At 51.5% G+C, this 60,948-nt stretch overlaps 8 non-coding genes across 8 annotated transcripts; 5 read left to right on the top strand and 3 right to left on the bottom strand.

The window, feature by feature from the left end:
* Positions 1 to 10,738: 10,738 nt before the first annotated feature.
* On the bottom strand, positions 10,739 to 10,811 carry TRNAC-ACA. Its single transcript has one exon. It is a non-coding gene; the product is annotated as a tRNA-Cys (tRNA).
* A 3,058-nt stretch (positions 10,812 to 13,869) lies between these two features.
* TRNAE-UUC lies at positions 13,870 to 13,941 on the top strand. Its single transcript has one exon. It is a non-coding gene; the product is annotated as a tRNA-Glu (tRNA).
* Positions 13,942 to 17,809: 3,868 nt separating this feature from the next.
* On the top strand, positions 17,810 to 17,882 carry TRNAV-AAC. The gene has a single exon. It is a non-coding gene; the product is annotated as a tRNA-Val (tRNA).
* A 3,052-nt stretch (positions 17,883 to 20,934) lies between these two features.
* On the top strand, positions 20,935 to 21,006 carry TRNAE-CUC. Its single transcript has one exon. It is a non-coding gene; the product is annotated as a tRNA-Glu (tRNA).
* Positions 21,007 to 24,408: 3,402 nt separating this feature from the next.
* TRNAK-UUU lies at positions 24,409 to 24,481 on the top strand. Its single transcript has one exon. It is a non-coding gene; the product is annotated as a tRNA-Lys (tRNA).
* Positions 24,482 to 32,395: 7,914 nt separating this feature from the next.
* TRNAR-UCG lies at positions 32,396 to 32,468 on the top strand. The gene has a single exon. It is a non-coding gene; the product is annotated as a tRNA-Arg (tRNA).
* A 14,024-nt stretch (positions 32,469 to 46,492) lies between these two features.
* TRNAQ-CUG lies at positions 46,493 to 46,564 on the bottom strand. Its single transcript has one exon. It is a non-coding gene; the product is annotated as a tRNA-Gln (tRNA).
* Positions 46,565 to 55,146: 8,582 nt separating this feature from the next.
* Positions 55,147 to 55,220, bottom strand: TRNAT-AGU. The gene has a single exon. It is a non-coding gene; the product is annotated as a tRNA-Thr (tRNA).
* Positions 55,221 to 60,948: the final 5,728 nt, after the last annotated feature.

The raw sequence follows: 60,948 nt of genomic DNA, 5'->3' as shown, positions 1-60,948 counted from the left end.
GAGAGAGACACCCACCCCCCAGAGATCCTTAATGGTCTAGGGTGCACCCACACACCAGGGATTCTTATGGGTGGGAGGAATGGAGACAGCCAGACACACTGAGATCACTTCCTCCCAGGAGCCTGGGCCAGACAGGGAGACACAGTCCCCCTTTACATATGTAAGGGGACTGTTGCCCCCTTACTAACATTCAGTGGGGGTGTTTTGGCTGCTAGCTCCCAGCACTAAAAGGGGAGTGATCGATGGCAAATCAGGACCCTGAGACTGACAGTCCCCAGGAACAATGGCAAGAGGCCAATGCTCCAGGTCAGCCTGATTGACAGGGCAGGCCGGCTAATCAGGAAGACAGAAGGCTAGGGTGGGTCCCGTCCTCCGTGTGTGAGCAGGAATGTGCCGGAGTCAGACAGAGTGGGGCCGAGCTAAGGAGAAAGCAGGGGCCCAAGCTGAGCTGGAGAGCAGAGCCGGGCCAGATTCAGAGGGGCCAGAGGCACAGCGCAGAGAGAGCAGATCCTGTGCTGGGAGCGGAGCTGCAGCCAGAGAGCCAGAGGCGCAGCGCAGAGAGAGCAGATCCTGTGCTGGGAGCGGAGCTGCAGCCAGAGAGCCAGAGGCACAGCCCAGGGAGAGCAGATCCTGTGCTGGGAGCGGAGCTGCAGCCAGAGAGCCACAGGCACCGCCCAGGGAGAGCAGATCCTGTGCTGGGAGCAGAGCTGCAGCCAGAGAGCCAGAGTGTGGTGAGCAACTGGGGCCAGCCAAGGGGGGACCTTGGGCAAAGGGCCCAGCACAAAAAGACACCCCCATCCAAGGGTCCATGCAGGCCAGGCTGGGAGGGGGACCTTAACCTGCCGGGGGGCTGGCACTGGAAAGAAGAATCCCACCACCCAAAGCCCGGAGGTGTGTGATCACCACCATTTCAAGTGTCCCACCCACAGCATCCCTGCAGCACAGTCAGGGCCTGAGAAGGAGGCCTGGGGCCTACAAGGAACAGATTGCAAAGGGTCTTGATGTCCAGAGACATTGTTTGTAATGTTCCCTGCCACAGAGCAGGGTGATGTGTTTCCCTGTAACCGTTCCCATTTATTCTTATTCTTTTCTTCAAATTGATTGTTAAGTAAACAACTTGTATTTGCTTTAAATTGTCTGGAATAATCAGTGGGTCAGGGAGGTGCCCAGTGCAGAGAGGGTACCCCGGAGTGGGGACACCTTAGCCCCTGTCCTAGGTGGCCACAGCAGGGTTGGGGGTTGAGCCCCCCAGGAATCCTGGGCCCAGTCTTGTTGGGGCTACGAGAACTCTGCCAAACAGGAGAGCCCTCAAGGGCAGGGAGGCCTCTGGGTAAAGGAAGTGGGAGCGAGGACTCAGATCCTTTCGCTAGCCCACTTCACCGGGGTAGCACAGAAGCCAGGAAAGTTCCCCACAATAGCGGGACCATTCCCCCGCTTACATAATTGGCGTCACTAACAGGATCCTATCCACAGGGTCCACCCCATTGGTTTACTGGTTGAGTTCTAGTAGCACTGTCCAGGCCTGTTTGAGCACTCTACCATGGCTGGAATTGAAGAACTACGAACCCAGTTTGCTGAACTTCAGCACAAATTATCAGACCAAGCGGAGGCATTACAACAAGCTAGAACTGAACAGAGAGAAGCCTTATCACTGGCTAAGGCAGTGATAGACCAACAGGCAGCAGAAGCTAAGAAACCCCCTACTATTTATGTCCCACGGGAGTGGAAGGTCACGGAGTTTGGTGGCTTCCCAACTAGACCAGGAGACATTACGGTAGAGGAGTGGGTCAAGTCTGTGAAGGCGGCTCTGGGTGTGCTAAGAGTACCTGAAGAAGATCATGTGGACTTCATAGAGGAGCACCTCAAGGGCCAGGCCAAGGCCACAGTGAAGTTCATGGCAGTGGCACACAAGAAAGATGTGGAAAAGGTATTTGAACTCCTTCTAGAAGTGTATGGAGACAAGGTACCTGTTGGAACCCGACTAAAGGAGTTCTTTGAGAGAAAGCAGGAGCCTGGTGAAACTATCCGGGCATATGCATATGACCTCCAGGAGAGAATGAGTAAAGTGGAGCGGCGAGACCCTCAATGAGTTCCAGACCCAGATACAGCTCTGAAAGAGCAGTTGGTGTTGGGGCTTCGTCATGACTCCCTCCGACGTGAAATGAAAAGGAGGTTTAAGGAAGAGCCCAGTAAGAAGCTCCATCAACTCATGCAGGCTGCCATTATGTGGTCAGAAGAAGAGGAAGTTCCTGTGGCAGAGACAGCCAAGCCTAAGCCCCGTACACAAAGTGAGGGCCTAGTGAATGCAGCTGCTGGGGAAAAGGCCCTGCCCCAAACAGAGCTAACATTGGAAAGCTTAAGTGAAGCTGTCCAAAAACTGATAGTCCAACAGGGGGAGATGCTGAAAGCGATGACCGAGTTGATGAAAGAAAAAAATCCCATTAGTATGCCAAAGCATCCAAGGGCACCGGGATCCCGAAGAGCCCCACTGAAGGATGAGCTGGGAAGATACATTTGTTACACTTGTGACAGGCCAGGACATACTAGCCGAGAATGTTCACTGAGTAGGAGGACAGAGTCCCAGGCACTCGAAACCAATGGGGCACCAGGAGTGAGTGGTCCATCTAGAGTAGAAGGCCAAGCAGTGGCAGAAGGATTCCTAGGCCTGTCCTTGGTGGAAAATCCCTCTGCATACAGTGAGAGGAACGTGGTCAGTGCCAGCATATCTAGCGACTTCTGTAAGCGAGCATTTGGAGACTGTCTAACTGCTGAAGTATGTATAGCAGGGGTGAAGACCAGATGTTTGTTAGATACTGGCTCCAAAGTCACCACCATTACAGAGTTGCATTTTAAAAAATATTTGAAGGACAAGGACCTGACCATGCACAGCACACGGTTTATACATCTAACAGCTGTTAATGGACTGGCAATCCCAGTGGTGGGGTGCCTTGAAGCAGACATAGAGTATATGGGCCAAACGCTGCCAGGAAAATGCATCTTCATCCTGAAAGACAAAGCCTCAAAAGGGAGCCATATGGGAGAAGAAGTCCCAGGGATTCTAGGAATGAACATCATTAGTGAGCTGAAGGAGCTACTCTTACCAGGAGAAGGAACCAGGAGGATGAACTGTCACGAGCACTATACGAAGAATGCTGTGCTGAGTAGAGTACTGGCTCGAGCGGAGAGGTAGAGTCATTCCCTGGGACCCACAAGGCATATTGGAAATGTTAAAGTGGGCAGAAAACGGAAGACCATTATTCCTCCGTGGAAAGGGAAGATCCTTGATGAACACCGCTGTGTACCAGAAAATGAGCTGCAGGTGATGAGGGAGAAGGGAGGACGAGTTACCTTTCTTCAAGAAAGATGTGATGGGAGACTGCCAGTTCCTGTTCAAGTGGCAAGCCAAGGGCTGATTCCTGCACATGTGGCTAACATAAGGGCGTTGCCAGAGAAGCATCAAGAAATCGTTTCTAAGGATGAGGTGACCAGTTATGATGACCAAGTCAAAGGTCACCATGACAGGCTGAAGATAGCCTGGAAAGTTGCTCTCAGTACAACTAAAGACACAGCCCAAAGTAGGAAAAGGACTTATGATCGCAAGTCCAGTGGGGCTCTCATCCGATCTGGTGACTGTGCACCAGTTCGTAGCAGTAGACGCCGGAGATGTAATAAAATACAGGACAAATGGAAGCCAAATCCCCACACTGTGGTCACCCACAACAATCCCGAACTGCCAGTGTATGCTAACCAGCCTGAACAAGGAGGTGCAGAGAGAGTAGTACATAGGGACCAGCTAAAGCGTTGGACTATTAATCTGACCAGGGCTCGTAGGAGGCATAGTGCAGAATTTCCCGAGGAGACTGAAACCAATGGGGTAAACCCAAACCCTAATGAGAATGGGCAGATCCCTCAAACTGACCTAGTATTACCCAAGGACAGGAAAATAGAAAATATGGGTAATGAACCACCAGTCTTAAGAAGGTCCCAGAGGGCTAATAAAGGTGTACTTCCTGTTAGACTTAGAGATAATTATGTTATTGGTTCTATGTAGTGTGTTAATAAATATTGTTATGTATAGTATTAAGAAGTAGATATGGAGTGTTAACTATGTTGAATGTCTTTTTCGTAATTGTTAATGGGTTTTTAATATAATATGATGTGGATTTATGTTGTTTTTATGGGGCCCGGATGTACTGGTGTGAATATTGTGGCTGTGCAGAATTTTAGCAGGGGGGAATGTAAGGGGACTGTTGCCCCCTTACTAACATTCAGTGGGGGTGTTTTGGTTGCTAGCTCCCAGCACTAAAAGGGGAGGGATCGATGGCAAATCAGGACCCTGAGACTGACAGTCCCCAGGAACAATGGCAAGAGGCCAATGCTCCAGGTCAGCCTGATTGACAGGGCAGGCCAGCTAATCAGGAAGACAGAAGGCTAGGGTGGGTCCCGTCCTCCGTGTGAGCAGGAATGTGCCGGAGTCAGACGGAGTGGGGCCGAGCTAAGGAGAAAGCAGGGGCCCAAGCTGAGCTGGAAAGCAGAGCCGGACCAGATCCAGAGAGCCACAGGCACAGCGCAGAGAGAGCAGATCCTGTGCTGGGAGCGGAGCTGCAGCCAGAGAGCCAGAGGCACAGCGCAGAGAGAGCAGATCCTGTGCTGGGAGCGGAGCTGTAGCCAGAGAGCCACAGGCACAGCGCAGAGAGAGCAGACCCCGTGCTGGGAGCAGAGCTGCAGCCAGAGAGCCAGAGGCACAGCGCAGAGAGAGCAGATCCTGTGCTGGGAGCGGAGCTGCAGCCAGAGAGCCAGAGGCACAGCGCAGAGAGAGCAGATCCTGTGCTGGGAGCGGAGCTGCAGCCAGAGAGCCAGAGGCACAGCGCAGAGAGAGCAGATCCTGTGCTGGGAGCGGAGCTGTAGCCAGAGAGCCACAGGCACAGCACAGAGAGAGCAGATCCTGTGCTGGGAGCGGAGCTGCAGCCAGAGAGCCAGAGGCACAGCCCAGAGAGAGCAGACCCCGTGCTGGGAGCGGAGCTGCAGCCAGAGAGCCAGAGGCACAGCGCAGAGAGAGCAGATCCTGTGCTGGGAGCGGAGCTGGAGCCAGAGAGCCAGGTGTGGTGAGCAACTGGGGCCAGCCAAGGGGGGACCTTGGGCATAGGGCCCAGCACAAAAAGACACTCCCAGCCAAGGGTCCATGCAGGCCAGGCTGGGAGGGGGATCTTAACCTGCCGGGGGGCTGGCACTGGGAAGAAGGATCCCACCACCCAAAGCCTGGAGGTGTGTGGTCACCACCATTTCAAGTGTCCCACCCACAGCATCCCTGCAGCACAGTCAGGGCCTGAGAAGGAGGCCTGGGGCCTACAAGGAACAGACTGCAAAGTGCCTTGATGTCCAGAGACATTGTTTGTAATGTTCCCTGCCACAGAGCAGGGTGATGTGTTTCCCTGTAACCGTTCCCATTTATTCTTATTCTTTTCTTCAAATTGATTGTTAAGTAAACAACTTGTATTTGCTTTAAATTGTCTGGAATAATCAGTGGGTCAGGGAGGTGCCCAGTGCAGAGAGGGTACCCCGGAGTGGGGACACCTTAGCCCCTGTCCTAGGTGGCCACAGCAGGGTTGGGGGTTGAGCCCCCCAGGAATCCTGGGCCCAGTCTTGTTGGGGCTACGAGAACTCTGCCAAACAGGAGAGTCCTCAAGGGCAGGGAGGCCTCTGGGTAAAAGAAGTGGGAGCGAGGACTCAGATCCTTTCGCTAGCCCACTTCACCGGGGTAGCACAGAAGCCAGGAAAGTTCCCCACAGTAGCGGGACCATTCCCCCGCTTACACATATCTGCCAGACAACCTTCCTCCCACTCCCTCCACACAATGTTCTTATTTGGAGGTGAAGCCAGGGAAACCACATGGAGGATTCTTATCTGGGGAACTGGGGGGACCCACTTACCACCAGAGATTCTTAAGGGCAGGAGGAACAGGGACTCCCACCTCTGTAGCATGGGGGTGGGTCGCCTGCTGGGATCATCTGGGCATATTTCACCTCGTCAGTTCCCTGCCATTGCCTTGGGGGCCCCTTGTTCGCTGCCTCTGGCACCCAGTTTAGCCTCCTTCCTGAGGGCTGAGACGCTTTGATCTATCTAAGGTCTGTGGGATCAATACGTGTCATGGTGTAATTCTGTGTTATTCGGGGGTCAGACTAGCTGAGCTAATGGCCCCTTCTGCCCTTAAACGCCATGAAAACATTTCCCTGGTTTCTCCTTGCGCCTGACAGACACCGCGGTGAGGGGCCCAGTGGAAGATCCTGGACACAGCGCTCTGGCTCTTACGTTACTTGGGGATGTCAGCGCTTTCCTAGCAAAGCTGCTGCTAAAGCGCTGGATTTGGGGAACGGTTCGGCTCCGGTTCAGAGATCTGCCTGCGGGGTGTGAACCTGCCACGAGGAGCGGGAAACGCAACCAGCACCGGGAGGCGTTGGCTGAGCTCCGGGCTGCCCCCGTGTGGCCAACGCTTAGAACTGAGCAGCGGAGTTTAAAGCTGGCGCTGGGTGGGACCTGAACACGCGGGGCACAAAGGCTCCTGCGTGTAACACTTGTTGGGAGGGCAGCTAAGCGTAGCTGATTGCCAGAGTTCAGGGCTGCACCCCGGGGTGCTGAGCAGGTGTCTGTGCTCAGGTTGGCCTCGCTATGCTGGTTTCTGGGAAGTTTGGGGCCACCAGTTCCCCCTAGGGAGAGGGGAGCCAGCCCAGAAAAGGAGGCTTTCAAAACTCTGGTACCCATTGGGCAGTGGGACTGCCCCTGTGAAGAGCCGCTGTAGCACCACCAGGGAGAGCAGGTCTCTCTTTATGCAGGCCTCCGCCCCCGCCCCCCACCCATTCCTCAGAACGAGGGTTGTGCTCAAAGATCTGTGCCCCGTGTTTTCACCTCCATGTGAAGCGCGCAGTGCAAATAACCCTCAGCGCATCAGCTCAGTTCCAGGCTCCACTTCCACCAGCTCAGGCTCAGCCTGCACAGAGCTCCCAGGCTGAGCCTGAAGTTGGAAGCGGGAGACCCTGTTACCAGCCAGGCCCCGTGGCTGGTGCCTGTGATCCCAGCTCCTGGGGAGGCTGAGGCCAGCAGATCGCTTGAGCTCAGGAGTTCTGGGCTGCAAGGGGCTGTGCCGATCGGGTGTCTGCACTAAGTTCGGCATCAATATGGTGATCCCGGGGAAGCTTGGGGTCCCCAGGTTGCCTCAGGAGGGGTGAACTGGCCCTGGTCGGAAACGGAGCAGGTCAAAACTCCTGTGCTGATCAGTAGTGGGATCACACCTGTGAATAGTCCCTGCAGTGTAGCCTGGGCAGGACAGTGAGACACGGTCTCTTTGTATACAGACATCCCCCGCAGAGCCTGGAGGGGGGGACGGGACACCCACACGCTGGGGATTCTGACTTGGGGGGAGGGACGCACCCAAGCAACACGAATCTTAAAAAGGGGAACAGCGACACCCACAGATCCCGGATGGGGGTAGGCAGGGGAAACCACACACGGGAGCTAGTTCATGGGGTGGGGGACAGAGACACCCACCAGAGATCCTGGATGGGAGCACCCACATGATGGGGATCTTGAACTGGGAGGAGGGAAGCACCATGTACCAGAGGTTCTGAAGGGGGAACAGGGACACCCACACACCAGGTGTCTTGCAGCAAGAGCTGCGGTCTTGATTTACACAGGGCAGTGATGGGGAATTAACCACGTCCCTTGTAGAGCTTGTTCCACTAGATGATTAGCTTCATTGAAGTACCCAGACCTTTTTAACATTAAGAAGTGAAATGAAATGGCCACATGGTGGCAACAGAACCTAAGAAACGTGTTAATCTCTAAGGTGCCACACGTAATCCTGTCCTTTTTGAGGATAGAGACTAACACGGCTGCTCCTCTGAAACCGAAGAGATGAGAAGCCATGTTCTTGTGCAATGTGCATTGAAGCTGAAAAGGGAGATGTTTCCTCTTTGATTCCTAAGCCCCCAACTCTAATCCACTAAACACCCCTTTCCTCCCACAGCCAGGACTAAAACCCAGGAGTCATAACTGGTGGCCCCCCTTAACCTTCTCTCTGTGAGGAAGAAGAAGCTCTGAGACCCCTGGGCTGTCCCCTTGCCACCCTGCCTGGGCTGCCCTTGAAACCCAATGGGGTTTCCTTGGGCAGTTCTGAATCTTGCTCCCAGGAAGGGTGTAATTTTAGGAGCAGGTTCCAAATAGTGCAATTAACCAGCCAGAAGGGGCAGCAGGTATCGGTGTAGGAGCCATTGAAATAATCACAGCAAAGTAGTTCAGGGAAACTGTTATTAATGACGTGTGAGTGAAAGGTGAGAATCTGATGGTGTCAGTGTCACACTAGAGGGCGCTGTGATGGTTTTAAATTTGTCATCCAACCCCAGCCACCACCTAGCACATGTTTTAACCTCTTCTTCTCTTACTGTAGCTCCTTATCAGGGAAGGGGAGAGAGCAAACGAGCAATAGAAACAGAGACCTAGTGACCGAAGCAAACATTTCTTTGCTCCTTGCTTGGCTCTGTCAGTTATTTGGGTACAAACTCACCCCCACCCACTGTCTGGGCTGGGCTCAGTGGGCAGGAAGAGCTCAGCTGTCAGTGGGACTTGGGGAGCTCGGGACATTACTATGAGCTGCTTGAACGTTTAGGTGAAAACCACCTAAACACGGACACAAGGTCTAGGCTGCAGTAACTCATCTTGATCTGCGGCTGTTGAAGCTACAAGGCAGAGGACTAAGTACAACAGAATAAAACAAATGTGTCTGAAAAGAGGGGAGTTGAGTTCAATCCCTTGTCACCATCAATGTGCAAACCAGGAACCTGTTGCTTTGCATTCCTGATGTGTCACCCTCATGTGGCTATTCTCTTTAAGGGCAGAAGGGACCATTATGATCATCTAGTCTGACCTCCTGCACAACACAGGCCACAGAATCTCACCCACCCACTTCTATAACAACCCCCTAACCTATGTCTGAGTAACCTATTCTGTCTCAGTCCCTTTAATTAAAAAATTGTGTTTTTTTCATAGAAAATATATTTTCCTTGTAGAGACACGGGCAGATTAATCTACAAAGGGAAGGTGATTCCAAGGCAGTTCTGGAGGAGAAGGGAACGTTTTCAGCATCACTAAATTATTTTGTTGTGCCTCACAGAGAGAGAGAGAGAGAAAATAAACGTATTAATTTGAGCTACCGATACAGTTCACAGCATGAAATACACAATTTTGTGTTCAATGAGTTGTGTTCATTTACATAATATGAAAAATATGTATTGGGCAATGCATGAAAACCTCACTGCATTGAACAACCCACCTGATCTAGTCAATGTACTACAGAATATTTAAAGAAGTTAAGAAAGATGTGCTTATAAATTAATGTGTTGTGCCATTTACACACACACAAGACACAGAAGAAACTGAATTATTTGAGCTACTAAAATTTCCACTTTCTCACAGCATTTTAGTTCTCAAGGTTGTTTTAATTTGCTTATTTTTTTTTGGAACTAGAAATGGGGAAAGAGCACACTGAAGTCAGTGGAATTACCGCAGTGAGGGATTAGTCACATTTTTTGCCACTAACAAAACCTTTGTTAACACAGAGTTAACTTTGACTGTGAATATCTCTTACCTTCCAGAACATTGAGTTCAGTAAAACTCAAACTCTGGAAAAACCGGGAATACAGAGTGAGGGTACATGCCCAGATAACCTTAACTCTGCCCTCTAGAAGAGAATCCCTGATAGCATATGAGAACAAGGAAAGGTTTGGGGACAAATTACAGCTACTTCCCAAGAGTTTGTTTCTTCTGTAATTAATTGACCCTGGCCCCATCAATTGATCCTGGCCTGGTGTCTGGCCGTGGAATTTACTGTTTTTATCTCAGCATATTTGTAAAGCAGTTTCTTCTTTAAAAGCTCCTTTATTCTAGGTTATACAAACAGGTCACTTCCCCAGCTATTTCAAGGAGATGGAATTTTCCTGACCCACAGGGAACTTAAACTAACATGCTCAAGATCACACATTCCTTAGGAGAAAAAAAAAACCCACCAAACCGTTGCTGTTTCTACCCAAATGATCAATGAGACCAGAAAGTGAGACTGTGCAATTAACTGTCTGGGACTACACTGACTCTGCAGTTACTTGGATGCAGACACACCCAGCTCTACGGTTGGTAAACGTACAGAGACTCTGCTGCTCTGAACTAGCAGCACATGACCTCTGAACAGCTACCATTTGAATATATCTGAAAGTCACAAGGAACAACAATCAGTGCTAAAGGAAGGCTGCCATTTACTAGAGCCCCAGTTGATGCCGTGTGCATAAAGAGAGGATTGAATGTGTAACAGGGAGTTTGTAAATCTTGGTTATTTTAGTTTTGTAACAGGCTCCTGTCCACCTCCAGTAGAGTTTTCAGTCCCAATGGCAACTTACTTACCAAATGTAATACAGACTAGTCCATGCCTCCCATGTGGATGTGGTTCTTGTTCTTCTGCACATTGTAGCCCATGGAGGCTAAGGACCTGCACATGTGTCTTCATGGGCCTTTGTTTAGTTGATGAAAACAAGCCTACACACTTAGCAGATTGGAACTGATTTCAGCTGGGGACTTGTTTGATAGGTTTTTGTGCATTTGCACAGGCAAACATTGAGTATGTCCATTTATTTCAGGGATCCCTAATTAGTGGAGCTCCTGAGCATACTGGAAACAGAATTATTTTTAATTTCAGAAATTGGGACACTTGGATTTGAACTAAGGACCACTTGATTTGTAATCAAACACTCTACCACTGAGCTATACCCCCATGACATTTACACGGGCAAGTCAGTGATCTTAAGGATTTTGAAGGATGGGCTCTGCCTCAGCGAGCTCCTTTTCTATTCCCAGGCCACAGGGGTTTTAAAAATGGGGTTTGAGTAAACTTTATATACACATGTAGATACCACAGCTTGCACACCCACCAACATAGCTTCCCCCACTGACATAGCTACCACCTCTCATTATTTATGAATAGGTGGGAAATAACCTCCTGAATGGACAGGAACCAATGTATCAGATATTGCTGTGTCTGCATTCAATATTGGTAACTGGTCATATTGGGCTGGATTAGTAGGAGCATTGCAAGCAGATCAAGGGAAGTGATTATTCCCCTCTATTCCGCACTGGTGAGGCCACATCTGGGGCATTGCGTTCAGTTCCCCCCCCTCTCTGCCCCTCCCCTGAGACCCACCCTGTCCATCCAAACAGCGTCTGATGTTTTCCTCTCTAGCCAGCTTGCTTCCTAGAACGAACGCTCCTTGAGTGGGGTGATCCACAGGGAGTAGCTCAAACCTCCAAAGTGCCTGGCCAGGGGCAGGACATTAGCACAGCAAGGGAGGGGTGTGGCAGTGACATCACAAAGGCCTTTTGCAGGGGCTCAGACTATTGGCCAAAGGTGGTGGGGAGGTGGTGACCTCACAGAGAGATGCTGACATCAGCCAGACAGGACAGGGGTGAGGGGCCAGGGAAACCTCAGAGACCCCTGTGGCTTTGCTTCAGCAAGTCTCCTTCTCCAGGTCTCTCTTTGAGGACTGAGAGAGTATTCAGGTTCACATACGTGAGTGCCAGGAGGAACCTCTTTCGAGTTTTCTCCTTCCCTTTTCGTGATTTTACTAGAAAACAGATATCCCTGTTTAGAAGGTAAGAGCCTCCTCAAGGGAAGGGATGTCCTGGGCGTGTCACAGTTCGGATTCCAGTGGCCCCCCTACACTGTAAGGAAACTCCCACCACCTGCTCTGTGTTCGCAGTGCGGGAGAGAGCAGCATCCATGGCAGTGATTTGCTCCTGGCTGCCGGAGCAGAGCAGCAGGCTCAGCTGTCAGAACTTCCCAGAGCTATGAAAGGGGAGGGGCCCAGCCTCTGTAGCAGGAATGCAGGGCAGGCGAGTTCACGACGGGCATTGTGGGATACTGGCAGAGGCCAGTTATGGTGATATAATGAACAGCAGCGTCTACACTGACACTCTGTCACTTTAAGTTTGCTGCAAAAAGCTCTAGACCTCTCATCGAAGTCGTTTTATTTTGTCAGCAAAACAGGGCAGTTTTGTCGCCAGACATGGCATTGCAGTGTGTGCACCAGCCACAAGCTGCCGACCGAGGTAGCATTGTGTGTTTTTCACACACCAGAGCAATATCATTCTGCTGAAACAACTTTGTAGTGCAGACCTGGCCAAAGATTCACTCACACACACTGCTTGCAAGGAAAACATCACCTGCTCCTCTGCTTTGCAGAATCCAGACACAAGCAAAGCTTGTCAGGCCCTGGTGGCGATGGCAGGGAGTCAGGTGTGGGCACACAGAGTGCTTTAGTCACCCACAGGCGCCATGGCTTAGCTGGCTAAAACTTCTGTTTTGTAAACAGGAGATTCTGGGTTCAACTCCCAGTGGTGCCTTGTTGGCTGGATGTTGGGGTACCTGTTATTGGCTACTGTCAGAAGAGAAGTTTCAGAGCTAGATGGGCCTTTGGTCTAGCCCAGGGTGGTTTTTCTTATGGTTTAAATAACACTCACAGGCACTGATAATAGAGTTACTGAAAGTTTGGGAATTAGGAGCAGGTAGGTCAGTGGTCCAGTCCCCTCACAGATGACCCCCCTCCCCTCTCTGGGACAGGGGCAGGTCTGAGCTCTCACCCAAATGCTCATTGTGGCTGCCAGAATCTGTGGGCAGCTTGTTTAGTTTACAGCAAAGGTTGAGTCCTGCTTTGTGCACCGTGTGTGAGAATGAAAATCCTAAACCTCCCTTTGAAATATCGAATGCAGCAGGACGTGTTATTGTCCCTGCCCCAAAGCAGACAGACCAATGGAGAAATGCCGTCGAGTCCAAGGTAATACTCTCCTGCCATTTTACTTTTTTGCTTGCTAAATTCCTTCTTATCTGCCCGGCCCAGGCTGTCCTCTGCCTCTGTTGCTGCTCCCTGCCTGCTCTAGAGTCAAACACGCAGGGCCCCCAGGGGAACAGAGGCTGGGACAGGGCAGCAGCCTGGGTTGGGCTGGGAAGATGCTGGGAGTTCTTGTTCCCTGAGAACTGGCCTGGCTCCCTTCTCAACAGCAAACAAATCAATTCCACGTCCCCTCCCCAGAAAAACCAGCCTGGAGCCAAGGGCAGCAGGGGACGATTCCCTCCAGTTCCCACCGAGGCAGGAGAGAACCCAGGGTGTTTGTAGCAGAGCTTATGGAACTGACGTGGGGAAACCAGCCTTTAACAACAGGCAGTTCCAGTTTAAGCTCAGTGTTTTTAACAATTTCTACAATATTAAATAACCCTTCAATCATAGTGTCACCATCCATAAAATTGCTTCAGCCTTACAGGTTCCCAAGTGCAAAACTAAACATCTCTTCAAATCCAAGGGAGTGGAGATCAGTCAATGTTCAGAGTCATCCCACATAAAAGAACCATGTTGTGGTACATACTGGCCCCATCATGTGGCCATGGCCTTTCCCTCCTCCTCCAGAGTCAGAATGTGATCAGCTCACACCCAGGGGGTGCAACACCCCTCCCTTGGTCTCTATGCCAGAGCTCCTATCAGCTCAGTGTCCTTCCCACAAGAGTCGGCTGCTGAGAGGGTTGCAATGGGGTAAATTAAGGCAGAGGAGGATTGTTCCTCATGGGTTTTCTTTGTGTGGCCCTGTGATCCTGCTGGAGGAAGCATGATTTGTGTTTGTTTCAGTGGCTTGGGTTGGGCTCAGGTTGTGACCCTGGGTACAGGGCTTCCTGCACAATCTGCTCTTAGCCCCTCAGGGAGTGGACAATGAGGCAGCTTCAGAAAGTGGATAGAAAGTAGCCTAAGAAAGTGTAGTATAAGTGAGAAGAAAACTACTGTAATCACCTCCCTGGTGGTCTAGTGGTTAGGATTTGGCACTTTCACTGCCAAGGTCTGGGTTCAATTCCCAGTCAGGGAAAAGTGACTTTAAACCAAAGATGCTTCAGTTATTCTTCACTTGCAATGTAAACAAATCCATGGTGTTTTTCTGATTCCCCCCATCTTCCCAGTGTCTCCATGGCAGGGCCAGCTCCAGGCACCAGCACAGCAAGCAGGTTCCTGGGGCAGTCAATGGAAAGGGGAGGCTTCAGCAGCAATTCGGCACTCTTGGAGGGAAGGACTTGCTGCCAAAAGCAGCAGAGGTAGAGCTGCTGCTGACTGCAGCTTTTTTATTTTTTTTTCCGCTTGGGGTGGCAAAAATGCTGGATCTGGCCCTGCTCCATGGAAGATAATTTCTTAAATGCCAGATGAGTGGAGTTATATCAGTTCTCAGCCTGAGTCCTTAGGTCTGAATCCTGAGGCTATTGTCCCATCATGGGGCCATTTCCCTCCTCTCTTTCCTAGGGAAGCACAATTTTCCTTGCACAGACACAGGAACAGCGAGATCTTTCTCTGTCCCTTGTGCAAAGCAGGGGGCCAAATTCCATGGAAACAATGGACGAGCAGGGGGCCCTGGGCACATCCAGCCCTGGCCATGAGATGTTCCCTCCCCTCTTTCTTTATGCCCCTGTTGTTATTTCATGGATTGTCTGGGATGGGGGAAAAGCTGAGTTCACTCCAGGTGGAGGGGGAAAGAACCCTGAAAATCTCAGGCCCCAACCCCCGCTACCAGGATCACCGAGGTGCTGGGAATCTGCATGGGAAAGGGACTGTGTGAATTGTCAAGGTGGGGAATGAATAAGAATCTACAACTAGATCCACCTCATTAATCACTGACACAGGCTAATCCTGCTGCAGATAGAAGGGAAACTGGGAGTGATTCTTTGCTGTGCAGCCATGGAAACAGTGACCCAATTGCAGCGCAGTGAATGTGCTGGGGAAAGCTGGACTTCACAGGCAGGTGGCAATAGCAGATCCTAGAAATACCTGGAGCTTCCCACACCACTGCTGCCACCAGGGTCAGGTGTTGAGCGACTCACAGCGCCCCTCCCCTCCCATTACCTTCCAGCAGGGGGTGGCAGCACCCCCCACCCAATGCAGGGGAGAGGGCTGAGTGCATCTCTGCACCCTGAGCCCAGGGCACCCACTCTCTCTGCCCCACACATCGAATCTGGCCCTGCTGCAAAGTGACCCCTAAGAACCAGCAGCCTCCAGGACCGCAGGTTTTGCCTCAGAGCAGGGAATGTGTCCCCCAGGCTGCTCTTAGGCCACTGGATGCTCTGGAAACAGGAGGGCTCTGAGTGTAAGCTACAGCTCATGTGGGGATGTAGCTCAGTGGTAGAGCACATGCTTTGCATATGGGAGGTTCTGGGTTCAATCTCCAGGTTCCTTTCTTCACCCTGTGGCTTTGCTCATGCCCAGGGGGGATGTGGCCCAGCAGTCTCCCTGCAGGAGTTTCAATCCTGCTCAGTGAGGGGCAAGTGCCAATTGCATGGAAGGTCTGGGGGGGTTTCTGCTCCTAAATCTCCTCAGTACATGTAAGATTCCCACCTGCTGTGCTGCTTGGGACAAAGGTAGATGAGAAGGGTGAATCCTCCAGCACTGGAGGGAAAGGTCCCATCTGCTCAGACTAAGAGGCCAGGAAACAGAGGGGCAGTCAGTGCTCAGGGAGGAGAGAGGTCAGTGATTTACACCCACCAGGGGTCACTGTCTTTTTGAGTATCACAGGGGGAGCTGTGCTATGGCTACACTGGCGAGTTGCAGCGCTGGAAAGCCTCCACCAGCGCTGCAATTAGTAAGTGGCCACACCTGCAGGGCACTTGCAGCGCTGCAACTCCCTGGCTGCAGCGCTGGCCGTACACCTCACTCAGCATGGGGAATAAGGATTCCAGCGCTGGTGCTGCCGCGCTGGTCATCAAGTGTGGCCACACACCAGCGCTGTGATTGGCCTCCAGGGAATAAGGTGTATCCCAGAATGCTTTTATAAATTACTCTCTTTGTTTTGTTATGCAGCCTCTCTTTGTTTTGTTGTGAACGAGCTCCGATCGGAGCTCCGTTCTGTACCTGGCTGTAAACAATCAAATGAGAGGCAGGCAGGGAGAGTGAATGAAACAGAACGGAGCCGATCGGAGCTCCGTTTGAACTGCTTATCTATAAAAACAAACACTGATCACAGCAAACAGGAGCTATCTGTACCTGGCTGTGAATGATCAAATGAGAGGCAGGGGAAACAGTGTTGGATGCAGGCTGTTAGGGTTTGCAAACATTTTGTGATTTTTCCAATCTCTCTCTTCCCCGCTCCCTGTCACAGTACACCACCCTCCACCCCCCTCTTTTGAAAAGCACGTTGGTGCACTTGAATGCTGGGATAGCTGCCCATAATGCATCACTCCCAGCAGCGCTGCAAATGCTCCAAATGTGGCCACACACCAGCGCTGGTAGCTGTGAGTGTGGCCACACACCAGCGCTGCTCCTACACAGCTGGATGACCAGCGCTGCAAACTACCAGCGCTGCAAACCGTAAGTGTAGCCATACCCTCAGTATCCCCCTTCCCAGCTCTGACACCACAGAGGCTTGCCTGTGTCCCTGTTCCTATTCCTATTCGCCCCCCTTAGCAAAACATGATTCCAATTCCCCTACCCCCATTCCCATTTCCCCCCTTACTTCCTGACTGACTGCAGACTATATAGTAAAACTGGAGTTCTGCTTAACTATATCTTAACCGATCATTTTACTGAAATGTAACTAACCAATCCTAACATACTGTAACATGATTATCTAACCAATTATACCCCACCACCTTAATTTACCTTAGTTTACACCCAACAATTTAATTATACAGCAGACAGAAACAGTCATAGAACCAGACAGAGATTATGCAGACAAGCAATAGGAAAGTGGGGACTACAGTGACAGAACAACAAAGAAATGAGGATTTCACACCCCACTATTGATCAGTGAGTTCCTGCCAGACAGGATGCTATTATGGTAGAGGTTGTGGGTGCTGGTTGTTTAACTGTCTGGCCCCCAGGGCAGGATTTTGAGGTTCACCATTACTGTCTCAGAATGCCAGCACCCATCTTTTGTTCACTTAAAACACGAGCAGGGAGATTTCAACACCACAGAACTCATGGAGCTCCAGGAAACGTGTAACTTCAGGTCCGTGTGAGTGTGTCTAAAAATCAGCTGTGCTGTAGAAGGTCTCTAGGAGTTGAAAGAGATGTGCCATCTTGACCTCCCTAAAGAGTTCATCAACTATTAACAAAAAGGAGGGTTCATAAGTTATAGTCTTTGTAGCAGGAGGATGGTGGACTGCTTTTAAATGCTAGTTTTAAGACTCTTTTCCCCCTATCTCTTGGGTGTTCTGGTCTCTGCATAGAGACGTAGTTTCAAATCCCACTCCTGACATGACCATCTGGAGAAAATGGCCTCACTTCAATCTCCTGTGCAGCAATAGAACCCCATTTGCTTAGCTTTTCTATTCCAGTAGTTGTGAGAGAAGCTCCAAACCTGGGGGAAACAGGGCCTGTTCTCTCGACTGATCAATTTTTGTCTTCCTTCATTCCAAGCCCTTTCTTCAGATACATCTGTATTTCCCACACTATTTTGTTTAATGTTCTTTGCTTTTATGAAACTTTAGGATCATCATTTAATTGCCACACAACTGTACTTCTGAAGTAAAGTGAAACACAATATTTTTTGGATATTCTTGCAGAAGAGTTTTGTTTTCTGATGTGGAATTGAACAGGGGCTACCTGAGAGGGACAATTCTACTCCCTTTTCTTGACTCATCCACAAAACATAAGTTCTTGATGCCCTTTGTTTCCCTGTTCTTCAAAGGGAAATTAGCTGGTTTAGCGGCTACTGAGAAAGCCCTTGAAAAGGGCCCCAAAATTGCTAGCCTCTGGTTTCTGTAGTGTAGTGGTTATCACATTTGCCTAACATGCAAAAGGTCCCTGGTTCAAAACCAGCCAGAAACATTGTGGCTTTCTCTCCCTTGATCTTTTATCACTCCAAGTCCTTTCTCAAATACATCCATAGCTTCTATGCTTTCTTCCTCGTTATTTTTTCCTTTCATGGAACTTTAAATTGAAAAGGAGAGGCTTAGCCGGCATTTTGAGGGAAGGAACAGACCATCATTTGGGAGACTGCCAGCTCCATAACAAATCTGAGCATAGAAGAATCCCAAACCTTTGTCCTGCATATTTAGCTCCCAGCCAGGAGTTTCCCCCTAACTTTTATTTATGTTGAGCTAACTACAAACAGCCTCATGTATCCTTTTCATGTCAGAGAAATCTATTGACTGATGATCACATTTCCACTACTTTCCTGGCTAGGCAGGGTTGGGGTGTGAGGAATCAGAACATAATAATTGGAACTCTCTAAACGCTCCTTTTAACATACAACATCACTTTCCCCTTTTTAAATAACATTTTCCCATCGTATTTTTGAACCCTCATCATCTTGCATGTCTTCAAACGATGTTAACGCAAACTCTGAGCTACAAATCTCCTTACTGTTCCATTGGAATTTTTAGCACAGTATATTGATTTTTATTGCCATCTTGTTTTACTCTCAGGCTGGTTTTTATAAATCATCACAAATGCAGTAACGAGGCGTTAGAGAAATATACAAGAAATGAAGACAGTGTAATCCAGTCGATAGGCAGAGAGCTGACTCCCTCCGCAGCCTGAAACAATCTCCATGACAATAAAGAGGGCTGGGAGGAATATGACACCGAAGTACTTATATGCCCAGTGCGGAGCTGGAGCCAATGTAGGAAGAAGTAGAGACGCTAAAGATGGCTGAAGGGGGACAGTCAGCTCCTGAAGGGTTATTTTCCCCTCTCTTAGCTAGGCTAGAAGAGGAGAAAATTCTGTCTCACTCTCAGATGATGGAAATGTCAATTTGACCTCGCTTCCTGTCCTACTAAAGCTCAGAGACAGGAAGAGACATTTCCTGCCTAAGAGCCTCAGGAGAGCAAGGCTGGGGAGCAGGCAAAACTAAGGGCCCCGTTACACAGAATCTAACTCCTGTCAGCTCGTGTGAGTTGGTATCAAAACCCCTCCTGGGCTTCTAGGAAAGAGTTAGTATTGGCTCTGTGGGTTTTCCTGGAAGAGCCTCTAGTAGGAGGAAGAAGAAGTGGAGAGGATGGCGATGGGCCTAAATGAAAGCAGAAGAGGATTGTTCTTCTTGGGGTTTGTTTGTGTTACTCTTGTGATCCTTGTGGAGGAAGCTGAGGCGTCATTGGAGTTTGTGTCAAAGCCTTTGGTTGGGCTCAGTTTGTGACCCTGAGCACAGGGGATCCTTCACCCTCCGTTCTTGTCCCCTCAAGGCAATGGAGAATAGACCAGATTCTAAAATTAGACAGAGGAGCCAGAGAAAGCTTCCTATGGGTGATAAAAAACACCCATTGTTACCTCTCTAGTGGTCTAGTCTATTCATTAGGTTTCAGCGCTTTCACCACCACGACCCTGATTTGATTTCATCAGGGAAAGAAGCTTTTCAATACATATCTTCACTTGTCTCCTCAACTGATATTTCATCATGCTCAGATGGGTTTTGGAGACCAAGTGAAAATCAAATGGCCTGAGAACAGAGCATACGTATGTTCCCATTGTCAGGGGCGGTTCTACATATTCCGCCGCCCCAAGCAGTCAGGCGCGGGAGGCGCCCCGGAGCCCCGGGAGCAGCGGACCTCCCGCGGGCTTGACTGGTGAGGGTCCGCTAGTCGCGCGGCTCGGCTGGACCTCCCACAGCTGCGGGCGGTTCGCTGGTCCGGCGACTGCGGTTGAGCTGCCGCAGGCATGCCTGCGGGAGGTCCAGCCGAGCCGCGGGACCAGCGAACCGTCCGCAGTCATGCTTGCGGGAGGTCCACTGGAGCCGCGGAACGAGCGCCCCCTCCGCAGTCATGCCTGCGGCAGGTCCGGTCGTCCCGGGGCTCCGGTGGACCTCCCGCAGGCATGACTGCGGCAGGTCTGCCGGCCCAGCCTGCCGCCCACCCCCGGGAAAGGGCCGCCCCATGCGCGTGCTTGTCGCGCTGGGGTCTGGAGCCGGCCCTGCCCATTGTGGACCTTCCATACAAGTAGAGCTGGGCAAATCATTTATTTCCTTGCTTACTAGCTAGCCTAACCTACATAATAATAATAATAGTTCAGGTTGCTCCAAGATGAATTTTTTTTCAGTTTTCTTGTTGAAACAAAACTAAAAAAAAACATAATAAATCATTTTTGGGCCACCAAAATATTTCAGTAAATAAAATATTCATCCAAAAAACATTCACCCAGCTCTATAGACTAGTCTTCAAAATTAACCACCTGGAGAGAAGGATCAGTAGCCTCTTCCATGCCTGAAATCTAGCTGCTGAAGGGTTCTGAGGAGAACCAAGTAGCCTTCCACCTGTATGCCACTGGTTGCTGCCTTGCTCAAGGTGAAAGGCAACATGGCTTAGTGGCAGATCTACATATAGCCTCTGTTCAAATGTCTACAGAGCTCAGAGAGAGGAAGAAACATGAGCTGCCTAAGATTATAGAGAGGACAGAGATTCTGGATTGTTGTGCAATCACCACAGCAGAAGGGTCCGAGGGGTTCAGCACTGTGGTTGCTTGTTGAGGACACAGAACTCACAACATGGCAAAGCTCAGAGCCTCGTTACATGGAGTCAGAATGTGATCAGCTCACACCCAGGGGGAGCAACACCCCTGCCTTGGTCTCTATGTCAGAGCTCCTATAAGCTCAGTCTCCTTCCTGCAAGAGTCGGCTGCTGAGAGGGTTGCAATGGGGTAAATGAAGGCAGAGGAGGATTGTTCCTCACGGGTTTTCTTTGTGTGGCTCTGTGATCCTGCTGGAGGAAGCATGATTTGAGTTTGTTTCAGTGGCTTGGGTTGGGCTCAGGTTGTGACCCTGAGCACAGGGGTTCCTGCACTCTCTGCTCTTAGCCCCTCAGCAAATGGACAATGGAGCAGTTTCAGAAAGTGGATAGAAAGTAACCTAAGAAAGTGTAACATAAGTGAGACAAAAATTATCATCACCTCCCTGGTGGTCTAGTGGTTAGGATTTGGCACTCTCACTGCCATGGCCTGGGTTCAATTCCCAGTCAGGGAAAAGTGACTTTAAACCAAAAAAGCTTCAGTTATTCTTCGCTTGCAATGTAAACAAAACCTTAATTTTTTCCTGATTCCCCCATCTTCCCAGTGTCTCCATGGCAGGGCTGGCTCCAGTGCAGCAAGCAGGTGCCTGGGGCGACCAATGGAAAGGGGAGGCATGTCGGGCTCTTCGGTGGCAATTCAGCCCTCTTGGAGGGAAGGACTTGCTGCCAAAAGCGACAGAGGTAGAGTTGCCCCTGATTGTGGCTTTTATACATTTTTTTTCCATTTGGGGTGGCAAAAATGCTGGATCTGGCCCTGCTCCATGGAAGACAATTTGTTAAATGCCAGATGAGTGCAGTTCTATCAGTTCTCAGCCTGAGTCCTTAGGTCTTAATCCTGAGGATATTGTCCCACCATGGGGCCATTTCCCACCTCTCTTTCCTAGGGAAGCACAATGTTCCTTGCACAGACACAGGAACAGCAAGATCTTTCTCTGTCCCTTGTGCAAAGCAGGGGGCCAAATTCCATGGAAACAATGGACAAGCAGGGGGCCCTGGGCACATCCAGCCCTGGCTGTGAGATGTTCCCTCCCCTCTTTCTTTATGCCCCTGTTGTTATTTCATGGATTGTCTGGGGTGGGGGAAAAGCTGAGTTCACTCCAGGTGGGGGGAAAAGAACCCTGAAAATCTCAGGCCCCAACCCCTGCTACCAGGATCACTGAGGTTCTGGGGATTTGAGTAGGAAAGGGACTGTGTGAATTGTCAAGGTGGGGAATGAATAACAATCTACAACTAGATCCACCTCACTAACCACCAACACAGGCTAATCCTGCTGCCGATAGAAGGGAAACTGAGAGTGATTCTTTGCTGTTCAGCCATGGAAACAGTGACCCAATTGCACCGCAGTGAACGTGCTGGGGAAAGCTGGACTTTACAGGCAGGTGGAAACACCTGGAGCTCCCCACCCCACTTCTGCCGCCAGGGTGAGGTGTTGAGCTGCTCACAGAGTCCCCCACCATGACCTTGCAGCAGGAGGTGGCAGCGCCCCCCCACCCAATGCAGGGGAGAGGGCTGAGTGTATCTCTGCACCCTGAGACCAAAGCACGAATTCTCTGTGCCCCACACATTGAATCTGGCCCTGCTGAAAAGTGACCCCTATGAACAAGTAACCTGCAGGAGAGCAGGACTGGCCCTCAGAGAGGGGAATGGGCTTCTCATGAAGCTTATAGATCTCTAGATGCAGTGGAAACAGGAGGGCTCTGAATGTAACCCATAGCCCCCACACCCTGTGTGGGGATGGAGCACATGCTTTGCACGTATGAGGCTCTGGGTTCAATCTCCATGTTTGTTTTTTCACCCTGCTGCTTTGCTCCTGCCCAGAGGGGATGTGGCCCAGCAGTCTCCCTGCAGGAGTTTTAATCCTGCTCAGTGAGGGGCAAGTGACAATTGCATGGAAGGTCTGGGGGGGTTTCTGCTCCTAAGTCAGCTCAGTACATGTAAGATTCCCACCCGCTCTGCTGCTTGGGACAAGGGTAGATGAGAAGGGCGAATCCTCCAGCACCGGAGGGAAAGGTCCCATCTGCACAGACTGAGAGGCAAGGAAACACAGGGGCAGTCAGTGCTCAGAGAGGAGAGAGGTCAGTGATTCACACCCACCAGGGGACACTGTCTTTTTGAGTATCACAGGGGTAGCTGTGTTAGTCTGGATCTGTAAAAAGAGACAGAGTCCTGTGCCACCTTATAGACTAACAGATGTACAGGAGCATAAGCTTTCGTGGGTGAATCCCCACTTCGTCAGATGAATGCAGTGGGAATTCTGTGCCTGGCTAGCCAACTACAAAAGCAGTTTCTCCTCCCTTGATGCTCACACCTCAACTGCTAGAAGAGGGCCTCATCCTCCCTGATTGAACTAACCTCCTTATCTCTAGACTGATTCTTTCCTGGATATTTATACCTGCCCCTGGAAATTTCTATGACATTCATCTGACGAAGTGGGGATTCACCCACGAAAGCTCATGCTCCAATACGTCTCTTAGTCTGTAAGGTGCCACAGGGCTCTTTGTCTTTTTGAGGCGAGTGCAGCTTGCTTGGGATGGTGCTGACGATGGATAGAAAAAAGGCTGGAGTCAATGACTGATGAGACCACAGAAGGGGAAGGGGAATGGCAGCCCCACAGAAGGTCCTGGGTGATCAGATGCCCCAGTTATTGCACCCTGGCCTGTCACAGAGAGAGAAAAGACCCAGCGGGACCCAGGCCCCCTACAGTGATCCCATGGACAAGAACCTGGCTGGGAGTGGGGTGAAGGTTCCCTCTGGGCAAAGGGGAGCTGAAATCCCTCAGTGTCCTGGAGTTTAAGCAATGGAAGCTTCAAACCCTGCATGGGTTTGGGCTGAGGTGCATCAGCAGAAGGTTGGACTGGACACGGGAGGCAGGTTTATATAATTTTTGGTGGTGCCCAGAATGGGACTAAGTCCTGCCCCACACCCCACACACACCTGCCTAAGGCTCTGGGGGGGAGTTTGGGTGTGGGAGGGAGAGGGGCTGGGCTCTGGGAGAGAGTTTGGGTGCAGGGGCTGGGCTCAGTCAGGGGGTTGGGGTGCAGGAGAGTGTGCAGCTGTGGGAAGAACAACTTGGGATTGCTTGGGGAAGCCACCTTTAAAAACACAAGTGTAACATGCTAGTTACATTTTAATAAGACCAAATTAAATGGTGCAGGACAGAGCCATCTACAGTCTATTGTCCTGGTCAATGGGAGCCATCAAGAGTCCAAACCACTATTAATGGCCCACACTTTGCATCATTACAACAGAACCTCAGAGTTATAGTTCATATTTCTAGTTTCAGATACAGGAATGATCGGTTCATACAAATAGGATGAACACACTCAGTAGATTATAAGCTTTGTAATGATACCTTACAAGAGACCTTTTGCATGAAGCATAGTCCAGTCACTTTATATTCACACTCATTAGCATATTTTCATAAAATCACATGGAGTGCAACGTCACAGCAGGGAAAGGATTTTACTGCAGCACCTGGCAGCAGTTGAGTTTCATGTTCAGGCTGTGGTATGAGTTCCTCCAGGTTTCTCGTAAGCACACAGGGACCTTAGCGGGTGCTCTCGATACAGGAATGGCCCAGATATGATAAAGTGATGGGGATTGCATTTTCCTTTTTTAGTTTTGTATTTCCAATGACATTTCTGTTTGTGATTTCGTTTTGCTTTGTATAACTGTGTTTTCTCCTGGATTTGATATTTAACTAAAAAAAGAATAAGGCCTCAGGGCACCGGATGGAGGAGCAGGCTGGGGCTAGGACTGCTAAGAGAGCGAGAGTAGCAGGTTTTCTGTATTGTTTCCTGCCCTCATTTTCATGACGAGTTTCTCTTCTGCACAAAATTTGTTTTTTTAACATGTGAGCCTGGCTAGCTCAGTTGGCAGAGCATCAGACTTTTAATCTGAGGGTCCAGGGTTCAAGTCCCTGGTCAGGTGAAGCAGGACCCATTCCTCTTAAAATGGAAGAAGGCATCTCTCTAGGGTGTTATTTGACCTTTTTTCCCCAGGACTTGGCTTTTCACTAGGAAGGGCCATGTACTGCCTGGGACTGAAGGGGCAACTTCCTCACATGCCCACTGGCCTCTCAGGCTGGATTAAGAAAGGCCTCTGGGAGCTGCAGCAAACTGCTGCATGACAACTTGGTGAGCAAATGCAGGGCTGCCCCCACAGGGTCATCCACACCAGAGCTCAGCAGAGGTCTGGGGGTTCCCTATTGGTCCCATGGTGTAAGGGCAGCACTCGGGACTTTGAATCCTGCAATCTGAGCTGAAGTCTCGGTGGGATCTGAGGGCAATTCCTGTGCCACAAACCCTGCTGGGTCTTCCAAGGCTCTGTCTTGCTTTCTCAAAGGCCATGAAAGCCTGTCTTTCACCCGCTAGCTGTTGTGACTTGAGCACAAGAGGGGACGTTTGATCCAGAAGCCTGGCCATGCCTGGAGTCCTGTAGGTAGGGATGCGAGCTCCATTTCCTCTCAGTCCTGAAGCTGGGCTGCAGCCTGGCCTGGGAGGCAGCCCTATTGGTTGACCTACTGGCCCAAAGTCACTTGGGCGGCGTTGGTGTTCCCCAGGGATGCTGAAGGGCCTAAGGGAGGGAGGCTCAATACTCCCCCCATCAGTCAGGGTGGAAGAGAAGGGCTGCAAGCAGGGCCGGCTTTAGGCCGATTTGCCCGATTCCCCCGAATTGGGCCCCGCGCCTGAGAGGGCCCCGCGCCGGCAGCGTCTCCCGGAAGCAGCAGCTGTTGTTGCTAGGCAACGAGAGACCCTGGCCGGCTGAGGCAGAGGCAGCCGCCTGGGTGTTGCAGGTCAGGAGGGGGGGGGAAGGCACATGTGCTTTGCAGCCCTCCTTCCCCTCCCCCACCCCCAGCACTCACCTGGAGGAGACGCCGAGGGAGCTTCCGGTCCGGTGGGAGACAGGAATCTCTGCCGTGCACCTCACTCACCTGAGCAGCTGCTGGGGCTTCCAGCCGTGAGTGTCTGACCCTGTGATTCCCCGCAGGGTTGTAATATTGGGCTGGTGTTGTGGTTTTCGTGGTGTTGCTGTCTGAGGGTGAGTTGGTGCCTGCCTGTGTCTGGTTCAAAACTAAAGTCGGGATCATGTAACCCAGGAAAAAAGCCCCGAGCCGGTACTTAGTGCTGTGAACTCCAGGTGAGAGAGAGAGGGGGGTTTGAGGAGGAAACCAAATACATCAAGAGGGGAGAATGCGAAAGGTCTGCAACAGGCAGGCTGAGACTTCTCTCTCCCGCGCCCCCCTCCGGCAAGAGGGGAAACTGAGGCACGGAGTGATCTGATTCCCCTCTCCAAATTATTTTGCACAGGAAGAGGACGGGGGGCTCCTATCCAGACCAGTTCCCTTCCCATCAACTCTGCTTTCCCTGCTGCAAGATCTCTGTAGGGGCTGAATATTTCCATTAAACTATGGCTCCTTCGTTTGCCCTACAACAATAAATTAGACCAGCTTTTGGGGGGGGGGCTATTCCCCTCCCCCAAAGCTGTGGGGATATTAAGGTTTTTTTGAGGGGGGGCATGATAATATACCAGACCAATCAAATGCCCAGCTCAGCTTTCTAGCCATCCAGCAGCTCTAGGCAGGGAAGGAAGGTGCTCTTGGTGCAGAGTGGTTGCAAAACAGGGGTGAATTTAGCGGGGGGGGGTCCGGTTGAAATCCCGCCTCATGCAGCCATACAGAATCATTGGCAGCGCTGGGAGAGGCCAGGAGTGGAAGCAGGTGGCCTGGGGGTGGGGGGACATTTGCCCTCAGTCCTGGGCTCTGGGATGGACTAGGCTGGGTGGTGGGTTCAGTCTAGTCTTCCAGCCTGTTGCTCTCACTGAGGTTTGTGGTTTTCATCTGGCTCCACCGAAAAGAGCAAACAAGCCCAGTAGAAAAGCGGAGTGAGAGAGGCGGGAAAGGGTGTGTAATGGGTTAAAGTGACCCATCAACGAAAGAGTAAAACCAGAGTTTGACTGGGTTTCCCCCCAGCCACCACTCCTGCAAACACTGGGCAAGGGGCAGCCCCATTCCCCACCGAGGCTATGGTGAGGGGCAGCAGAGGAGGAAGGAAGCCACATGTGATGGCAGTCCCCGCCCCTCCCCCCCCAAGCACCCAGCACCCCCTCTCCAGCCCCCAAACTCTGTCCCAGAGCCTGCACCCAGCCATCCGCACTCCCTCCCAGAGCCTGCACCCCTCCACCATTCCTGCACCCCACCCCGTGCCCCAGCCCAGAGCCTGCACCAAGCACCCAAACTCCGTCCCACTCAGCCTGGGCAAAGCTCTCCTTGGTCTGGCTCCCAGCCCCTCTCCAAGGGTTGCAGCTGTCTGGAGGTGCTGCCTTCCACACCTTCCTCATTCACACCTCATCCATTCAACAGGGCAACTGATTACAAAGTGGGGGGAAGATCTTATTCTACTTCTAGCAAAAAGACATTTTTCTTTTACCTTAATTACACTACCTTTAGGGCCTGCTATAACATATTACCAAGGTTCACTACAAAGTCATATAAAAGTTACACAAAAATGCATAATGCAGAGATTTATCTACAACTGCATTGATTGACTGCTGTGTGCAGTAATATAGTGACCCCTGGGTCTTTGAATGAGGCATTATACTTGGTGGGGAGGGTGAGGGGGCAAGTGGCGGGTGGGCACAGAGATGAGCAGTGAGCCAGCAGGAGTTCTAGGGGCGGGCATGGGGGTTTCTGGCAGGGGAGGGAGAAGGTGAAAGGAGGCAAGTGGTGGGTGGGGACTGACTAGGAGGGATGCAGCAAGCCAGCGGAGGGCTAGGGGGTGAAGAGGGGTGTGATGGTGGGGCTGAGCAGGGAGGGGACAGGTCCTATTTTACTGCTGTGATCTGGTCACCCCATGTGTGCTGTTTCTTCCTGCCCCCCGCCCCCACCGAACCTTGTTTCGATGGGGCGGAGCTGGGGAAGGAGAGTTTGTTTCCACGGGGCCGGGCGGCACTGGGGGGGGGGGAGGGGGCAATTTTATATTAATAAGGAAATATTTATAAATTTTAATAAAATAAACAGTGAAGAAAATCAGTTGGAGAACTATCAAAACAAATTATTTTCCTAATATGAAAGTGCAAATCAGCTAATTAATATATGATGCAATGTATGTAATAGATAATTGTGTTATTATTTATATAGTCATGGAAAGTAAATAATACATGGAAGAAATGAAAGGGGTTTTTAAAGGGTTTTTTTGTTTTAGTCATCCCTGCCGGGGCCTCATCGAAACTGTTCGAATTGGGCCCCGCACTTCCTGAAGCCGGCCCTGACAATGACGCTAATCATCTAGTGGAACAAGCTCCGCAAGGGACGTGGTTAATTCCCCATCACTGCCGGGTGTAAATGAAGACCGCAGCTCTTGCTGCAAGACACCTGGTGTGTGGGTGTCCCTGTTCCCCCTTCAGAACCTCTGGTACATGGTGCTTCCCTCCTCCCAGTTCAAGATCCCCATCATGTGGGTGCTCCCATCCAGGATCTCTGGGGGGTGTCTCTGTCCCCCACCCCATGAACTAGCTCCCGTGTGTGGTTTCCCCTGTCTGCCCCCATCCGGGATCTGTGGGTGTCTCTGTTCCCCTTTTCAAGATCTGTGTTGGTTGGGTGCGTCCCTTCCCCCAAGTCAGAATCCCCAGCGTGTGGGTGCTCCCATTGGGCTGACCTGGCTCCCCTCTCTCTAGGAGGACTGGGGACCCCAAACTTCCCAAAAACCATCATAGCGAGGCCAACCTGAGCACAGACACCTGCTCAGCACCCCGGGGTGCAGCCCTGAACTCCAGCAATCAGCTACACTCAGCTGCCCACCCAACAAGCGTTACATGCAGGAGCCTTCGTGCCCCACGTGTTCAGGTCCCTCCCAGCGCCAGCTTTAAACTCCGCTGCTCAGTTCTAAGCGTTGGCCACACGGGGGCAGCCTGGAGCTCAGCCAACGCCTCCCGTTGCTGGTTGAGTTTCCCGCTCCTCGTGGCAGGTTCACACCCCGCAGGCAGATCTCTGAACCGGAGCCGAACCGTTCCCCAAATCCAGCGCTTTAGCAGCAGCTTTGCTAGGAAAGCGCTGACGTCCCCAAGTAAAGTAAGAGCCAGAGCGCTGTGTCAAGGATCTTCTATTGGGCCCCTCACCGTGGTGTCTGTCAGGCGCAAGGAGAAACCAGGGAAATGTTTTCATGGCGTTTAAGGGCAGAAGGGGCCATTAGCTCAGCTAGTCTGACCCCGAATAATACAGAATTACACCATGACACGTATTGATCCCACAGACCTTAGATAGATCAAAGCGTTTCAGCCCTCAGGAAGGAGGCTAAACTGGGTACCAGAGGCAGTGAACAAGGGGCCCCCAAGGCAATGGCAGGGAACTGACGAGGTGAAATATGCCCAGATGATCCCAGCAGGCGACCCACCCCCATGCCACAGATGTGGGAGTCCCTGTTCCTGCTGCCCTTAAGAATCTCTGGTGGTAAGTGGGTCCCCCCCGTTCCCCAGATAAGAATCCTCCATGTGGTTTCGCTGGCTTCACCTCCAGATAAGAACATTGTGTGGAGGGAGTGGGAGGAAGGTTGTCTGGCAGATATGTAAAGGGGGACTGTGTCTCCCTGTCTGGCCCAGGCTCCTGGGAGGAAGTGATCTCAGTGTGTCTGGCTGTCTCCATTCCTCCCACCCATAAGAATCCCTGGTGTGTGGGTGCACCCTAGACCATTACGGATCTCTGGGGGTGGGTGTCTCTCTCCCCCTAGTCAGGATCTCTGGGACGTGCCTGTATAAAAGGAGACTTTGACTCACCCAGGCTGGGCTGCCATCATGGAACAGACCAGGTCCTTCTGTGGAGGGTTTGCGTTCCTCCAAGGATGTGATCTCAGTGTGTGTGGGTGTCCCTGTCCCTTCAACCCTTAACAATCCCTGGTGTGTGGGTGCGCTGGGCCCCGTTACAGTCCCCTCTGTCTTACCCCCCATGAGGGATCTGGTGGATGTGGGTTTTCTCCACGCTACTGGGGGTGTCTGGTGCCCCTATCCCTCCTGGTTAATAATGGAGTGTGTGGGTGTCTCCCCACCCGTTAAGGATCCGTGTTGTGCGGATGCCCCCGTTCTTCTCATTAAGAATGGGGCAATGGAGCATATGGGTGTGTCCCCCGCCCCATGAACTAGCTCCTGTGTGTGGTTCCCCTGCCCCCATCCAGGCTCTGTGGTGTGTGGGTGTCGCTGTTCCCCTTTTCAAGATCTGTGTTGCAGGGGGGCGTCCCTCCCCCCAACTCAGAATCCCCAGCGTGTGGGTGCTCCCATCCCCCCCTCCAGGCTTTGCGGGGGGTGTCCGTATAAAAAGAGACTGTGTCTCACTGTCTTACCCAGGCTACGCTGTAGGGACTATCCAGAGGTGCAATCCCACTACTGATCAGCACAGGAGTTTTGACCTGCGCTGTTTCCGACCTGGGCCGGTTCACCCCTCCTTAGGTAACCTGGGGACCCCAAGCTCCCCTGTGATCATCATATTGATGCTGAACTTAGTGCTGACACCCGATCGGCACAGCCCCCTGCAGCCCAGAACTCCTGAGCTCAAGTGATCCGCCGGCCTCAGCCTCCCCAGGAGCTGGGATCACAGGCACCAGCCATGGAGCCTGGCTGCTTTTATTGCTTGGCAGCTGGAGCTTTAAACTCTCCTTGTGAGCTCTGTGCCTTGGCCAGACGGGGACAGCCTGGAACTGGGAAATGATCCTGCTTTCCCCGCCCCCGTCTCATGTCTGGATGCAGGCTTCTCTCTCCTCTCATGTAAGATCCCAGATGTTTCGGTGCCCCCCATCCCCCATCCAGGAGCCCAGGTGTCCAGGTAACTCTGCCCCCCCGTACAACATCCTGGGAGTGTGGGTGCCACTCTCCCCCCCAGCAGATCTCTGGTGGGTGGGTCCCCAGGGTGTGAGCGCTCCCATCCCCCGATACAGGCTGGGGGGGGGGTATAACTGGCTCTCCCTGTCCTGCCCAGGTGGTGCTACAGCAGCTGTTCACAGGGGCAGCAACCCCACTGTCACCCTGCAGCTTTACCCTGCTCCAGGGGTGACCTGCTTCACCCTCCTGTGGGAGCCCGGGCACCCCGAACTTCCCAGAATCATCTGATTGATGCCGAGCTTAGCACAGACACCGGCTCAGCATGGCAGGGTGCAGCCCTGAGCCCTGACAATCAGCTTCCCTCCGCCTCCTGCTGCTCAGCGAGGGTCCCATGCGAGAGGCTTCGAGCCCCGCGTGTCCTGCCAGGTCCCTCTCAGCTCCAGCTTTCAACTCTGCTTGTGAGCTCCCCTCTCTGGCCAGACGGGGGCAGCACTAATGGCCTCGTCTAAATTTGACCCTTCAGACTGCAGATTATAACCCAGCCGGCAGATTATAACCCAGGAAGCCAAATTCTTCCCCAAACTGACAGTTGAAGCAGAAGATCCCATTGGAAAGATCAGGATTTTTGCCTTTAAAAACAAGGAAAATGTGCATTGTTCTCTTCTGTCTACAGTGAGAGATTGAAGAAGCTCAATTGATTTCATTGACTGGAGGTTAAGAGGCGATTTAATCACTGTTTTAAATACATTTTACAAATTCCCAGAGCGGGGAATATGTGATTTAAAGGGGTCTTTAATTCACCAGACAAACACTGAACAAGACCCCCTTGGCTTGTAGTCGATGTCAGAAAATGCCAACTGGAAATAACCATTTTTTAACCATGAGGCTAATTATCTAATGGAACAATCTCCGCAAGGGAGGTGGTAAATTCCCCATCACTTGCAGTTTGTAAATCAAGACTGCAGCTCTTGCTGCAAGACACCTGGTGTGTGGGTGTCCCTGTTCTGCGTTTTGGGATCCCTGGTACATGGTGCCTCCCTCCCACCAGTTCAGGGTCCCCACAATGGGTGCTCCCATCCCCCCATGCAGTCTCTGTGGGGGATGGAGGGTGTATAAAAAGAGACCGTATCTCACTGTCTTGCCCAGGCTAAGCTGCAGGGGCTACTCACAGGCGCGATCCCACTACTGATCTGCACGGGAGATTTGACCTGCTCCGTTTCCGACCTGGGCCGGTTCACCCCTCCTTAGGCAACCTGGGGACCCCAAGCTTCTCAGGGATCACCATATTGATGCCAAAATTAGTGCAGACACCCGATCGGCACAACCCCCCGTGGCTGGGAGCTCTGGGATCCACCCACAGTAGCTGGGAGCTGTGGGGTCCATCCGTGGTGGCATGGGCCTGTGGGAGCCCCTTCCGACACTGGTGGCTGATAGCTGTGGGGCCCCCACCAGCCGACAGCTCCAGTCTTGCTGCCCCAGGGCTGAGGTGGAAAATGTCACTGAGATCTCTGAAAGTCACAGATTCTGGGACCCCCTTTATATAATCTGAGCCTTAATCGTTGTTGACTGTCTCTCTCAATCTAGTGGTCTGCTCTAGCGCAGATGGGACAGGGAAGACAGAAGCTCACCCCCCAGCACAGGTTTTGGCAGCAATGGCTCTTGGGCTATTTGCTGTGCATGCAGAGGACTTGTCCAGGCCGGTGGAGCAGCTCAGCCAGATGAGGAGCTGGAAGAAGGAGACCTGAGCAGCCTGGACATCCCACTTTTTCTCCACAGCCACTGCCTGTCAGCAGGATTCCTCCTTCTCCTCAGTGAGACCAAATCTAAGCACCTAGATAGCTGGTCTGTCCACTGCACCCCAATCCCCCATGCCTGAGCCTCCCTGCCAAAGTCCTGTACCTGGCTGCAGAGAATTGTCTCACATCTCGCTGGGAACTCGACTTCTTGTGCCCAGAGAGTCTCGGCCCCACTCAGTAGAGGACCTGAGAAACACAGTGTCTGCCTTTTCCAAATAACTGCTTGGAGAGGTTTTGTTCTTGTGACCACGTGGCCTAACGGATAAGGCGTCTGACTTCGGATCAGGCGATTGAGGGTTCAAGTCCCTTCGTGGTTGTGATTGTGCAGTTTTACCTTTGGGCTGAACGTCCTGCTCCCTTCAGGGCTGGAACCTCTTCTTGGCTGCTCAGGCCAATGCTCTGGCTTCAGCTAGAGCCCCGGGAAGGAGTTGTGGGGTGGGCGTCACAAAGGCTGGGGCATGAGCCCCAGGTGCTTCCAGTCTCACCTTTGCCCTTCCTGACTTGCTAAAGAAAATGGGCGGCTGCCCGGGCTAGTGTGTGGAGCAGTTTCCCTCTTCCAAGTGTGCGCCTGTCCCTGTGCTTGAGGGGGGTTGCTACATAGCACCTTGGGAGCCTGGGTGTTTCTCTGCTTCTCGCCAGCTGGGGAAAAGCCTCTTGGGGTAAAATCTCCTGCCCCACTGCCAAAGTGAGCACCTTGAGTGGGAACGGTCAGAGGCCCCACCATGGGGGCTGGCCCTGCTTTCCTACTCTCTTCTGATGTTGGCCACAGAGCATCAGCAGCCGCCCCACATGCTGGTCTGTGGGTGACCTTCAGTGGGGGTTTGGCACGGCAGGGAGCAGGCTGGCTGGGTGTTTTTGTGCCTGTCTGAAGGCCACACATAGGCATGGTCCTGCCCTCCTCTGGCCCTGACCTCGGTTGCTCTGTGGCTTTTAAGCCTTCCCTTGGAGCTGTCAGCACCAGCCGCCTCTGCTCCAGGTGCCCAGAGGAGGAGAGGTGCTGGGCTCCAGCCTGGGAAGCCTGGCCCCGGCCCTGCTTCCTTTAAATGCCATGTGGGCAAGAGGAAGTGCTGCAGCTACAGAGACCAAAGTTGTGGGTATCAGGTGAAGCAGCAAGAAACCCAACATCAGGTCAACCTGCAGGAATCTCTAGCCAGACTGTTAAGGTCTAGGACCCCACCCTCTAGCGGCCCAGCTGGACCAGAGACCCATCTCCAGCGGGCACCCGTGATCCAGAAGGAGGAGAAAAAAAACCCATCACTCTAGTTCAGCCAGGGAGAGGGTAACCAAGCACATTGAGCTCCAAGGCTTTGCAGCAAACCATCCTACCTGGCAGAGGCCCCACTAAGATTTGGGCTCAGATTCCAGGACTCAAAGTCCTGAGTGATGCCCATTACACCATGGGACCTGCTACTGTTTTGCTCCCACTCATATCGGCCAGCTGCAGCCTCATCTCCTGGAACTCGGCCAGCTGTCCCTTGATCCAGTTGTACAGTCACACGCTGACTGGCTCCCCTGCCTGGATGCTCTTGTGGAAATCCCACAGGCGACGCTGCAGGACTTGGCACTGTTGGTTTCTTTAATGTTGTGGTGTTACCCCGGCCACCAGAACAAAGCCACCAACTCCTCCCTCACCGACTCCCACCAATCCCCCTGATTGCCATAGAACCCTCTGATGCTTTCCTGTTCTGCCAACACCGCCAGGCTTTGCCTCCCTGCTCCTTTATCTTGCAAGCTCTGGCTGTTCAGCTTCAATATCCTCTGCCCTGGGTCAGGGACAGGGGCGGCTCCAGGCACCAGCACAGCAAGCTGCGGAGGGCAGCCTGCCGATCGCTGTGAGGGTGGCAATCGGGCTGCCTTCAGCAGGCTGCCTGCAGGAGGTCCCCAGTAACGCGGATTAGGCGGCATGCCTGCGGGAGCTCTGCCAGTCCCGCGGCTTCAGCGGCAATTCGGTGGTGGGTACGCCGAAGGCGCGGGACCGGCAGACCTCCCGCAGGCATGCCGCCGAATCCGCATTACCAGCGGACCTCCGGCAGGTGTTGGGATAGATCTGTATTACATTATACACTAATGTTAGATGTGTAGAAAGTGTGACTAGAAAGAAGCAGTGTGACGGTGCTGCCCGTGGAGCCAGCTGAGGTCACTCAATCAGGGTGAACTGCACACCAAACGGGGCAGACAAACCCCAAACACTGGTGGTTATTCTAATACTTAGATTTACCAACCAGCACAAAACAGCTTCTGTAGCACCTCACTGGTTACTCAGAATTCCAAACAACGCAGTTCCCTTAAAGTGCCCAGCCTCAGGCCTCCGTCACGACACACACGTCAGATATGATGATGATTCCTGAAAATCTTATCTCATCATATAAAAGAAAAGGTTCTTCCAATCCCAAAGGATCAGCCACACACCCAGGTTCAATTATAACTTAGATCTTACCCAAAATACACGCCACAGCCAATTCTTAGTAACTAAGCTAAAATTTATTAAAAAAGAAAAGAGAGAGAGTGTTGGTTAAAAGATCAATATACAGACAGACTTGAATTCAATTCTCGAGGTTCAGATGCATAGCAGAGGTGAGCTTGTAGTTGCCAAAAGTCCTTTTAGAAATAGTCCAGAGGTTACTGTCCAATGTCCATATTCAGGGTGACTCCACTCAGTGACTCGGGATCTCAGTCCTTGTGGCTTAAGAGTTCCCTCTCTTGAAACCGAAAGCAGATGTGAGATGAAGCAGGACCATGTCCCAGGGTTCTGATACATTTCCAGCAGCCTTTCAGCCTGAGAAAACAACAGGCTTAACTCCTTCTCCCAAACATCTTGGCAATTAGCACAGGGTAATTTACCCATTAATCAGTTCAGATCCAGGTTAGCACAATCTTCAAAGAGACACAGAGACAATAATACTATTTCACTCAAGTATGATCATAAATATTAATATTCCTTTTTTGATCTTTGAATTAAAACTACAGCAATAGACAAGACTTGTTTGCTGACATCACAAGCCCTGAGCAAACATCTCCCCTTCTACCTCTAACAGTGCAGACTTGCATTTCAAAGCTCTGTTCATTTACAGATCTTCCTAACCAGTCCTTAAGGTTCACCCATGGGTCAGGTCAGTGGGTGAGGTGAGTTAATTAACTCTTTCTGACCCTGTCACCTTTCAATGAAATATTATATTATACTCATAACGTCACAGGAGGTAAGGAATAGGATAGCAGGGGCTGCGGGTCGGGGGTGAGGGGCACCAGCAGAGCTGGAGGGAGCACAGGGCGCTGCGGGTCGGGAGTGAGGGGCACCGTCAGAGCTGGAGGGAGCGCAGGGGGCTGCGGGTCGGGAGTGAGAGGCACCAGCAGAACTGTGAGTCTGGAGGTCAGGACTGTACGACTCTGGCAGGGTGGCCATTTAGAAATCTTTTCCTTGCTTTTCTTTTTCACCTGGCCCCAGCGTTAGGACCGTTTGGGTGTTTCAGTGTGTGTGTTTTCCCATTTGGAGGCATTTGGAAGTTTGGAAGGGGAGCCGAAAGAGGCGTCTTTTTCACAAGCAAGTTGGCTTTCTGCACAGGTAGGGACCTTGGCCGTAAAGCTTAGCTCCGTCAGTGCGTCTGCAAGTAGTCAGACCCATACACACATTCTCCAGCCTGCTCTGCTCTGCTCTGCTCTGCTGGGCTGGGCTCTAGTGGGGGACCTGCACCTTTCTTTCTGAGCTCTCACTGAAGCACAATCCCTTTCCTCCTCCCTCCCTGCTACTCTATGCCAAGCTCATTGGCCGGGAGGGAGAGCCACTCAAATACAGAATTACTCACATCCCAGAGGTCCATGAAGGGAATGAGGAGATGGGCGGGGTGGTACGCGATACCAGCTCAGCTGAGACCGTGAGACCTCGCAGCCTCCTGATCTCAGGCAGCATGGCAGCCGTGGAGCAGAGCAGAGCACGCAGACAGCTTGGAGACAGCCAAAGCGGGGAAAGGCTGTGTTGCTCTGGAAGAGGGAGTCGGTGGCTGTCTATCCTGGTGGAGGCAGGGTCGTTTTGCTGTATGCTGGGCCAGGGGCCAGGGAGCCTGCTAGAGTTGCTGAGCTGGGCCTGCTCCTGGCTTTGCTTGGGTTAGAGGAAAGTGGTGAAGATAAGAACGGCCCTCCTGGGTGAGACCGATGGTCCAGCTAGGCCACTATCACGTCTTCTGACAGTAACCGATGCCAGGAGCTTCAGAGGCAATGGCCAGAGCAGGCAATCATCAAGTGATCTATCCCTGCGTTGTCTTCTGAAGTTTGGTGCTTGTTTCAGGGGCTAACTCTCAGCCCAGACACACTCCAGGGAGGGAGCGTTGATGTTTGTGCCGTGGAGCGTGGCTGGGACTCGGACCCCCTTCCCCAGCTCTGGGTAGCACGCCCCCCTCCCCCCCATTTCAGGCTGTGTTCTCCTTAAGGCCACAGAGCCCTTGCCTTTTTTTGCCCGGTGCCTGAGAGTCAGGCCAGCTGCGGGGAATTAGCTCAAGCGGCAGAGGCTCACTTTGCATGCGAGAGGTAGTGGGGGACGCTGCCCGCATTCTCCGAGCCTGTTGACTAAGGGCTCCTGATGAGCGTGGTGGACGGGAGAGCCGGCCATCTGACTTTTGGCCTTGCTGCCCGTAGCGGTCAGGCCGAAAAATCAAAAGCCACCCTCCCCAGGCCCACAGCCACCCAGGGGCTCCTCTGCACCATCTTGCCTCCACGAGTGCCGCATTCTGACGAGCTGAACCAGGCAAGCCACGGGAAGCTTCTCAAGGTCTTCCCCTGGTGTGGGCTTGGCCGTTCATCAGCTGTTGCAAGAAGTGTGCAGAGTAGGAGTAGCGATGGGGCTGTAGCTTTCCACAGCATCTCAATTTGGGCAGCTTTCCATTCCCCTTTTCTGTGTAATGTCCCTCCCACAGGTTTCACTTGCGGAGCTGTATGACTCTGGCAGGGTGGCCATTTAGAAATCTTTTCCTTGCTTTTCTTTTTCGCCTGGCCCCAGCGTTAGGACCGTTTGGGTGTTTCAGTGTGTGTGTTTTCCCATTTGGAGGCATTTGGAAGTTTGGAAGGGGAGCCGAAAGAGGAGTCTTTTTCACAAGCAAAAGCAACAAAGAATCCTGTGGCACCTTATAGACTAACAGACGTTTTGCAGCATGAGCTCTTCGGATGCAAGTGGTGGAAATTTCCAGGGGCAGGTTTATATATGCAAGCAAGAAGCAAGCTAGAGATAACGAGGTTAGTTCAATCAGGGAGGATGAGGCCCTGTTCTAGCAGTTGAGTGAAAACCAAGAGAGGAGAAACTGGTTCTGTAGTTGGCAAGCCATTCACAGTCTTTGTTTAATCCTGAGCTGATGGTGTCAAATTTGCAGATGAACTGGAGCTCAGCAGTTTCTCTTTGAAGTCTGGTCCTGAAGTTTTTTTGGTGCAGGATGGCCACCTTAAGATCTGCTATTGTGTGGCCAGGGAGGTTGAAGTGTTCTCCTACAGGTTTTTGTATATTGCCATTCCTAATATCTGATTTGTGTCCATTTATTCTTTTCCTTAGAGACTGTCCAGTTTGGCCGATGTACATAGCAGAGGGGCATTGCTGGCATATGATGGCATATATTACATTGGTGGACGTTCAGGTGAATGAACCGGTGATGGTGTGGCTGATTTGGTTAGGTCCTGTGATGGTGTTGCTGGTGTAGATATGTGGGCAGAGTTGGCATCGAGGTTTGTTGCATGGGTTGGTTCCTGAGCTAGAGTTACTATGGTGCGGTGTGCAGTTACTGGTGAGAATATGCTTCAGGTTGGCAGGTTGTCTGTGGGCGAGGACTGGCCTGCCACCCAAGGCCTGTGAAAGTGTGGGATCATTCTCCAGGATGGGTTGTAGATCCCTGATGATGCGCTGGAGGGGTTTTAGCTGGGGACTGTATGTGATGGCCAGTGGAGTCCTGTTGGTTTCTCTCTTGGGTTTGTCTTGGAGTAGGAGGCTTCTGGGTACACGTCTGGCTCTGTTGATCTGTCTCCTTATTTCCTCGTGCGGGTACTGTAGTTTTGAGAATGCTTGGTGGAGATTTTGTAGGTGTTGGTCTCTGTCTGTGGGGTTAGAGCAGATGCGGTTGTACCTCAGTGCTTGGCTGTAGACAATGGATCTTGTGGTGTGCCCGGGATGGAAGCTGGAGGCATGAAGGTAGGCATAGCGGTCGGTAGGTTTTTGGTATAGGGTGGTGTTAATGTGACCATCAATTATTTGCACCGTAGTGTCTAGGAAGTGGACCTCCCGTGTAGATTGGTCCAGGCTGAGGTTGATGGTGGGGTGGAAGCTGTTGAAATCGTGGTGGAATTTTTCCAGAGTCTCTTTCCCATGGGTCCAGATGATGAAGTTGTCATCAATGTAGCGTAGGTAGAGAAGGGGCGTGAGTGGACGGGAGCTGAGGCAGCGTTGTTCCAGGTCAGTCATAAAAATATTGGCATATTGTGGGGCCATGCGGGTGCCCATAGCGGTGCCACTGATCTGGAGATATATATTGTCATCAAATTTGAAATAGTTGTGTCTGAGGATAAAGGCACAGAGCTCAGCAACCAGTTGTGCTGTGGCATCATCAGGGATACTGTTCCTGACAGCTTGTATTCCATCAGCGTGTGGGATGATGGTGTAGAGAGCCTCTACATCCATGGTGGCCAGGATGGTGTTTTCTGGAAGGTCACCAATGCATTGTAGTTGCCTCAGGAAATCAGTGGTGTCACGGAGATAGCTGGGAGTGCTGGTGGCATAGGGTCTGAGTAGAGAGTCCACATATCCAGACAGTCCTTCAGTGAGAGTGCCAATGCCCGAGATGATGGGGCGTCCAGGATTTCCAGGTTTGTGGATTTTGGGCAGTAGATAGAATAGCCCTGGTCGGGGCTCTAAGGGTATGTTGATTTGTTCCGGTGTTAGTGTAGGGAGTGTCCTGAGTAGATGGTTCAGTTCCTTAGTGTATTCCTCAGTGGGATCTGAGGGCAGTGGCCTGTAGAATTTGGTGTTGGAGAGTTGTCTGGCGGCCTCCTTTTGGTAGTCAGACCTGTTCATGATGACAACAGCACCTCCTTTATCAGCCTCTTTGATTATAATGTCAGGATGGTTTCTGAGGCTGTGGATGGCATTGCGTTCTGCACGACTTAGGTTATGAGGCAAGTGATGTTGTTTTTCCACAATTTCTGCCTGTGCACCTCGGCGGAAGCATTCAATGTATAGGTCCAGACTGTCATTTTGACCCTCAGGAGGAGTCCATGTGGAGTTCTTCTTTTTGTGCTGTTGGTGGGAGGGTAACTGTGTATCAGTGCGCTGTTCAGTGTTGTCCTGAAAGTATTCTTTGAGTCGGAGACGGCGAAAGTAGGCTTCCAGATCGCCGCAGAACTGTATCATGTTGGTGGGGGTGGCAGGGCAAAAAGAGAGTCCCCGAGATAGGACAGACGTTTCTTCTGGGCTGAGTGTGTGGTTGGATAGATTGACGATATTGCTGGGTGGGTTAGGGGTACCACGGTTGTAATCACCGGTTCATTCACCTGCACGTCCACCAATGTAATATATGCCATCATATGCCAGCAATGCCCCTCTGCTATGTACATCGGCCAAACTGGACAGTCTCTAAGGAAAAGGATAAATGGACACAAATCAGATATTAGGAATGGCAATATACAAAAACCTGTAGGAGAACACTTCAACCTCCCTGGCCACACAATAGCAGATCTTAAGGTGGCCATCCTGCAGCAAAAAAACTTCAGGACGAGACTTCAAAGAGAAACTGCTGAGCTCCAGTTCATCTGCAAATTTGACACCATCAGCTCAGGATTAAACAAAGACTGTGAATGGCTTGCCAATTACAGAACCAGTTTCTCCTCCCTTGGTTTTCACACCTCAACTGCTAGAACAGGGCCTCATCCTCCCTGATTGAACTAACCTCGTTATCTCTAGCTTGCTTCTTGCTTGCATATATAAACCTGCCCCTGGAAATTTCCACCACTTGCATCTGAAGAAGTGGGTATTCACCCACGAAAGCTCATGCTGCAGAACGTCTGTTAGTCTATAAGGTGCCACAGGATTCTTTGTTGCTTTTACAGATCCAGACTAACACGGCTACCCCTCTGATACTTGGGTCTCTCTGTGTTCTTGGCTTTCCCTGGTCTTTTGCAGCTGATCTGCTCTCTAGTCTGCTTTTGGGGGGCTTGGACCGGTGCCTTCCTTGGCTCTAAGGGGATCTGCCTGCCTGCTCTGCTCCTTTCCCTGCTTGTAGCTTCTTACCCGGCCCTTCTTCTCGGGCTCTTCCTCCTTTGACGGGAGGACGGCCTGTCCAAAACGCCTGTCCCACCAGGTCTCCTCGTCCAACAGGCAGCCTCGCCCCCTGCCCTGGGGCCGCTTTGGCTTTCGCTGTCTGTTCTTGTCTCTTGGTGGCCACCCTGTCTGTGCTACGGAGACTAGGCTGTCACAACCCCATGCTGGAGGAGGGCTTTCCGTCGCTTGAGGCCCACCCACCGCCTGCCCGAATGCCCTTTAGCTACGCTGCGGGTTAGGGCGGCGTGGCCGTGTCGCCCAGGAGCGGGTTTTCCCTTTTGCACACCTCTGACGGACGGAGCTGTTTTGTCTTAACTGTTCAGCACGCACCGACCCTCGGGCCTGGGCTGCACGGGGAACGTAAATCGGCGCGGCTACATCAGTCCGCGCCTTGGTCGGAAGAATTCTTCCGTCGACCTAGCTCCCGCCTTTCGGGGAGGTGGATGGCCGGCACCAACGAGGAAAACCCTCTCCAGGACCCTTCTCCGGGAACAGTGGCCTTCCGTTTGGGGAGATTATGCTGCTTTAAAAAAGAGAAATTGTTTAACTGCCTTTCTCTGAGGCAAGGTTGACTTTGTATTGCTTCCCTCGTGGCTCCTTATAGCAGTTGTGTTCTGAAATCTTTAGGGTTTGACTTCATTTATGATGAAATCTTGCTGTAACTTTATTCTAATTTTCAATGAGTAACTAGACCTGAGCTGTTTGGCGTGTTAGTGGAGGATTGTTTAAAAACCTGGGATTCCACTTTCGGTTACCTTTCCATTACATTTCCTCTGAAAGCCCACCGAAAGCCTCCACTTCCCACATAACTCTCTCAAACCTGCAGTCATCAGGCATACAGAAGATGCTTACAGTTTCACTCCATACGAGTCCAGTTCCTTGCTGTTTCCTGTCTAACCACTGCACACATATGGTATCCCCTCCCTACCCGGAGCTGCTTCCTGGCTTTTCCGCTCAGGGCAGGAAAACGAGAATGGAGAGGTAAGCTGTGCAGGGAACTCTTCCTCAGCTCGCACTCCACCCCCAAGGGCCTTTCGAGGTCTTCTACGGACTTCAGGTTTCATTTGATTTCCAAGGTTTATGGGCTCATTAATTAGCCATCTCTCCTAATGCAGGGATCCTATGGGTCAGACCAAAGATCGATGGCCCAAAAGAGCTAAGAAACAGAAATAAAGCTGAGCGCTAGGCGTTACATTCAGATGAGAATCCAGAATCTGACTGTGCCCTGGCATGTTCAACGCTGCCGAAAAGAAGGAGCTCGTCAGGTCCCTCTGCTAGCACCCAAATCTGGTGGCTAGTCGGTCTGCTGGGAAATAAGGAAAAGGAAATGAATAAAGCAGTCAGGCAATAACAAGGAAATGAAGAGGTTTGTCGAACGGGTTCTGTCTGATTTACCGTCTTCCCAGCTACCCGTCAAAGTTAAAGACCTAGCCCAGTATCCTGTCTTCTGACAGCGGCCAATGCCAGGTGCCCCAGAGGGAATGAACAGAACAGGGAATCATCAAGTGCTCCATCCCCTGTCGCCCATGCCCAGCTTCTGGCAAACAGGGATACCTAGCTAGGGATACCGTTGGCGAAGCGCCATAACTGGACCTATCCTCCATGAATTTATCTAGTGCTTTTTTTAACCCTGTTACAGTCTTGTCCTTCGCGACATCCTCTGGCAAAGAGTTCCACAGGTTGACTGTGTGGTGCGTGAAGAAAGACTTCCGTTTGTTTGTTTTAAAGCTGCTGCCTATTAATTTCATTTAGTGACCCCTAGTTCGTATGTTATGAGAAGGAGTAAATAACTCTTCCTTATTTACTTGCTCAATTCCGGTCATGGTTTTATAGACCTCCTTCGTATCCCCCTTTAGTCGTCTCTTTTCCAAGATGAAAAGTCCCAATCTTATGAATCTCTTCTTAGACGGAAGCTGGTCCATATCCCCTCATCATCTTTGTTGTCCGTTTCTGACTCTTTCCCATTCCCATATATCTTTTTTGAGGTTGGGGCGACTGCATCAGCACGCAGTATTCAAGATGTGGGCGTACCGTGGATTGATATTGAGGCGATATGATAGTTTCTGTCTTATTACCTATCCCTTTCTTAATGATTCCCAACGCTCCGCTGCACATTGAGTGGATGTTTTCAGAGAACTATCCACAATGACTCCCAGATCTCTCTCTCGAGTGGTAACAGCTAATTTAGACCCCATCGTTTTATAGGGATAGTTGGGATTATGTTTGCCAATGTGCATTACTTTGCACTTATGAGCACCGATGTTCATCTACCATTCGGTTGTCCCGTCACCCAGTTTTGTGAGATCTCTTTGTGGCTGTTGGCAGTCTGCCTGGGACTTAACTCTCTTGAGCAATTTTGTATCATCTGCAAATTTTGCCACCTCACTGTTTAGCCCTTTCCCCAGATCATTTATGAATAAGTTGAACAGTACTGCTCCCAGTACAGACACCTGGGGAGAAGAGAGGGCAGATCCTCTTCTGAACCTGGCAGACCAGGTGCCAGCTCATGCCAAGGCCCCTAGGCCTTACTGAAAAGTGACAAACGCATGGCTGGAAACTAGTCTTGCTCACCTGTTTGTTAGTGTTGTTAAAACAGGCATTAGCTTTATAAAAACATGTTTAGAGTTTATGACAAGCTCGTGAGTTGCTGCATGCATTATTCTCACCTATAATAGCCGTAGCCCATGTTGTAAGGTGATATATAAGCCTTGGCACTAAACCCAGCCACCATTCAGGAAATAAGCATTACCAAGTGTGAAATGGTAGTTTACCAGAAGAGGCTTCATCTCCTTTCAACAAGAGAAGGCCCTGACTGAGACCAGAACCTTGGTGGTGGTGGTGGGGGGGGGGGGGGCAGCATTTGACTTTTGCAGGATATGCACCACCTTTGTAACTAACCTTTGCTATCTTACTCCATAACACCACACCCAGAACAACCTTCTACCTCTAAAGACCAAAATACACTGTGAAAAAACAACTAACAGCATAAGTTTATGATGAAGAACTGCAGCACTAACAACAATTTTAAGAGATTTAAAACTCTCTACTTTTCTATACCAAAAAACAACATCAACAAAACAACAGCATGCCAAGAAAAAAAACCATTTTTACCACCCACAAGGTTTTGCAGTTAGGAACCCATACACCTTATTGGTGTGTACTTTTCAGGCGAGGGTGACGCTCTCAGGCCTCAAATGCCAGGTACAGTTACTCTGTCCTTGATCCAAGATCAACAGGAAAATACACTGGATTACTCCTGCCCCAATAAGAAAGAGACTGGGGATCCCGCAGCAACTGAAATGGCCATTTGGACAAGCAATCCCATCATGCAATCCGGGGTGGGTGTAACCATGCAAATGACATCAGCCCCAAAAGGCCTTGACAACAGATCACCAACAGATGGCAGGGTAGACTTCATACTGACCCTGTTTCAACTAGATTGTGGTAATTAGTGTTTGTCAATAGTACAGATGCCATGGTGGACTCTAGGCTCTGCTTGAGGGATCCTGGCACAGGGGCTGGGGGGAGAAAGGATGGTAGATTCTGACCTGAGCTCTGGAGAGGAGGCAATAATGGAAGGGGGCATTATTGACTCCTTTCCTTCTCAGGGTTCCCTGGCCTGGAGTTCTACATTCCACAGGGCCAAATGAGAGGGTGATGCCATGTTGTTAATGAAAGCCAGTGCTCCAGGTGAGGTTTGAACTCACAACTTCAGCATAGCTCCTCTTAGTATTGCATGCTAACCAACTATGCCACTGTAGCACCTGTCAGTGAGTGTTTTCTGAGACCCCCCCCCCCCCCCAGGCTGATAAAGCCAAGGAGTGACCCCAAAACATTCTCAGTGGGGTTGAGAGCAGGTAGCGACAAGTGTTGGTACTTGGTGGGGTGGATTCTTTTAAGGGTTCCAGGCCCCATTTTACCCTTTTGTTCTTTCCTGTGTAATAACAGAGCTGGTTAAGACTCAATGTAGAGTCTTGCTGCAGACCAACAGAGCTGAAATCACTGATAACCAGCTCTAAGTATTAGTCCTGCTTTGGGACAGTGTCTCTCATGCAAGAAACTGCCGAGTCTGCGCTAGCAGTGAGGCTCCCTCACTAACAGCTGAAATCAGGGAGAGCTGTGTGAAGCGCAGGGACCCAGGGGTGCCGGAACAGGGGCAAACAACACCCCAGGACTTTTAAAAATGGGAGGGCTCTGCCTTACCACTTTGTAATGACAGTAAGGGCTAATGATGGGGGGAGGGGACGGAGACCAGTGAGCTGGAGGAGGGGTCTTGGGGGATGAGGCAGCGCAGGAGTGGGGCCTTGGGGAGAAGGGGTGGGGTAGGGGAATGGCCTCGAGTGGAAGGGGTGGGGCTACTGTTTGGGCTCTGGTGGCCGCTACTTTTAGGCAGGGCCACCCTGGGGGGGCAAGTGGGGCAATTTGCCCAAGGCCCCGGGCCCTGCAGGGGCCCCGCAAACCCTGGCCAAGAATCCCTTCCCTGGTAGCGCTCCGGGTCTTCAGATGCACTTCTGTGGTGGGTCCTTCAGTGCTGCCAAAGACGCAGAGCGAGTGAAGGACCCGCTGCTACTGAAGACTCAGCCACCGCCCAGTGAGTACAAGCGCCGCAGCAGGTGGCGCCTTTTTTTATGTCTGCTCCCCCGCTTTGCCCCAGACCCCCGAATCCTCTGGGCGGCCCTGCTTTTAGGGAGCCTGTTCTGCTCCTAGTGGGACCACAAGACATCCCAGAGCAGACAGGGTGGCCAGCAGAGCGGTGACAGGGGGGAACGGCAAGTGGCCGGCAATGTGGCCAGACAGCGGAGGGAGAAAGGGGCTTTCCCCCCAGGAGGTGAGAGGTGAACTCTGGGTTTTCATTGACCCAGGACAGCAGCTGTGGGTGAGGTGCAGTGAAGGGAGGGGCACATCCACAGAGCTTCTGGGGTCTGGATTTAAGAGCCCGAGGCCAAAGGCCACTGCCCAGTGCACTGTGGGTGGGTGTTTTGCTCATAGTGTTGTGTTATGAATCCTGATTGTGGTGTTTTCCCAAGTTAATACAAGGTGATTTTCCTCCTTTTTATTAAAGTTTCTTTTCTGCACTTAGTGGTTGTGAGTGGGGAAAGTATCATCTCTTAGAGGCACCCAATGGCCAGGGTTAGTTTCCCCAGGTTACTGGGTGGGGGCTTAGGCAGACTGTGTGTTGTATTGTTGAAGAGGAGCCCCAAGCACCCAAACAGGGAATTGTAACTTCAACCTTCAGAGTAAGAGCCAGAGGTGCTGCCAGCTGAGCTAGCCAGGCCGCCTAAACGTATTAACCCCTTTCACCGCAAGAGCAAACACCGGGTACTTCTGTGCTTCTCAGCAGCTGGGAAAAAGCCTCTTGGTGGAAATATCTCCTGCCCCACCACCAAAAGGAGCCCCTTGAGTGGGAACGGTCAGAGGCCCCACTCGGGGGCTGGCCCTGCTTTCCAACCACCTTGTGATGCTGACCACAGAACGAATGCTGGTTTGTGAGTGGCCTTCAGTGGGGGGTTGGCATGGCAGGGAGCAGGTTGGCCGGGTGTCTTTGTGGCTGTCTGCTGGCCACGCATAGGCATGGTCCTGCCTTCCTCTTGCCCTGCCCTTGGTTGCTCTGTGGCTTTTAAGCCTTCCCTTGGAGCTGTCAGCACCAGCTGCCTCTGCTCTAGGTGCCCAGAGGAGGAGAGGTGCTGGGCTCCAGCCTGGGACTCTTCCTCCCTCCTGCCTAGACCTGACTGTGAAGCCTGGCCCTGGCCCTCCTTCCTTTAAATGCCATGTGGGCAAGAGGAAAAGCGTGGCAGCTGCAGGGACCAAAGTTGAGGACTTCAGGTGAAGCAGCGAGAAACAACCATATGGTCAAAGCACAGGACTCTCTAGCCAGACTGTTAAGTTCTAGGACCCCAACCTATAGCAGCCAGCCCATTGAACCAGCCAGACCAGAGACCTATCTCCAGTGGGCATCAGTCACCCAGCAGGAGGGGAAAAATTCACTCTAGTTCACCCTGAGAAAGAGTAGCCCAGCACCTTGAGCTCCAGGGCTTTGCAGCAAACTAACCTATCTCCAGGAAGTCCCACTGAGATTTGAACTCAGATTCCAGGATTCAGAGTCCTGAGTGCTGCCCATTACACCATGGGACCTGCTGCTGTTTTAGTTTCTAGACCCCTGTGACTCTCAGCTGGCTGGTTTGCACTCTGCACTTATTGCTTCCCACCAGCGGCTTCCTCTCGCAGGACTCTCTCTCCTCCTCCAGCGACTGTGGTCCTGCTCTACCAGATCTGTGGGTCCTGCCCTGAGTCCCTGCATCCCCCTGCTTTGTCTCCATTCCCTGCAGGCCACAAAAATGTCAGGGGAGGCCACCCCTCCCTTCACTCGGTGCTCCCGCTCATATTGGCCAGCTGCAGCCTCATCTCCTGGAACTCGGGCAGCTGTCGCTTGATTCGGTCGTACAGTCACACGCTGACTGGCTCCCCTGCCTGGATGCTCTTGTGGAAATCCCACAGGAGATGTTGCAGGACTTGGCACCATTGGTTTCTTAAATGTTGTGGTGTTTGCCTGACTGCCACAACAAAGCTGCCAACTCCTCCCTCACCGACTCCCACCAATCCCCCTGGTTGCCATAGAACCCTCTGATGCTTTTCCGTTCTGCCAACACCACCAGGCCTCCTTTATCTTGCAAGCTCTGGATGTTCAGCTTCCAATATCCTCTGCCCTGGGTCAGGGAATTGAAATCCTGCTCAACACCAAACAGTCTAGAGGAAGGGAGCCAGTTCCTTCATAGAACTTTCCTTTCACCCCTTAACTGGGGACCATACACACTAATATAGCCATAAACAGTGCTACAGAGCACAAAGCCCACCAGTAATGCCCTCCCTGGTAGGAGCTCCAGCCCCTTCTGTACTCGCACCATGAATGTGAAGAACAAGACTCCAACCCCATCATTCTTCACTGGCCTGGAGGACCAGAGAGATGGGCCCTTCCACCAATCACCCTCTGCCTATCAATCTACCCTAGTCTTGTTAATGTGCATTTCCTGAACACCCACCATGTCCAAGCCCAGCTGCTCCAAGGCAATGAACATCAAGTGCCTCCTCCTGGGCCCCCAAATCCCTTCCACCTTCCAAATGGCCATTTTCACAGATGCCCCTTCCCTGGTACTGCCCTCACTCAGCTGCACAGTGAAGTTTTCATCCCCTATACCTGCCTGTCACTGCCCAGCAGCCCTCTGGCACCATTCCTGAGTGTCACCCTGCCTCACTCTCTTCCTGCCATATTGGGTCCACCAATAACTCATGTAGGAGAGACAGCTCCTGTCCCTCATTGTTAAAGGTCAGGTGGGCCAACTAGGGGCAGAAGCCCACAGTATCTTTTCCTACTGCAGAGCCCAAGCTCAGGGACTCACCTTGGGTGCAGGTACCACTGTGCTCCCAGAAAACAATCCACCACTGCACAAAGAAAGATGAAAGGGCCTGCTAGAGCCTGGGATTGAACCAGGAACTTTTAGATCTTCAGTTTAATGCTCACCCAACTGAGCTACTTTGGCAGCTGTGTGGGAAATTTTTGGCCTGTTGCTTCTCTTTCCGGGATGTTTTTGCAGCAGTTGCACACAAAAAGGACGTCATTGTGAGCGGCGCATGAGGACAAGACTCACTTTTGCCTGCCTTGCTCAGTTTGACTTGCTGCCTCACCCTGTTCCTGCCCTAGTGCCCGGGTTGACCTGGTGGTGGAAGGGGACTGGGGGCCAGTGGCGCAGGGAGGAGGTTGAGCTGGACCCTGAGCTAGACTAGACCCTGGCGGTGAGAGTCTGGCCACCACTTGCCGCCCACCCTGTTGTCCTGGCTTCCCCCACTGGACATTTCTGGAGGGAAGTGGGTCTTCTGCCTCCCCTCCCCGATTTTCACACCACAGAGGAGTGTGAACAGGAAAACAAACAGCTGCTTCACACCCCCAGCGGAGGAACCCAACATAACCTCAGGATTAAGACCCAAGGACTCAGGCTGAGAACTGATATAACTCCACTCATCTGGGATTTAACAACTTGTCTTCCACGGAGCAGGGCGAGATCCAGAGTTTTTCCTGCCCCGAGCGGCAAAAAAAAAAAAATTAAAAAAAATCCACAAGCGATGGCAGCTCTACCGTTTTTGGCAGCAAGTCCTTCCCTCCGAGAGGGACTGAGTGGGCCAAATTGCTGCTGAAGAGCCGGACGTGCCTCCCCTCTCCGTTGGCTGCCCCAGGCACCTCCTTGCTGTGCTGGCAGCACCAGGTGATGTAGCAGGCGATAGCTAACCCAGGTGGGGACATGACCCCACACACCCTCTGCAAGTGTTGCCTCTGAAATTAGGAAAACTGGTGAGTTCAAGGCACAGCTGCACACCCAGGACAAAGCCCAGCACGACACACCCAGGGTGAAGGGGGTGCTAAAGCCTGGAATCAAACCAGAAACCTTCAGATCTTCAATCTAACGCACTCCCAGCTGAGCTACTTTGGCAATAACCAGGCCCACCATGAAGGCTTAATACACGAGCCACAGCACATGCTGGGAAGATTTAAATCTGGATGTCACAACGCAGGAGACAAGCAGTGGACTTGGCCCAGAGGGGCAGGCTGGGTTCCCTATATCCCAGTCACTCAAGCCAGCACCTGCCCCCTCAAGCTGTCACTGGCGCCCCCAGGTCTGCAAGACAAGAGCAGCAGTTCTCACTGGAACAATTCCACCCACAGCTCGCAGGCTCCTCCCAAGCCTAAACCGGAAAACCATCTTGCCAGAAAGCCGCCCACTAGGACTCACCACTGCTTCTTTTCCTTCCACCCGGAACCCCACTTCTTCTTCTCCTGGGCTGCAAGTAGCCACCCCGGGATGCCAAGAGGCAGGCACAGGATTCTACCTCCCAGCAGCCAACCGCACCTCCCCAGGCTTTGCAGAACGACTGGTGACGCTCTACTAACCCCACTTAGCTGCACTGAGGCGCTTAGCTTCTGCCCTGCCTTCCTCAGATCGACTTTCCTCTTTTGCCCCATTCCTGTCTCACTTCCTCCTTTGGCAAGTCACGCAGAGGAGCCGGCCTCCGCAGGCCAACCTCCCAGGGCAGAGGAGACCAAGCCACAACCATTCAAAAGGCGACTGGCCTAACTCCTCTAGCTTCTCCAGGCTGACGCCAAGGTACTTTGTCCACTGATGTCACCACCCTCCATCATGCGGGAGTTGGGGTTATCCCAGGGACAGGCCAGTGGCAGAAGGAGGAGCACCTTGCTGGGGAGCTGGGAAAAGGAAGCCAGCATGTTTCTGCCTGGTTTTGGGCTGAGGTCCTTTTGCATGTCAGGTTACCGTTAGACCCGCTACACTACAGAAACTCCATCACCGTGCACTGCTCTGCCCCGCCCCTCAAATTCCATGCACTTTGGTGGTGCCCACCCTGGCACACACCGAGGGGCAAACCTGGAGAACATTGCAACAGCTCTTCGATGGGTCAGCTGGAAGAGCAGAGGACTGGAGCCGGGGCTCAGGAAGTCGTCCTTACATCACCCTTGTGACTCCAGCTTGAGGCAGAGCTGCTTTTTCTTCCCCTTGCTGAGAAAGAGCAAGAGAAGAAAGAAAGCTCAGGTGGGCCAAATAGGTGCAGAAGCCAATGCTGCCTTTTCCTGCAGAGGAGCCCAAAACAAGGGACTTGCATTGGGTAAAGGCACTGCTGTGTTTCCAGGAAACAGCCCACTGCTGCAGAAAGAAGCTGCTAAAGCCTGGGATTGAACCAGAGACTTTTAGTCTAATGCTCTCCCAACTGAGCTATTTCAGCACCTACAGAGGGCCTTTTTGGGCTGCTGCTTCTCACCTTGAAGCTTATTCTCAATAAACATCTCACCAGTCAACAATGGCCAATGCAAGACGGACATCGCTTGCTATTTTAGCACTTGGAAATGTCATCAACTAGCCTTTGGATCTCTCCACTGCTTTAGTTCAGGAGGGGAAAGGCGAGAAAAGCGACCTTTGAACTAAAGCACTAGGGTTAACATCCTAATGCTGTCTCCTACTGTAACACTATTTAATACTGGCCCACCCTGTGCTGGTGACAGTTCCATTTCTAGGTGTTAGCACATTTCAGTTACTGTCAAAATTAAAAAGTTTCTATATGCTTAAAGGAAATGATTTTTTATTTGCTTATATATGGCATGAATAAATACAGATTTACACATCCTAGCATGAAAATTTATTGTCTTATATGATAGAGAAAATCATGCATCCAAACTGTGCATCAAAATCATGAAATGAGCTACAAATGCAACAAAAAATAAGGTATTCAATGGTTTAACATATGGAGCAGGGGTGGGGCTGGGGTGCACCGAAGACACGTCTTGCCTGGGACGCCACTTGGTCTAGGGGAGGCCCTGTCAGGGAGAGCAGGAGTTAGTCTCACACGCCTATTTCCCTATGTTAAGTTCTCCTCACACCTTCTATGGGCCATCTTAATTATCAGTGTTTTTTTTTCCTCCTGCTGACGATAGCTCATCTCAATTGATTAGACGCTTCCTGTTGGTATGCATACTTCCACCTTTTCATGTTCTCTGTATGTATAAATATCTCCTGTCTGTGTGTTCCATTCTATGCATCCGAAGAAGTGAGCTGCAGCTCACGAAAGCTCATGCTTAAATAAATTTGTTAGTCTTTAAGGTGCCACAAGTACTTCTGTTCTATTTCCAGGCTGTTATCTGTGGGTGTTCTGCTCTGGGGGAGGGCGTGCAGTAGCCCAGACTCAGGGCTGGAACAGACCCCGGACTGAGGGGGTGGCTGCAGGGTTTGCAGCGCTCTGATGTCTCAGACAATGTGTCTCCCCAAAGCCTCGGATCTGCATCCCCAGAAGGCTCCTGCGCTGCCTCCGCTCCTCTCACAGTCTATAGCAAGGAGCAGCAGCAAGGGTCAGGGATGAGCCATAGGGCACTAGGTGGGGGGCAGAGGCTTCAGGACTAAACCAGCACCCAGAGCAGAGGGGGATAGGAGGCTTTTCCTCTCTCCTTAGCCACGTGCTATGGCCCTGAGAGCTCTGTGAAATGCCTCCCCGCCCACAGCCTGGGGAAGGGGAAGGAGTCTCAGGTTCTAGCTTGATTTGAATGAGGATCACTGGACCCTAGAACCATTCACTGCCCTTTCCCGGAGAAACCTGTGATGCACAGAACGGGGCTGAGATAAATGCTGACAGGAGCCAGGATTTGCTCCCCTGGAATAGCAGCAGGATTGGGCAGCTGGAAATCTCCCCAAAGGAGCTGAAGCCTTGGTGGGTCAGACACAGATGCCCCAGGTACTGCATGGGAGGTTTAGGTTTGTTTCTGGACAATAGCAGTGAGAGTTTTATTGCCTCAACATTTCAGTAGAAAAATTCAGACCCAAACTGTGTGTGGCGGGGAGGTCGATAGCGGTTTCTTTGGGTTTGATTTAGTTTGTTTTCTCATTCTCATTGTAAAAGCCTTTGATGATTTTGATGGGAACAATGTTTGCACAAGGCCAAGGAAAAATAAGAAAAGTTAAAAATCTGCATTGGAGTGAGGGGGTCTCTGTGGGCCAGGCAGGGGTGGAGATTTTCATGGGGAGGGGTTAAGGGATGAATGAGAGGCTTTTGCGGGAACACAGGGGGATGTTTTGCAGTTTAATTTTTCCAAAGAGAAACCTCCCCACTCTCCCTGTGCTGCTGCCCAGCTCAGACCCCACTGACACCCCTGTGACGAAGTGGGAATTTTCAGAATGTTTTGCATATTGTGCATGCCTCAGTTTCCCCTATTTGTTGCATGATTATCTACATCAGAGGTCCAAAACGCAGGGTGCATCCCGCCAGGTGGAATGAAGTAACACTCAGGGGAATGGACCTGGGGCCCAGGCCAGCCCCCAGAGTGTGTGGGGAGGGAGCACCATCCAGCTCCGCTCCTGGCTGTAGCCCCAGCTGCTGGCCTGGCTCCCAGGGCTCCACTCCCAGCCCTACACCTGTGGCTCTGCTGCCGGTCTCTGCCCCCAGCCCCAGCTCTGGCCCCTGCCTCAGCCCCCTTACCCCTGGCTGTGTCCCTTCCCCCACAGCTGTGGCCCCATTCCCAGGTGTGGCTCATGGGGGCACGGACAAGGGTAAGGGGGGGCCTGACCCTCAAAAAGTTTTGGGACCACTGATCTCGGTGCTGGGACAAGGGTGTTTACTCTGCAGAGACCCCCAAAGGGCAGGTGTGGCTGCTGTCCAGCTGCCTGGGCCAAGACAATGGCCACAAATTCTGTCTCCTAGCAACTGCTGGCCGGGGCGCACCTGCTGCAAGACACCAGCTGGCTGGGACGAGTTGGAGAACAAAGAACGAGGTGGAGGCGAGGTGTGCAGGTTACCAGGGAAACAGAACAAAGGACAGACGAGGGGCAAAGGGCCTGGCTGAGTTGGGCTGTTGGAAACAAGGAGTCTGCTGGGTTGGGGACTCGACGGGAGAGCCCAGGCTCTGAGTTCGGGGTCCCCCCCAAGATGGACGTTGCTGAATCTTCCTGCTTCCTGTGCTAACACAGAACTTTCCCAGGCTGGATTCCAGACCACTAATAAACCTTCTGTTTTACAGCACTGGCTGAGAGTCACTGGTGATTGCGGAAGTTGGGGGTGCAGGACTCCTTTGGGGGAGGGGGGGTGTAAGGCTTTCCCCGGTGTCCTGCTAAGGTGACTCACTACAGGAAGCTCCTGGCATGGAACAGGGGGGCTGAAAGGTCCAAGGTCAGTCCCAGGACGTGCTGAAGGCAAGGAGGTTTCCCCCAGTGACAGCGTCCCCTGGGCGGTGTCACACTGATGAGGGCTCTGCCTGGGTTTGGTTCAGAGCTGTTCCAGAGCACGGAGTCTGGGTCAGCCCCCCAGCATGTGACCTGCAGGCTCCATTCTGGCACAGCTCCCTGTCCCTGGGCTTTGGCATCACTAGCCCCTGCTTAGTGACTAGGGGTCAGTTTAGGGGAGTGATTCCCAAAATGTGGGGCATGCCTCCTAGGGGGGCACAGAGGAATGTTCATGGGGGCACCTCAGGGTTGAGCCAGCCCCCATGGAGGGCACGGAGGGAGCCCCACTCAGCCCCACTCTGTCCCAGCTCTTCGCCCACCCTACCCTCAGCCTGAGCCTTAGCCCCCGGCCCAGCCGCGACCCCCTTACCTGTGTCTGCACCCCTCTCCCCAGCAAGCCACAGCCCCACTCCCAAGGTCTGACTGAGAAAACAAAATTCCCCAAACTGAAAATTTTCTGCTGAAACACCAATACTAGTCTGGTTGGGGACTTTGATATGAATGTATTATTATTATTATTATTATTATTCTCTTCTGATTTATCTCAGTTCAGTGTTTGTCCTCCGGATGTGTTTACAGATATTGAGTTGTGGGGGAGAGAGGCCAATTCATAATGTCTCTACCCCCCTTTCATAGTGTCTTCCAACTTGCTAGGAAGCTCCTTTGCTACAATGTGAGTCAAGCAGTGTCCATTGTCGCTGTGCTATCTCGGAGAAGCCTGCATTGTACACGGTTCCTGGGATGGTCCTTGGGAGTGTGGATCCCTTCAATGGGCCAGCAGCGAGTCCGGCTCCTCCCTTGTCGCACCTGAAAGTCTGGTGGGGGGCATTTCCCCACCTCATAACATATCTCAGTAACACACACAGAGCAAAACTTCATAACTTCCCAACCAATGCTACACACACAATCCAACACGATATTAATGTTCAACAGATCAAGATTTTTGAAATGATACCTCACAAGGCAGACTTTGTACAAACCGTGTCATCATTATATGAGAGTGGTGAATATGGGGCTTCCAAGGCGCTGCTTTGAGTAGAGCGTGCCACACCTGAGCTTATATTGCAATGGAGACATACCCTTAGAGTCCATCTCTCCTGGGATAAAGATGGCAGCAGGGCTGGCCTGGGTCATCTGACTTGGGCTCATGGAGCTAAAGCTGAGGGGCTAAAAACTGTGGTGCAGATATTTGTGTTCACACTGAAGCCTGGGTGATCTCCAGGGCCTGCAGACATCAAATGATGAAGAATTCTGCACACAGAGAGGACCCTGCTAGTGGAAAATGCCTTTGGAAAAGCCCCTTCTGTCACCAGCTGTGGTCGTACAGTGCTTAGTGCTCTGCGTTGTGGCCTCAAGAGCCATGGATGCAAGTTGAGTTACGATGACCTTTTCCTTTTCTCCATGTTTCTTAGGTGCCTCCTTCCGACACTTTCAGAAAAAATGACTGGTTTCTTTTGGAAGCATCTGCACTGCAAGGCAAAGGCATCTTCTCTGCTTCCTCAAAAGATTGACCAAAAGGTTGGAAGAGCAGACACATTTGGCAAGGCACCACTGGGTGCTGCATCCCTAACCTCCACTTTACCTGGCAGGTGCCTGGCCCAGCTTAGCCACAGTGCTGCTCTCTGGGACTTTTCTCCCAGCTGCTCCATTTCTCATCACTGACAATCAAAAGGAAGGTGACATGACCTCTGTGTGTGGACATCCCCAGCAAATCACAAGGACGTGTGGCACAGGCTCTCGTGTTGCAGCAATTGCAGTCGAAGCAACCGCCATGCCAATGCGTCACAGCAGCCTTTTCATCAACTCCAGGCTTGTGATTTGATTCTTTCCAATGCTTCTCTCCAAAGAAGCCTTTTCCTTAGCAAGCAATTACTTGGATACCAAGGGAGGTCTCTTCTGTTTCCTAGAAAGACACAGGAAAATGTGAGCAGAGGAGACAAAAGCCATGCAACAAGGCACCACTGGGAGTTGAACCCAGGATCTCCTATTTACTAGACAGGTGCTTTAGCCAGCTAAGCCATGGTGCCTGCCTTGCAAAAGGGTTTACAACTGTTCCATTTGATGGTTCAGGATAACACCTGCAAATTCCAAAGTACAGATGTTCCCCATTTCCCTCGAGACTTGCAGACCTTGAGGTGTCTGGCTCTCCGTGCACAGCAAGCCACAGCTGAGTTGACAGAGGGCTTCTAACATGTGCTTCTCCCACCAGCCACTGTGATCATATAGTGGTTAGTGATCTGTGTTTCAGTCGCAGCAACCTTGGCTCAGTTCTGAGTCATGGTAACCTTTCCTTCAGCTCTAGATTTCTCATTTGCCGCTTTCCAAGTGTGGTGGGGTGGCTGCCCCAAACAAGCAGAAGAAAGATTAAGGCAGCCTTGCAGAGGCTGTGCAGAACCCAGCCTATCAGGAAAGGGCTTATTGGGAGAGCCAATCAGGAGAAGGCTTGCTGGAGCAGCCCATATATAAAGGGCTGCTCAGCACAGCAAGAGTCAGTCACTCCTTGGAGTTTGAGGAGGGAGGATTGGCTGCCCTGAAGGAAGGGCACCATGATCAGAGTAGTGCTGGGTGGGTAAGGGGAGCATGAGTGACCTCCTGGCCGACTACTGCCAGACTGAGGCCCTGATACAAAGGCGGAGGAAGGTGCTAGGTCTGTGGGGAAGTGGTCCAGGGAAACAGATGGCAGGGGTTGGAGGTGCACCCTTTTGCCTCAGTCGCCGCTGACACAGGTGCCTACACCCTGGACTGTAGCTGGCCACTGAGGCAAGTGTCTGGGTAGAGGACGGCTGCCCCCTGGAAGGGGGGAGAGACCTGAGTGGGGCACAGCCAGAGGGCTGTGTCCATAAGAGGACTTTGAAGTCCTGAGAGCGACATGGGTCCTAATGATAGAACAAATGGCAGCCAGACGCCACTGGATGAAGGCGCACCAGGGGACCAGAGCTAATTGCCAGGAATGCCAGCAGGAGGCACTACAGTGGTGAGACATGCCCCATGGCACCAAGACTTAGCCGCAAGGAAGGCTCTCTCTGTCTTGAACCACTACTTAGAAGGATTCTGCTGACAGGTCTTTTCTTTTTATGAAAAGAGATACAAAAAAGGAGCCAACAGAGACATTAGGTTCAGCAAGGAAGAACTGTCAAGCCAAGCCAGGATTTCCTGGTTACTAGGAAGGCTCTTCAGCCAGCTCTTCGCAAAGACCACTATCCAGAGGCCTTTTAACAGCCACTGCAGATGTTCATCGACAAAGAGATGCCAAAATAGAGTTCTCCACTGCCTGCAGCCATCACACTACCAGGAGTTCTGTGCACAGAGAGGCCCCTGGTGGTGGAAAAAGGCTTTGGTAGAGACTCTTCTGACACCAGCCATGGTCATATAGCGTTTAGCACTCTGTGTTGTGGTTTCAGCATCCACAGATGCAAGTTCAGTTAGGGGATGTTTTCTTGTCTCCACATTCATCTAATGGCTCCTTTCAACACTTGTCACCAAAAAGACCTGTTTCTTTTGCAAGCAATGTACAGCTAGGCAAAGGCAGTCTTCTCCATTTCCTCAAAAGATCACCAAGCTGCGGGGAAAGGAGACGCATTCAGCCAGGCACCACTGGGTGCTGGATGCTGAATCTCCTCTTTATTCAGCAGATGTCTGTGAAGGACATAAATCTACACCCTGTAGAGGTCAAGAATAGGAGTTTATTACACACAGCGCTGGCGGAGTGTCACCTGGCTTATTAGGCTCAGAGACACTGCCAATCAATTGATTACAATAGAATATATAGGTTTTCCATGGGCGGGGGAAAGTGACGGGGAAGGCAGTTCCACACCCCGGGATAGATTTTGCACCAAGACAAGATAAGACAGTAGCCAATGGTGAACAGGTTACATAATGTCTCCACCCATGGTCTCAAGTTAGCAAGTTAACATTTAATTAATACTTTGATAAAATGTTAGTAGTATAAAATATATATGTTGAATTCTGATTTGAGGTCCACAGGAATGGAGCAACTTTTTTGATTGTCCAACAGGTACATTCCTAGGGGTTAAAGCAAAGAAACAGTGAAAGTATATGGCAATAAAGATTGTTTTCTGTGTGTCTAAAGGCAGGCATTGGTCCCTGGGAGGGGAGGTGGAAGGATGCCATATCTTATACTGACATGTGCCAACTTCTCATAAACTCAAGGTTGGATCTGTGGGAAGAACGTCTCCCTACAGAAGAGACTAACACAATAAGAACAGGGATTCTTTATTCAATCTGCAACTCTGAATAAGACACAATTCTTTAGTTCTTAGCTCCAACACCTGGCAATTTGCTGACCAGGCCTATCTTAGCAAGCAAGTCTTTCTGTTTACCCAGCTTTCTCTTAGCTGATCACTATTTGCTAGGCCTCTGGTCCCTTGACCATATTCTGGACTTTGGCTCTGGAAAAGAGCTGGCACAATCCATAGACCAGGTTGTTATATAAAATGCACATGGATTTTAACCCTTCACACCCAGTAATGGCAAAGCTCTTGGTTCAGATTTGTAGCAGTGAGGGGATAAACTGCAGGTTCAAATCAAGTCTCTGGAGTCCATCCACAGCTGGGATGGGTCATTCAGTCCTTATAGAGAGCTTCACTTTGTAGCAAAGTCCCTCCAGGGGTATTAAGCAGGATTGAAAACAAGATGGAGACGAGGCATCAGCCTTTTATAGTCTCTTGCCATGTGGTCTTTGCTTTCTTTGTCCCGAGGACACTCAATCCAGCACGTGGCATAGAAAAACCTTAGAGTTCTGTCCACAGGCAGGTCCCTGCAGACCTTGCTGAGTCACAAGGCGTATCTGCCTTCTCTCAATGGGTCGATTGTAGAGCTGATGGTCCTGAATGGGCCATCAAGCAGGCTAGGCAGAACTGACACCAACTTGTCTGGCTGGGGTGTTCCCCGGAAGCAAAGCACAAGTTTGAAATACGGGCAGTATAGAGCCAATATTCATAACATCAACTACAAAAATGAAACACATCTAGAGATAGCATCATTATAATCAGCCAATCAGAACCTCTCCATACACCCCTTAGACAACAACCTTTCTACCATATTGGCTGCAAATATAGAACAGTGGTCGCAACAGTGATCTATAGAGTTACAGATTATGTTAATAACATCACAGGAGGTGACACAGCATCAGTGAGACTGATACTGGAATACTGCCTCCCGTTTTGGTGTCCTCATTTGAAAAAGATGTTGTGAAATTGGAGCTGGGGCAGCAAAGAGCCACCAAATGTTCTGAGGGCTGGAGAAAAATGCCTTCTAGGGAGCTTATGAACGAGCTCAACCTGTTTAGCTTATCAAAAGAAGATTGAAAGGTGACTTCATTGAAGTGTTGAAGGGCCTTAATGGAGCGAAAATATTGGGTATTAAAGGGCTCTTTAATCGAGCAGAGAAAGGCATAACAAGACCCAATCGCTTGAAGGTGAAAAGAGAGAAATTCATATTACAACTAAGGCACAAAAATTCAACAGCGCGGATAATTCACCACAGGATCAAACTACCAAGGAAAGTGGTGGATTCTCCGTCTCTTGATGTCATTTAATAAAGACTAGATGCCTTTCTGGAATGTGTTTGCCCCAAAAGTAGCTCTTGTGTCATACAGGAGGCCTGTGATATGCAGGGGGTCAGATTAGATGCTCTAATGGTCTCTTCTGGCCATCAAGTCGACTAATTTCTGAAAAACTGAGGGTAGCACTGGGAGCAGCATCTGATTTTTTCCTGTCTAGCCGGCTTGCTTCCTAGAACGAACCCTCCTTGAGTGGGGTGATCCACAGGGAGTAGCTCAAACCTCCACAGTGCCTGGCCAGGGGCAGAACATTAGCACAGCAAGGGAGGGGTGTGGCAGTGACATCACAAAGGCCTTTTGCAGGACCTCAGACTATTGGTCAAAGGTGGTGGGGAGGTGGTGACCTCACAGAGAGATGCTGACATCAGCCAGGCAGGACAGGGGCGAGAGGCCAGGGAAACCTCAGAGACCCCTGTGGCTTTGCTTCAGCAAGTCTCCTTCTCCAGGTCTCTCTTTGAGGACTGAGAGAGTATTCGGGTTCACGTACGTGAGCGCCAGGAGGAACCTCTTTCGAGTTTTCTCCTTCCCTTTTCCTGATTTTACTAGAAAATAGCCGTCCCTGTTTAGAAGGTAAGAGCCTCCTCGAGGGAAGGGGTGTCATGGTGTGTCACAGTTTGGATGCCGGTGCCCACCCCTCACAATGTAAGGAAGTTCCCACCACCCTGCTCTGTGTTCGCAGGGCGGGAGAGAGCAGCATCCACAGCAGTGATTTGCTCCTGGCTGCTGGAGCAGAGCAGCAGGCTCAGCTGTCAGAACTTCCCAGAGCGATGAAAGGGGAGGGGCCCATGGCTCTGTAGCAGGAATGCAGGGCAGGCAAGTTCACAGCGGGCATTGTGGGATACTGGAGGAGGCCAGTTATGGTGATATAATGAACAACAGCATCTACACTGACACTCTCACTTTAAGTTTGCTGCAAAAAGCTCTAGACCGCTCATCAAAGTTGTTTTAGTCTGTCAGCAAAACAGGGCAGTTTTGTCGCCAAATGTGGCATTGCAGTGTGTGCACCAGCCACAAGCTGCCGACCGAGGGAGCGTTGTGTGTTTTTCACACACCAGAGCAATATAATTCTGCTGAAACAACTGTGTAGTGCAGACCTGGCCAAAGATTCACTCACACACAGCTTGCAAGGAAAACCTCACCTGCTCCTCTGCTTTGCAGAATCCAAACACAAGTAAAGCTTGTCAGGCCCCGGTAGAGATGGCAGGAGTCAGGTGTGGGCAGGGCCGGCTCTGGCTTTTTTGCCACCCCAAGCAAAAAAAAATGGGGTGGGGCCACCGGCGCAACAAAACAGCAGGGGAAAAATGGCACGGCTGGAGCGGCAAAGTGGGGGTGGGGGGGATACAGCGCGGCTGGAGTGGCAAAGCGGGGGGGTCACGGTGCGGCTGGAGTGGCAAAGTTGGGGGGGACAACAGAAAAATGGCGGGGCTGGAGCAACAAAGCAGGGGCATGGGGGGGGAAAACAACAGCGAGGCCGGCAAAGCAGGGGCAAAACAAAACAAAAAAACCCCACAGGGCGGCCAGAGCCAGGGGACTCCCTATGCTGCAGAGTGCGCACCTGGTCTAGTGGGGGGGGGGAAGGGGAGGGAGCAGGGGGAGAGAGAAGGGGGGCGGCCAGTGCTTCAGCGGGACACTCAGCACGCGGCCCCGACCGACGCACCGCCTGGCACCCTCACTCCTTCTCTAGACTAACCAGTCCTAATATACTGTAACATGGTTATATTCCACCACCTTCATTGGTTTACACCCAACAAAATTAATTATACAGCAGACAGAAACAATCACAGACCCAGACAGAGACCATGCAAATAAACATACAAAACAATACAGAAGGGAGGATTTCACAACTACATCTATACAGACATAAGGGTTTTCCAGCTGTGTCTATTGATAAGTGAGTTCTTGCCAGACAGGATGCTACCAAACTAAGTTTCCCTTTCTCTGGAGGTGATGGAATATCAGGACAGGATTGTATTCCTCACAGTCCAATCGCACCTTATTTCAATGTGACTAGTTGGGAATGTGAGGATGTGACCACACACTTCCCAGCTTATGGCTGCCTTTGCTGCTTAGCCGAAGAACCAGGCCTCAGACTGTCACAGTAAGAGAAGGCCATTACACAGACAGACAGTGATTTTTTATTCTTTCTTTTATATCTTTATAACTAGCTAAGTGAT

Source organism: Mauremys reevesii, linkage group 12, assembly GCF_016161935.1.
Source record: "Mauremys reevesii isolate NIE-2019 linkage group 12, ASM1616193v1, whole genome shotgun sequence".
Taxonomy (NCBI): Eukaryota; Metazoa; Chordata; order Testudines; family Geoemydidae; genus Mauremys; species Mauremys reevesii.
This window is presented reverse-complemented; position numbering and strand designations above follow the sequence as displayed.